General features: G+C 39.0%; 1 protein-coding gene across 1 annotated transcript; it reads left to right on the top strand.

Annotated features, from left to right (window-relative positions):
* Positions 1–19,906: 19,906 nt before the first annotated feature.
* On the top strand, positions 19,907–58,551 carry LOC145991814 (homeobox protein slou-like). Its single transcript, XM_083127860.1, has 2 exons — positions 19,907–20,324; positions 57,458–58,551. The coding sequence occupies exons 1-2, from the start codon at positions 19,907–19,909 to the stop codon at positions 58,021–58,023; spliced, it is 984 nt and encodes a 327-aa protein (XP_082983986.1). The 3' UTR covers positions 58,024–58,551.
* Positions 58,552–72,089: the final 13,538 nt, after the last annotated feature.

The following is a 72,089-nucleotide window of genomic DNA, read 5'->3' as shown; positions in this document are numbered from 1 at the left end:
ACGTTATCAGATGATAAAAATTTTCTTGCTCACTTCGCTCGCAGTTTTGCGTTGCAAAAATGTTTGTCTGGTATTTTCATGAGACGATTGTCAAGAATTATACTGTAGCTGCATTACAAGACAAACAATATTCTAGATATTTATTAATAATATAATTTCTTAAAATATAATGTTTAGTGTCGGTATACTGCTTAATTTAAAGCAGGTGAGTCAGTTAGATGATGTGGTTCTATTAGCAATATTATTCTATTATTGATTCTCTGTAGGCTATGCTGCAATAGTTGTACTAACTGTGTACTTCATAGTAACGCCTTGCACATTACTCGATAAAACAGGAAAATAAGTAATGTCAAATTCGCATTTCTAACTTATTGTTTCAGGGTAATTTTGCCTTAGCAAGTGAAATTTGTACTTAAGATGAAATCCATGTAATTATTGCTATGAATTACTAAAAAAGATGTAATTACTCCAAGCAGAGGGGGTGAGTTCTTTGAAGGAGGCACCTAATTATATTCTCGTCCCGCCCTTAGGAATTTCTAGCTAGGGTTCTGTAATTTTCGATCTTAAGTTGTATATGACTTTGTGTTAAATACCCAAATTGTGTGTTATTGAAATCGTGTTCTTCAACCACAAACACTGTTTAAATACATATTTATATAATTATGTCATTTGAGATTGCTAGCTTTCCGTTATTTCGAAAATTTGAACCATTAACAAATATAGACAGTTTGACAGGCTATTGTATTAAAATAAAATGAATTATTACCTATTCACCAAAATATTTTGATGGGTAATGGATCCACACGATATCGTAATTAAATACTTCATGTGGATTACCACATGATTTGGGGGGGACGCATGACGAGATTTGGGGGGGATTGCGCCATTGGTCTTGGGGGGCACGGGCACCCCTGCGCAATGCACCCCGTAACGTTGTGCAAAGGGCAGGTAGCTTTAAAAGATAACTTACTCTAATTTTAAAAATTCTGCAATCTGTCCGCAAGCTCTCATTTATGACCCTACGTCGACCGCTAAAGCGCCTTGTAAACCATGTAAGCGACAGTTGCCCATAAATCCCCCTTCAACTCCTGATTGCCCTTGCACCAACTTTACAGGCCTACTGCGCCAATTTCGACGCATGCGCAGAGAGCACATTCGCGCAAGTAATATACCAAACCGTTAAACACTCATTCAAGTTAACCCGTTACTTCGGAATAGGGGTGTCTGCATAATGCAGCATGTATTACCAATAGATTAGACACGTTTTGAAGTTATGTTTCATAACCTTACTCTTCATTTAGAACCTCGACGCTGATCCAGAGATAGCGACGGTGCTGCCTCCTAGTTTCCTCTGGTAATGGGTCGAGGCTCGATGGGTGCCAAGGGACACATAGCTCGTTGGCAGCGTGAGGTTGGCTATGAAATATAAACGGCCCCGTTCTCCCATATACTGATTGAGCTTCTCCCCGAAATGTGTATAATTCAAGAGGCCCGCTTTCTCGTCCTCTCGATTCCTCACTAAGCCAGAGCACGTCACACACACACACACACACACAAGCACGTAGAGAATGTTGGAGGAATGGAAGCGCTTTCATATATCCATGCAGAGAAACCGTTGTCGAACGTATACACAGATGGAAGCCTGCTAACTTGGACATTGGCTCATACGGTTGCAGAAAAACTCCCGTCGTGAATGAAGATAGCCGTTTACTAGCGCCAAGACGGACGGAGCGTAAACCTTTGTTTCTTCCATCACGAAATAACCCATCAAGAATGATCTAAAATAGGATGCGACACTTCTATCTAAAGAAGCGAATGCTGTGGACAGTAAGTAGGTTTTATCCTGTTTAGGTATGTACAATAACTCACAAAATATTTATGTAATTTCCAATAAAGCACATTTTGTGTTATTTGATCACGTTCTATACTTTATATACGATAACCTCAGTTAGAGTTGGATTCAGAATTTACATAGTAATGTTATTTTGATTTAAAGGGCTTTAAGGAGTTCCGAAGTTCGGTCCCCGATGAAGGCATATTGTGGTTCGGATCCTAACTTTAGCTCCAGTTCCGATTAGCCTATGTGAATATAAAGTGAACTTAGAAGACAAACTTTTAACATCTTTCATGTGCCGATTGAATTGTCTTCCCTCCTGTAAAAGACAACACGCGCACGCATATCGTGTAAACACTTGCACTCTTCCTAGAATAAGTAGTCTTTGGTAGCATGACATGTGACAGCACAACACAGTACATGAAAGGTGAGTCGATCTGCGAAACTTTGTATTCGTAATGGGGCTGTTCAGTCAAAGCTAATTGCAGATGGCAGCACGATGCACTAACGACAGGCAATTGTTCTTCCGTCTAAATACATGAGGAATTTGATACTAGAAGTGCTGTTATTAGCTTATATTAAATTCCAGGTGCAATGTGATTTGAACTCGAGAAATTATGTCGAACACGATAAATGAATAATCTAAAATTTAAAAATAAATATATGATTGTAAACAAAAAGAAAGATATAGGAACAAAAAATAATGCTTCTACAGTATTTGTTCACGTCGCTTGCAATTATCACAATTTTAAGAACTTTATTTTGAGTTAGTGTGTTAAAGAATATTACATAACAATTCATAACATATAATCATAGTTGTTAATAACTGACTTTTTTGCAGATAGTACAGTTAGTAAATCATGTCCCTCGTTTTACATGGCCCCTATAAATTTATCGAGAGGGAGAGTTATTTGAAAAAAAAAAGAAGAAAAAAACATCTTACCGTCTGTGTCAAGTCCGGTAACCTCTAAAGCTTTCCTATTTAAAAGAATTTTAAATATAAAAGTGCTGTAGACAAAAAGAAAAAAAGGAAAAGTACAAGGGGAAAGACTATACGTATACAGGGTGTCTCAAAAGTAATAGCGCAAACTGACACAGGTGAAAGTACACGATAATAGAAGCAAAAAAGTCTCAGTAAACATGGGTCTGCAAACGAGCCGTTTTCGAGATAATCGCGAATGTGTGATTACAAGCCGCCACTGACTTCACTGTTTGTATACGTCGTCCTAGTTGGTAAAATGCTACTAGTGTTGCCCACGAGACGAGACTGTGGCCTGTCTCGTCTCGTGGAAGTCTCGTGGAAATGCTGTATCGTCTCGAAAATATTCGTTTGTCTCATGACACATGGTCAATCTCGTCTCGACTCGAATTTTTAAAAGCCTGTCCCGTCTCGTCCCGTGGACAACACTAAATGCTACTAATACAGTAAGGTTCCATTTCGACTACGCAGCACAACTGACGTGACTCCCACAGTACGATTAGACTGTGTACTGATTGCATCCATCCTGTTTGATTACAACGCCACCTCCCGGAAATGTTCTGTTTTGTAAACAAAGAGCAAACCTCGGACCGCGCAAGGAGTAAACCACTCGGTGTTTACAAAATGCAATCAATGACGGCTTGTAACCACACATTCGCACACATTATTAGCATTTTACCAACTAGGGCGACGTTTACAAACAATGAAGTCAGTGGCGGCTTGTAATCACACAATCGCGATTATCTCGAACATGGCTCGTTTGCAGACCCATGTTTACTGAGACTTTTTTGTTTCTATTATCGTGTATTTTCACCTGTGTCAGTTTGCGCTATTACTTATGAGACATCCTGTATATTAACTACAAAGAAAGGGGTAAATTAACAGATTACTGGACAGCGAACCAATGTATAACAATAAATATCATGGTCATGCAAAACTAAATGCATTTTCTGGATTATTTTGGCGAATTTGTCCGATTCCAACACCCACATACTTGCAAACCAGAAAATAAAATAAAACGTAGTGCAGATCATTCTTTTTTGGATTGTCAGTCTACGGCGGCTGGGAATGACCCAAATGACACTACATTTATTGATCTTTGTGCTACAGTACGCGCTATTTTGCCTGTCTGAGATACCGTGCCGTTATCTTCATAAGAATTTAATTTTCGTAGACGTATGACTCGCTACATTTCCTAAAAGGTTTACTAAACACATTTTAATTATCGATTTCGGCATTCAGAATCGCACCCCAATGTTAAGCTTAGGGCAAGGAAATGACGAACAAAACTTGCTTCGGACACAACTATGCTGGCGCCGCCACCAGGAGAGTTTGGCAGTGAACAGCCTCATTGATAAATGGAGTGCATGCTTTTAGCAGTAAGAGAAAGTTTAGCTCTGCAGCATTCTAGTGAAATCCCACTATCCAGAACCGTAGCTACACCTCAGAAGGTTTATCCTGCTACCGCTACCGCCACCAAGTGGTCTGTCGTCTACCAGAATACCTTGGCAACCATGACGTGAGTGTTTCCACCCTGATATGATTTTCTTGCTTTTTCGAAGGACTCGCGCTATAGCTCGGTCAGCCGCCATGTTTGCACGAAGCATACATGTGGCAACACTGGTCTGGAGAAAACAGATCATTTCTTGGAGCGAGCTGTACCAGGATAAAGATCTGCTCCTGGGGCGAAAATAGATGTTGGTGCTCCAGACATACATACATACACAAAAGTTTGAAATGCACATCTAACATTATTTATTTCTATCTTCTATTGAGTAATGCGTAACTATGCAATATATCGAATGCAATTACTATAGGGTACAGGAGATTTTTTTATGTAATTTAATTCAGTTACAGTGTATATACCTTCACGGTACTTTAATCAAAACGCAAAAACACACATTTTCCAATTTTGATTTCAATATTCAGACACCCCTGCACACGCTTCCAGTACCTATCCTAATACCCATGGTGGTATTTGTAGGGGGATGAAGGGGAAATCCTCCCTCTGGATACTTGTGTCCTCTCTGCTTGATAAATTTTATCCCTGGGGGGGATTTAGTTACTTTTTCCCACTTCGCCATTCAAATGCAACACTCTTCTGCCAGACAACTGGAAGCTCCATTTGGCGAAGGCAGAGGTGGCCTCAAGCGCTTCTATATTCCTGGAACTGTCAAACAAGTGGCCAGGGTTGAAGACAACCTCTCCCATCTTCCCTTTTCTTTGTCCACGGAATTTGGCAGGAAAATGCCACCCTAATGAATGTGAAAGTTACAAATGAGTTGTCATGTGACGAACTTGCCACCTCAGAACGTCTGTATGAGTGGAACAATAGTACATGAAGATAGCCTACATGGATTTTTTTACGCGAGCGCAAAAGCCCTTTACAAAGCCATTTTTTTAAAGAATAGTGTGCCTTCTTTTCTAGAACAATGAGCTAGATTTCTTTGTGAAGCTAGAATGTTAGTGAAAAAGTCAGCATTTCAAGTTCCAGACTCTACAATATCGGGAATCTGCCTTCAAAATGAACGAAATCTGATAAAGCTGGTGGCGGTGAAGACTGTGTTGATCAAAGGATCGGTTCTGAAAATTTGCAAGTGCATCTGCACAAGAAGACAGCAGTAGTTAAGTGGTGAGTTCCTTTTGATTGATAGTTGCCTGTGAAAAATTTAACAAATGGAAAATTACATGCCCGTGGCTTGATGTATCTAGTGATGAATTTTTACACACGCATAATCTTTCAACATCACTGAATTAAAACACATGGGCGATATGGAAGGTGGTATCCTTTGTTGGGAAATATTTTTTGGTAAAATATCATGATTAAAAATACAGAAGAATCGATAGGGTAGATTCAGGCGGATAGGGCCACTCAGAACATAAATCAATCTAACATTTTATAGAAGTGAGGAGGCGAAGCCGGCTCCACACCGTGTGTCGACTGTGAGTCTGTACACAAGTTTATTGTGCTGTTGGATTCCGTAAACGTTGAATGCTGATTGTGTTGGGCAGCAGTTTTCATCAACAATCGAAGGTAAGTGTTATGGAATATGGCCTATTGTTAATATTTCTGTCATGTATTCATTCTTGTTAGGCGTTGTTGTTTTGTTGAAAGTTTAGAACCTTAATTTTCTTAGCTTCAACAAAGACCGAGACAACTTGTCATGAATTCCTTCTTTATCGAAAATGAACCAAAGCAGGGTTGCCAACTCATTTTTCTATATATTACCAATCAGGGTGAATAGGACCACTTAACTGATTAAAATGTGAAATGTATGTAATTGGGCTGACGTTGATAAATAAAAGTAATGTTCTTTTTCTCGTTCTTTTTTTATTTCAGATGGGGAAATATAATCGTAAAACACAGCAGAAATGCAGTGAAGATGACGTAAGGAAAGCAGAACAGGCAGTGCGGACGTTGTCTCAACAATCCAGGAACATAAGAAAATGAATGTTCCAAAAATTAGCACTTACGAGCATGCAAATCTTGCTATTTTATAATTTTCTTTTCTGAAATATTGAACTTTGTGTGATTTTCCAAATTATGTATGATTCTGTATGGTTTGCGCAGTTTATATGCATAATACACTGGCTGACAAAAAAAGTGAAGCACCAAGAAGGAGTGGTCGAAGATTACCCCATTTCGGTATACCTGCATACCATTGATGTGTGAGTAAATGATTAGATGTACAAGGATCTGTAATGTGTAGAACGCCCACCAGAGGGCATTTGTGACATCACCTCCTGTTGCTGATAAGGTGGCACCAGTCACCTGCTGTGAGTCAGACAGTGCAGCACGAAGTTCAGAGAGGAAAGCGAAGCACCGGCGATGCCTCGCAGACGCGTTAGACAGCCGATCCAGCAATTGACAGCATTTGACAGAGGCCGCATTGTGGGACTGCATGAGGCGGGTTGGTCGTATCGGGCAATTGCCAGGCATGTGGGCCATTCAGATGTCACAGTGGCCTGATGTTGGAATCAATGGGTACATGAGGGCACCCATGCACGTCGTGCAGGTTCAGGTCGACCAAGAAACACCACCCCGAGGGAGGACCGTCGTATGGCGCTCCAAGCAGTGCGGGATCCCACAACTTCGGCACCCGTTATCCGAGAATATGTACTGGACACTCTACAACATCCAGTGAGTTCCCGCACAATGTCTCGACGACTCGCATCCGCCCCATGCACCGGTTGCCGTTGACACCACAACACCGACACCTGCGGTTGGTGTGGTGCCGTGCTCGGTAGGCATGGACAGAAGACGAATGGCGTCGCATCATGTTCAGTGATGAGTCCCGCTTCTCCATGACCTCCGATGACCATCGTGTGCGGGTGTGGCGGCGTCGAGGGCAGAGGGCACATCCTGCCTACATTGTGGAGAGACACACAGGTGTGACCCCTGGCATCATGGTGTGGGGAGCCATTGGATATGCGTTCAGGTCACCTCTAATAGTGCTTCGGCAGACTTTGACGGCACAGCGATACGTCACAGACATTCTGCGTCCACACGTCCTACCCCTTATGGCACAGCACCCTGGGACAGTGTTCCAACAAGATAATGCACGCCCACACAGAGCCCATGTGTCTATGGACTGCCTAGAGCATGTTGAGGTCCTCCCGTGGCCAGCACGATCCCCGGACCTCTCCATCATTGAACATGTGTGGGATGACATTGGACGGGGACTCCGTCCTAGTGCCAACCTGCGGGATCTGGAGGGACAGCTGCAACACCTGTGGACGAACGTGCCTCAGGAGAGGATCCAAAGGCTGTTTGACACTATTCCGAACCGCATAAGGGCATGCATTGCGGCCAGAGGAGGTGCGACACCCTACTGACCTGGCGCCACCATTCCACCTGTAACTGCCAAAGGGCTTGACTCTTGCATCCTATATTGTAATCAGTTCAATAAAGGTACATGGACTTTCAGCATATGTAGTTTCATTCACGTCCAGCCACTCTTTCTGGGTGCTTAACTTTTTTTGTCAGGCAGTGTATATATATGGCCCTATTCACCTTACAAGTGGCCCTATTCAGCCGGACATGCTAGGGTGAATAGGGCCAATGCATGTATTTCCTTTTTTATATATTATATAACATTATAACATTTTTGAAATGCAAAATTTGATGTGGACTCTGAAGTAGACATATGGTTCATTATATTTCTGTAAAAAAATCCTACATTAAAACATTCAATACAGTAGTTCTAGCTGATTTTCTTGAAAGTAGCCATATTCGCCCCAATCTACCCTATTGAATTCATTCTCTTGATTATTTGCGTGACAACAATTAACCATGAAATTACGTACACAATGATGCGCGTTAGATATATAATAGTGGTGGTAATCGCTATTGCCTTGTATTCAAGTAGTCCCGGACTAATTAGGCGTAACTTGGCGGGGGCATTTGCCCACCTAACAAATTTTCAGAATTAAGAAGATGATGGAACTTGTGTTAATCTCCTGGAACCTGAGAAGCAACTTAATGAGTAATTTTTATGATTTCGCAAATGTAGCTAACAGGAATTTAGCATAGTCGTCTTGGGTGCTTATTTTATGGATTAGAAAACTTTTAGGTTCTGCCCAACCCCGTTCCAAAGGTGTCAGAATCTTACTTTAAAAACTGTACTCCTAGTCCCGATTAGCTGTTCTGATTATAAAGTGGACTTGGCCTTTTTCTTTCTGTCAAGACACAAATTAAAATCGGCAATTTTTCAGGAATTATTAAAAATATGCTTTGTTCAAAGCTTTTTTTTTAAAAAAAATTGAGTGACCTTGAGTGACCCCATTTACAATGTAAAATTGTCGGATACCCCCTGCAACCCCTCTTCTCTAGATGTCACATAGGTACATATGTACATACATCAATACTATATATCCATTTATCTCATGCTGTATCTAAACAGTGAGTAGAATTTCCCTCCTCCACTGGAAATTTCTTAAATACCACACTTCTAATACGCCAGACACACCAGATCACAATCCCACCCTTTCGAATATCCTTGGCATGGCACTCTTCGTGATATATCCAGATGAACGGTACCCTTGCTTGCATCATCAGAAGTTTCCGATAGCTGCTTCGACAACAGAACTATGGCAGGTGTCAACTAATTGATGTTTCACCCTCCTAAGTGTGAAGTTTACATAACATTATTGCAAACCTGTTTCACACCTCCTTTGTTAAACCATCTCTCGAATCTCGCACGGAACATTCATCATTTTACACACTGGCTCGTCCGCAGAGGGTGGGAATGAAAAGCTTCTCGCCTCCTTCCTCTCGTCCTCTTTTTTAAATAACCCAATCTTTGCTTAGGCGTACAATTCATTCCGATTTCTAAAGTACTTCTGCCTCCAATCTTCCTCCTGTATTGAACGGGAGGTTCGAACCGATCAGCTCAACTTGAAACTTAATCGTATTCATTTAAATGAGAATACCTACCACTTAATGGAAGATTAGTAAGGCCTATTGACCTCCTTCGCAGGGTGAAAAGGGGTAATGCGCGTGAAATTTGGACCCCTGCCGCCAATTTCCCGCTAATTTCGGCTCGCATTGTGCCCGCCGTTCTTGCCTCACCCCACCCCCTCGCTTCATCCCCTTCTAACATCTCTTCCAATTTCGTGGGCCTCGCAGAGTTCTGATAACACAAGGCTCTTTGTCCCACTGAGGCGAGAGGCTAAAGTCCCAAAGTGGTTTGTGTGTGTGTGTGTGTGTGTGTCTGCGCTCTTATGTGTGCGCAGTGGTAGGGCTTGAGAGGAAGTTGCTTCCAGAGCAGACAACTTGTGATTCACTTGGTTGGTTGTAAGTACGGTCGCTCACAATGGTATGTCCATCCAAACTATCCAACAGCTCGTTTTTTAGCTTTATCACAAGTAAAAATCTATAGCGAAAACACCACATCGAAAAGGGAATGGTGCGTTTGCAACAGCACTGTTCCAAACATTTTGCTCAGTGGCGTATCCAGAGTGCTTGGTTGGGGCCGCATCCTTGCTTAGAACAAAAAAACACTTTTCGCTACTCTTGCTCCCGCATTATGCTAAAACTGCCGCCCCCCGTGGCGGAGTGGTTAGCACATCGCGCTACGACGCCAGGTGTGCCGGGTTCGAATCCCGGCCTGGGCATGGATGTTTGTGAATGTCCATTCATCAATTTCATCATATCATCACTCATCCCCATCTTCGCAATTAGCCAAAAGTGGCACAAGACGCGGAGTAAGATAAAGCAAATCACTTAATTATGCTAAAACTTATCTACAGAAGAAAATATACTGTCTTTGACCCCCTCCCCCAGTTTTGGTACCTTACCCTCCCCGGTTTTGGAACCCAATCGCCGCCACTGGAACCGACTGATAAAAAAATCGCACAACCAAACTACAAAGGTGTCGAAATTTGATGCGAGTTATGACCACTGTCATCTTATTAGAAAGCCAGAACCAAATTTACATATTTATAACAAGCTCCACGATCTGGTGTAGAAATAACGAAATTCACAAATTTTAAGCAAGTGTTGTGAAACTGTATACCTACGTTTTCATCATCAAAGCCATGCAGAAGGTACAGGGTGTTGCAATAAAAAGGTAACCCACATGGTTCAGTTCCTTTTTTGGCAACACCCTGTATGAACTTAGTCTCTCCCCTTTCCTCCCTGTCTGATTGTAAAGTGCTAACATCAGGTGGAAAGAGTCCGAAGTATTAGTATTGAATCGAAAGACCTGACATCTAGAAGATAAAGTCTTAACTATGTCAATTTTTTGGTTGAAAGTGTTGCCATCTTATGGAAACAGTCTAAAGATTTCTTTATTGAAACTTTTACCTCCTGGTGGCAAGTGATCAAGCTACAATAATTTTTCATTGCACGTGCTGCCATCTGATGGCGTAATTATCAACTGTTATTTTTTATTGGAAGTGTTGCCATCTAAATAACTTTAAACTCTCATTGCAAGTGCCGCAATCGGTGACGAGAAGAGGTTCCACATAGTATATATACGTTTTGCCACCTATTGGCGAAAGACAGAACTATTTTTTTTTTTGAGCAAATGTTCTGCCAGCAGGTAGGAAAAAGTCACTGCACTGCAATCTGGTTGTGACAATCTAAAACTATTTTGGCAATCGCTGTCATCTGGTTGCTAAAGTAAGAACTGAAATCAACACGAACAATCGGCAACAGCACTTTCATTTATCTCGAACAGAAAGAAACTTTACAGTTTTGGTTAATTTACGATGTAAATAATTTTTAATCAGAAATCAATTTGCAGAAGGTCTGCTTCGCAGAGTTCAGATTTCGAAGATTTCTTCGAGCCCTCGAAAGAGGGTGCAAAATCATTGGGGAAGGGGGGGCAGGTTGGAGTTTCCTCACTAACTTGTCTTTAAAAAAATAGCCATCTTCCAAAACTTTCCGGGGGGGAGGGAGAGAGTTTTTGTTACAACAAAGAAGACAAGCAATTAGCCCAAAAAATACAAAGAACGAAGGATAATGTCTGTCTTTGTGTGTATTTGTGAGTGTTGAATGCTTTTTCTGTCGCCCTTTCAAGGGAATATATCATCTACGCCGCTAAAAATATATGCATAATAAAAGTAGCACAAAAGCGCAATAGAAATGTAAGTGTGAAATTTAGTTGATTTATATTTTAAAAAGCAAAAACTAAACAAAAACTTATATAAATGAAACCATTCCAACTCTTTTGCAATTTATTGAAATTTTAATCAGCTGGTAAAGGAATTTGATTGCTACTTTTTAAATGTCTGATACATACATATAAAAGTAACAAATGAGTTCATTTACATAGGCTACATATTTCTGTGTGCGTATAAATTAAGATCCGGCATCAGTCTTTTAATGATTTCGAACCCTACCTCTGCAATTTCTATACTGTATCTAAAGCCGGCCCCCCTGGAAGAGTGGTTAGCACATCGCGCTACGACGCCAGGAGTCCCGAGTTCGAATCTCGGCCTGGGCATGGATGTTTGTGAGCGTCCATTCATCAATTTCACATATCATTACACAACGTATCACAAAAAAACAAAGTAAAATAAAGCAAATCAATGAAATCTAATTGTACCTAAGGACCCACACAGCACTTAAATGGATGTAGAACTCGTATAGAATATGTTTCAAAACACTGCGTTGTTCTTTCAAGAACACTTTAAGTCCAGGTTTTACAGAAATTTCCACCATCGCACAACCTCGCAAGACGGCCAACGATAATCTCCCATTCAATCCACTCACTCGGAAGAAATTTTCTCATTTCCTCCAAGTCTTTGTAGCCGAAATGAGAATCATTGTCCCGTCTTCCAGTTCTGTGTGGGAACAGACCTTCGCTCGCGAGGGTGATAGGTGAACGAGGGGGAGAAGGGTAGCTCTGGCTCCTCTAAGAACCCTAATCAAGGTAGAAAAGATATTCCAACTTCAAAGCAACCCCTTTCCTTTCCTTTCCCCCATCCTCCCACTTTAAAACCTCGACTTCCATTCAAAATTAACTGCTTTGCGAGTCAATAATAGTTTCAATTCAAAGTGCAGTGCTCTTCCCGAGGTCTAGTCACAGTAAAAAGAAAAAAATCTAAGACGAAACGTTCGAAACTTTCCGTAAAAATAATCAAGGTGTTCAGTTCAGCACGTTTCAGCGATGTCCACGACTGGGCTTGATCATTCTTTTCTCTTTTCTCCTTCCGGACAGAAGGAGGCAAAAGAATCACAGACCCTGAAATAAAATCGATTTGGCTGCAGAGGCGATTGGTCCGAGGCCATTAACTAAGAAGAAGAAGAAGAAACAAGAGATTAGGCTCACTTATCTACTAGCTGGCCAAGAAAAGCACGCAAAAAGCAAAAGAAAGGAAGTGGCAATTAGAAGTGTACAAGGGGAAAAGTGCTGCAGTCATCGGGACAAATTATTCAGTGAATTAGATCGACGCAAGGTATACAGAATGAGCACGATAATGAATATCTGGCTACAAAATTTCCAGAGGGATTGGGTTCTGTAACTAGCACCGTGGTAACATCAAACCCGCAGGAACTACGGTTTACCAATTTCAAAAACACGCCCAGTGATTTATCCACACACCTAAAAGGTCCTTTCAACAAAACGGAACACTTTTTATATCTTCATGAAGGAAAATCGGGACGGCAAAATGTACACAATATAAAAACTCTTTCGTCATAAATACATATGTTTGAAAAGCAAATAAATAAATAACTTGCATAATATGGTGATATGCACTGCACTCCGACCAAGCAGTCTTAGAATTTGAACTCATTTGTTGATATTTTGTCGATGAATAGATTTTCAGTACATTTTCAAATAACATATTGTAAAAGTTTACACACGTGTGATTAAAGTTCACCTTATTAATCAACATAGCTTTCAAAGTTTGTGCTGAAAGAGCGTTCATGTCACTTGTCCACAAACTATTCATGTATACAAAAATAAAGTACAAGTAAAGTTCAAGTAAATAGAGAAGAAACTCCAATGTTTTAAGAAAATTGGAATATGACACATTGCAGATATTGAAATGTGAAATTATTTCTACCCAACAATGGCATAGGTCATAGTAATAGTAGAGAAGCTATATTGCTTTAATTCTATGCGATAAAGCATTGTCTCAAAAAAAGAGGCATCTCGGCGTCCCGTTTTACGGTTTTAAAAATCGGGACAGACTAAAAAAAAGGACTGTCCAAGTTAATACAAGGACTTCTGGTCACTTTACCCTAAAAACCGTGTAAATGTTCGCGTGTCTCCTTTCTGCTGCTAAAATTTACTTTGCACACCCTCCAAAATAAAACTTAAATCACACCTCTCTGATCGAAAATTCAAGGAAACTCCTCGCTATCCCTATCGCTGACCTAACCAACAAGACAAACTTGATAACTGAATGGATATATACCAAAAATAAAGACTGCAAAGTCAAACAGGCTGTGTGTCATTTTTTAAAAAAAATATTGTAGGCTTAAGCCATCTATACACCAAGGAGCCATTCCCTCCGGATAGAACTGTACAGCATGCCAATGGCTGCTTTAGTACGAGGCTTGGTATACTCTGTGAATTTCAAAGACAGCCTCAAGAATGCTGCGAGTAAACGGCTTAAGATCATCGAATGTTTCTGGTTTCTGTCCTGGGTTGGACATTTCCTTGTCAGGGGTGTCGCCATCGGGAGGACGAGGGTGGGTTCTAGCTCATTGTGCAATAGTCCTAGCAGCTCACCATTCTGTCCACCCAGTGGCGTAAATAGCACCCCTGCAACCCCCGCAACCCCCGCGAATGGCGCACGGGCTTCCGGGGCGCAGTAAGAATGATAAATGAAGAAAGACCGATAGTTCACAAAAGTTTTCCTTTCGGCGTCAAATTATATTTTCAGCCAAACATTTTTTATTTCTATGTCCTTGCAACTGCAAACAGAAAGTGTTAATCACTAGAAAAGTAGAAAGTGAAATGCCAGATTAGAAGAAAACCTTCATTAGCTGAATAGTTCTTCATTGATTGCGTTGCCGAAGGGTAGACGGCAGGCAAGAAAATACGTTTTTCTACTGCGTTTAGAAATTGTAGTAAATCAAGTAAACAATAAATTTCAGACTATGAAACAAATCAAAGAAAGCTTCACCTTTTTAAGCCCCACCACCCTAACGGAACACACAGACAGACAGTTAGTGGAATCTACTATTTTCTGGGAGAAATATGAAGACAATGTATTTTGCACTGTAGCTACAAACATTGCTTGTTTTCGGAATGTAGTGTCAAAACTGAAATAATATTAAAAATAAAAAAACGTCGAACATCAGCGAAGTTTTTGAATTCCTCTTGACAGAAAACAAAATTCTGGCTAGTAGCATTCCTGACGTGTATTTGACCATACCTGTGATTGTGGCGTCTTCATCATCTGCGACACTGGCGTATGCAGGATTTTACTTCCGGAGGGGCTGAAATTGTAAAGGCGTATAGTACATAGCTACTTTCTATGGGGGTGGTATACACAATAAGATATTTCCTAAGTGTATTTACTTTCCACTTTCAAAAATGGCAATCAGTGGTCATTTTAATATCAGGGGCTACATTTACCACTGTCTTTTTCCTGAGTTCTTCACTACTTTTATTTGTAATTGTTGATTTTCTCAAAATTTCGGAGGGGGCTGTAGCCCCTTCAGTCCCCTTCAATGTACGCCGGTGAACTGAGAGGTCGTTTTCGAAGCTAAAATTGATCAAAACGTACTTGAAGAGCACAATGACAAGAGTGAGATTGAGTCGACTGACGCTGTTTAGAATCTAAAGTGATGCAGCTTGAAAACTGGGCTTGACCAAACTAGCAAGAGAATTTGCTTCCATCAAAAATTGCAGAGGACTCGTAATGGGCATTTAACAATATCGTCATTTTGGTAGTAACAGTGTATCGTCATATCTAATTATATATATAAAAAAAACGTTTACAGTTTGTCTCTTGTCTTAACCTTTCGTACCAGTTTTTATATTGATTCAAATTACATGTATGCATTTTCATATTTGTACATGTCTAATATAAATGTAAGCGTAAATTAATATTTTAGAAAGGAAAGATACAAAACAAAACGAGTAGGGGCGGACAACTGAAAGTTGCAGGGTGTGTAGAGCGTGTTAGTCCACCTAAATAGACTTAATCCAGAATTTTTCAGCATTATTTAGAGTAGAGGAAGAATCACACGCTTGAAACGGGGTAAAACTAGAGGGAAAGAAAGGGACAGAACATAATGAAAGAGAGAGAAAAGAAATAAAATTGCGAGAAAAAGGGAGAAGAGATGACAGAATAAGAGGTATAGAACAGGGGAAGAAACAAGGAAACACGGAGAAACAAAGGAAGGAGAAAATGGTAAGAAAAGATAGAAAAAGAGGAAGGATAAGGGAAAAGAGAGAACATGCGAAGAAACAAAGAAAGATGGAGACACGGAGGAAGAGAGGAATGGTAAGAAAAAGATAAAAGAAGGAGGATAAAGAGAAAGAAAACAGAGGAAGAAACAAAGAAAGAAGGATGGAGAAATGGAGAAAGAACGAAATGGTAAGAAAGGATAGAAAAAGAAGAGAGTGAGAAATGGATAACAGTGGAAGAAACAAGAACGGTAGAGATATGGAGGAAGAGAAAATATGGTAATAAAAGGAGAAAAAAGATACAAAACATAGGAAGAAACAAAGAAAGAGGAGAAAAATTAGGAGAAAGAGAGAGAGAGAGAGAGAGGGAGCGAGAGAAGTTAAGGACAAGAAATGAAGAAACAAATACATGAAAAGAGAAACAGCTTGATAGAAAGAAATAGGGAAACCTAATAAGAAAAATAGAAGAAAATCAGAGAGAGATTCTTGGTATCCATTAACACGAGCAGAGCCCACCTGAAAATATTTTCTCTATCCACAAGCTCACCCGAACAATATTCTCTAGCTACGCTTGGTGGGTGAATGTCCCTTCGCCAATTTAATCTAACCATCATTCATATTGTTGTGATTGATTGATTTGGTTCATTTTACTTCGCTTTTCTGCCACTTTTGGCTAATCGCGAAGATGAGGATGAGTGATGATATGATGAAATCGATTAAGGGAACCATGCCCTTGCCAGTATTCGAACCCGGGACCCCCGGCGTGGTAGCAGCGCTGTGTTAACTACTCCTTAATGTTGTAACTAGTCTGATGAGGTAGAAAAGGGACGTAAACTATGAACAACCATGAATTTCCGGTCTCCAAATAATGCAATTTTTAATGCGATTATTTAGGGCTGTACTTACTCCAAGAGCAGGACGTCTGACTCCCACAGAGGTTTCACGGAATGGGATATCTCAGGTGGGAATTTTCTCGACAACGGCTCTGCAAAAAGCGGCTCTGATGTTCACCCAGCCACGGTCGAGATCGAGAATATATGCGGCTTGATATCCACGCCACAATGTACAGTCACGGGCAATAAAAATGGGACAACCTATTCCTAAAGTACTCGCTTACCTGCGTGACGTTATGCGTGTCGCCTATGCGGTGATTAGTGGATTCTACAAGTAATAGCACTTTTCAATGCCACGTTCTGCTACCGCCGTACAGTTAGGCAACACACCATCCAAGGAAGCGAGTATTTCAGGATCTAGGTGTCCCATTTTTATTGACGGTGACTGTACCTTCATGGCACCTCAGTGCACAAGGGGTACCTTTACCATTTCTTTTACTACCTCCAAATATTCTAGCCCATTTCACCTCCAAATGTACATTTTTCTGGTGTGGATTTTTATTATTTTCTCCACCCTTAATAGCAAATCGACAGATTGTGGTCTCGAAACATTACAATAGACTTACGAATAACACTTATCGCCTTGTAATCAATACCGATCCAGAAAACACCAAGTGAAGAATTTTAAAAGGTATATTTTTCTTGTCTGCTACTGCACATTGCGTTTTTTAAAAAAATCAAAAACTATTTTTGCAAGAATTTTCTCCCAGCCTTTACTCTCCAAGAGACAAAACTGGAAACATCTAAATATTTTCACTAAATATTTTAATGCAATTGTATCCCATTTCTAATCATTAACAATTAACTCAAAATTATACAAGAGAGGGAGGCCAGCGTGTAATCTCCTGCTTCTCGAAAATGCATCATTCAAAATTTATATATATAATCAAGTTTATTAATGTTTATTAAAATAATATGCTTCAATAAACGTAGGCCAGTTATAAACAGACAATTACCCTTTGGTACACCTACAATGGCATGCCCATGATTTTCGTAGGAGGGTATATGACCATTTCACTTTTTAGCAATCGCTGCTACATTTTTGCCATTTTTTCTTGTATTGCACGTTCTCTTCTTTTAGGAATATTGGGCTATTGGGTGTTTACGACACCCAGCAACCCTCACTTGGACACGCCACTGTACGTCTTATAATTTCTTATAATTTTTTACTTGTACATTTTAAAGTGCCACCTTTAAAATCTAGAAGATTAATAACTCAATATTTTACACTTTATAAGATTCTGAATTACTTAATAGAATCGCCTGAAGTGTTGCAATATTTTAAACTTAATGTTAAGGCAGTAAAATTTAGGTGTCCGCTTCCTTTTTTTATTGATAAATCGAAAAATAATACACATAAATCTTCAGTTGTTATCAGACTATGCACAAATTATAACAAACTTGTTCAAAAGGTACCTAGAGTAAAGTGGACTTCGCGCTTCCTTTTATAACATATAGTTCAATAATAAAAAGAAATATATTGTCATTGCCTAACATTTAAATTTGATTGTATTAAAATTATTCAGTGTTTAGTGAAGCTGTGTTTGTATTAAATTATTTTTATCGATACTATGCACTTAAAGTCATGCTTCATTTACTCTCATATATGGATTTGATATTTGTACAATTTGTGTAATTAATCTCAGTGTTCATCAACTATTGTGCGATGTATTATATGTTTGTATTTGAAAGTATATAGTGATACTCTGTTGTGATTGTACTATATTGTGTTTGTATTTTGTTCTGTAACTTTGTATAACATACCTACTGCCTTTTCTATTCTCTATTTTCTGTATCTTTTTCTTTGTATTTTGTAATTCTGTAATTTCTAAAATGTATATTTATTCTTTATTATTATTTATTCCTTTATTATTGGAACATTATGTTCTGTTAAGGATCTTTGCAAAATAAATAAGTAGGCCTACTTCGCAAGTAGTGTTGCCCACGAGACGAGACTTTGGCCTGTCTCGTCTCGTGGAAATGCTGTGAAATGCTGTCTCGTCTCGAAAATATTCGTTTGTCTCGGGACACATGATCAATCTCGTCTCGTCTCGAATTTTTAAAAGCCTGTCCGGTCTCGTCCAGTGGGCAACACTATTCGCAAGGGTACTCTTATATGCTGTAGGGCTGAAAAAAAATATTTGTCTAAAGTTTATAACAAAAGATATATAACATATCCATAGCTATTTGTATTCTGCTATAATTCATCATCATAATCATACGATAAATAGATTTTTTTTAAATTATTTCTGTATCTTCTCTAAGAATTGGATAACACAGATTTGCTATAATATAACATTGTTTCTCTAACTTACTACCATATTGTTTAACAATACAACATTCTCTACAAACATATTATGATAATCTTTTATCTGTAAACACAGATATTTTTCTGTTCATATAAAGTGACAGAATATAATGTACATGTAATATGTGTGTGTGCGTCATAAATTCAATCCTATTTCGTGTTGAAGGACATTTATGTTGCGAAGTTAATACAGGGGTTCATTTCTTTTATCACTTTTCGACATACTGTTGGATGAACCATGCATAAACTCCAGCTGTGTGGTGAACTTTCGTTCATCCAAGTGTAGCATCGAGTCTCGTCGTCTTCGTTTTCCGGCTTTGAAGACCGTGAGTCCGAAATATTATCTTTTCAAGGTCCTCTAGCGAGACACTGGCGTCTCTCTCAGCCAGTGGGGTTCGTGTTGTATCGTCCCTGTATGTTTGTGATTGTCTCTTCATCCATCTCACCTAATCACCATTCATCCTCATCTTCGTGATCGAACCCAGGACCGCTTGCACCAAAGGTAGGAGCCGTAACGTATGTCTTACATGCAATGCAAGTTGTGAAAGTTGGAGCGGTGTAAAGGCAGCGAAGCCCATTTATATCTTTCTGTACGTAATGGTTCTCCATGTCTCTTTGGTGGTGGAAGTTAAGATGCCCAAAAGGTAGCGGCGCTAATGGGCAACTAATGTAGCGGATTCTTTAATCTGCGCCGCTGGCAGCGCGGTCCTTTGGCAGAACTCCCGAGAGGGGCGGCTGTTATGTAAGAGGGCTCCTTTATGAAGTCTCTCATTAACATCTCGAAGCGACGCTAAACTGCGAATCTCTTCCCTGCGTCAACTTAATCCACGGAAGATCCTCGGCCGACGGCGCTTGGTTGCGGACTCCAACGGAAACAACGAGGCCAATAAGATCCCGTCGTCGCTCCTCCCTCTTCCCACCTCCGCGCCAATCAGAGTCGCCGGAAGGGACGGCCGGAGCCAATCGGGGCGCGGCTAGATTTTGCCTCGTCTCCCGACGACCGACCTCCCTGCAGAACGGAACGTCGCGCCATCTTGTGGCAGAGGGCGCACCGAGTGCGATGCTGTGGTGAAAATGCAGCGGCTGGCACACAGGGACGTGGAAGAATCCATGGGCGAGGACGCGCCGCGATTGTTGTACAACAATGACTCCGCCAGCGACGCCGAGATCGTGGAACGGTCCGAGATGAGTGACGTGTCCGAGATCGACGACGACGCGTCGGGGCGCCTGCACAGGCCGGTCGACGACGACGACGACGACGAGCCAATGTCGCCGGTAGACCTTAGCAGGCACCTGTCCGAGGATTCCGTCACCTCCGCCGGTAGCTCTTCGGCGGGAGGGGACAAGCCCAGCGGTCCTCCCGCGTCGAGGCGGCTGGCGTTTTCCGTCGAGAACATCCTCGACCCCAACAAGTTTACCGGAAGATCGTCGGTGACGTGGCGGCCGCACGAGCCTTCGTCTCCCGAGGACGATCTCTCGTCTTCAGATCAAGGTGAGTGGTACTTTGACAGCATGCTTCACCGTAGGAAATACAAACGCGCCTTTCAGAAACCACTTTTCATGTCTGTGGTGCCCAAAAGTGCTTAAAAAGTGTCCTTAAAGTATTGCAAAGACAAATGCTTTCCCCAAAGTAGTATAAAGTGCAATTCCGAAGGTGTTTCCACGTCTGAAATACTTTCTGCACACTTTCTGACTTTCCAGTTTCCAGAAAGTTTATTCAAAGCGTGCAAATATTGCATTGTTATTATTATTTACATTGTTTACAAGTCCGTAAAGTTGGCTTGATTAACTTCAAGGAACGTCCAGATAAAGGCAACCGTCGATTTAAAAGTAAACGCCATAACTTTCCAAGACGACTTTACTTGTATTTCACCCTTTCAAGCATGTCAATGCCTTTATTTCTCTATATCTCTTGTTACCTCATTCATTATGTGAACTAGACGTTATTTACCAACGTAACTCAGACAATGCAACACACACACACACACTCATAGACACACAAATTCCTTACGCAAATTAATTAAATACAATTATCGGTAATAACTGTACATCATTTTGATATGCACAATCACACATCACATAGCCTATTGCTTGCTTCATTCTTTAGTAAAGAGAAAAAAAAAAAAACAGCGGTTCTTTTCTCTTGTAACACCACTTTAGTGTCATTATTGGCTCAATATATCATCACTTGTATTTCTGTCCGACAAAATATAATAAAACACTTTATACATGAATTGTGTACTGCGAGATGAGTTGTTTCTTTCAATGTGCATAATATTAATCTTGAACTAAAGATACTAATACTTATGGTTTGATGAAAATTAATTGTTATCTAAATTAATTAGTCAGCGGTTGACAAGGTGGCATTATTGGTCGAGACTGCAAACAGTAATTCAAAGTATCATACGTACGGTATAGTTATCCAACAGAAGTTACAACGGAAGTAAAGTTACTTTTGACTGAAAGTGTTCAACTCAGAAACACAAACCGATTTAAAAAGGTAAGTTTCGAAAATATCAACGTGGCATTAATATTTTATAAAAAAACAACTGCTTCGAGTTTGATTTATGAACAGACGTAATGATCGGGACTGAGTGTACACTTCAAAATGAGACCCAACATGCAGATGGTAAATGTATGTCAGTTTTTAAGATTCTGAATCTGAATATCTTTCCCTACTTATGTGCAAATAGCCTTTAGTGCTGACGCACCCATTCATTTTAATTCAACAACAACGAAGATTGCGATTATGCTTTGGTTTGTCTCAGTACCAATTTTATATTTTCTAAAATGTTTATCATTTAGAAAAACCGTCCCGATATTCTAAACACCGGTGAGCTTAATATTAAAATATGAGAGCAAATGAAATACTTTACAAATAATGTGAACAAATTCGTTACGGAGGACATCATTATAATAGAACAAAATAATAAAACTCCTTTATTGCAAGCAATGGGCGACAATATTCAGACCGATTGTTTGCTTCCAAAAAGGAGAAAAGTTTACATCGTATTCAAAGACAATAATAAACATATAATGTAATGCACATTGATAATCATAAAATATACAGCTTATACACAGACACATGACAGAAGGTTGAATAATAATAATTGTAATTTCAGTGCACAACAATCTGAATGCATATGTTTTTGTGTTTGTATACAATATATTTTCATATTTATCGTCGATTATCTGCCACTTTTGACTAATCGCGACGATGGGGATGAATGACGGTTAAATGAAATTAATGAAAGAACACTCGCAACCATACCAACGCCAGGAATCGAACACCGAACCATTGTTGGCAAGATCCACCCTCAACACGCTCATCCACCGACAGGCATTGTTTAAAGTATATAAATTCCATTCTGACAAATACTCTTTACAGTACTGTTGTAGGAAATATAATAAAAATATAAATATATATTTATAGTATTCCCATAAATCACAAGGCCTATAGACCTATAGTGCAGATACTGCAGATTGTCAATGTCGTCTGAAATTTGCTAAAGAGTTGAAAGAAACAAGAAGTTTCGTCCACGATAGGTCAGAGCTACTGCTAATATTGAATTAAATGTTCAACATGGGATCCAAATATTTTAAAGTTAGGATGATGCAACGTCGCTTAAGTCTTAGTGCTCTTGTCTAGGTATTTGAAATAGAAAATAGTTGTCACAAAAGTATTAGAAATATCTATAGAACAGCGTGCTAAGATGTGTAATTTTTGTTGAGAATTCGAAATCATTAAATTACAGTTAATTAATATTTGGCGAATAAACTTTTACAGTTAAACGTGTAATGTTTTTTTCAAATGATCGTGTCTGATCTCAATTCATGCATTTTTAGTGCATGCATTTTTAGTTTATGCATTTTTAGTGCATCACATGAAACAACAGCTGATAATGTTTATGCACTTTTTATGTTTATCCACTTTTATGTCATTAATTGATTCATTTGGTTTATTTTTACTTCACTTTGTCTTCCACCTTTTGGCTAACCACGAAGATGAGGATGAGTGATGATATGATGGAATAGATGAAGGGACACTAACAAAGAACACCCATGAGTAGACCAGGACTCGAACCCGTGACTCCTGGTGTCGATGCACTCACACACTTTAATGTGTTAATGGGATCAACATATTTGTGTCAATTGACACATCTTGGGTTCTGTGTGCATAGAAGGAACTCTAAGTAGATTACATTTTTGTTTAGATAACAGTTTTAAGCAATGGCAAGCGATTTTTTAAAAAAATCAATTCCGGATTCAGCCGAGGCTTTGAATAAAAAATTACAGTCAAAACAACTCTATATTTTTTTTCGGAAAACTTATGCAAAATGTTATCGATACACCGTAATTTTACAGTGAATTCGCGGCTGGGCACCAATCACGTCCCCGTAACATTATAGTTGTTACCGTGAAAAAAATATTAACTGCAGAAACAACAAATACACCATAAACAATGCCTTAGTATTCTTCGTATCTCATTTGTTTGCATGCAATACCCTGGCAGTTACTCGTTGTTACTTGAATACCAACTGTTATGTAATTTTATAACTAATTTTGAATCTGGATCCCTCATGATAATAATGAAAGTTTTGTAACACTTCTTCAATACATTTTACATTATTTGTCATCATGTATGGTATTTGTAATTTTAAAGTTTCGTTCAGTGGTTTGTTTATTTTATTTATGGTTAAAATTTTAACATCATTTTTACATGTACACCGTAGAATTTACGGTGTAATCACTATAAAGTTACGGAATTTTTTTTATAGTACACACACACACACACACACAAGAGACAGAGACAGAGAGAGAGAGAGAGAGAGAGAGATTATTCTAGTCTTTCTGCATTCAAAATCTGAAGTTTGGTTCTTGAACTTTTCCGAGAAGGACGAAAAACTTCTCCATTCACTCTATGCAACATTCCTCAGCTTCTCGCGGCGATAACGCTCGACTCTCTCTCTGCTTCTGGAGTCCAAACTTCCGGCTCCTGTCCCTCAGCAGACTTTGAAATATCTACCATTCAGAATTACCAACTCTATCTTACTTTCCAGTTACTTCCGTGACTGGGAATTACCAACAATTACGTTACAATTATTGTTATCTTGAATCGATGCTCTGTTCTATTAATGCATAAATTAATATTTATTGACAGTAAAAAGTTGACTTCATTATTTCCCTTTCGTAAAAAAATGACCATGACCGTTTTCAAAGAATGAATTGCCATTACACTAAAGTTACCGTAAAATTTACAATATTCTACCGCCAAATTCAAGTCTCTGTAAATTTACAAAAAACGGGACACAACCGTTTTTTTAAAAAAAATTAAATCTAATATTCTATCATGCACAAAAATTGTAAATTGTAGTTGAGGCAGTTGCAGTTGAAAACTATCATTGATTAGGTTTACTATTTAATGACTTAAAAACAGCCATGGCCAATATATTTACGGAACTTGGATGGTAGTAAAAATTTACTGTCTTTGCCCGTCATTTCTCTAGTCGTCAACCCGACTAATATAACTTTAATGATTCAATTTTTTAAAATATATTTATGGTGCGTTCAGCTGCAATTTATATGCATTACAATATTCAAATTTAAATAGAAAACGGTTGCGTCCTTGTTTTTTGAAAATTTACAGGCAGACCGTTAAATTCTAACGGTAGAATGTTGTAAATTTTACGGTAACTTCTAAACGTGAAAAACCCTCTTGATGATTTGAAAATGGGGAGGGGCAAAGAATTTCATGTTTATATAGGGCTACTTCTTTTCACAATTTATATAATCTTATGCTCATTCACAGCCAAGGAAAGAAACTACTTCTCCTTCTAAGAAACTCGTCTCTGTTAATACATTTTTAACTATGTACTACATCTCGAGCCAGACCCACTTCAATTCACGAGTGCGAAATATAATTCAAATTTGAAAATTTGCTAATAATATTGTAATCCCGCACACAGAACTATTAATGCATCAAATCAAGGTTTGATGTACTTTTGGTGGATACATTGACACAATTAAATGTGTAATTTTGGTTAATTAGAAATTACCGTGTCTGCTCTGATCAATTGATGCGTCATGCGGAAGAACAGTTGAAGGAGCTCCTTTGATGCATTTCCCTGAATAATTTTTCCCTATGCAAACTTATTTGATGCACGAAAAGTAGATCTTTAGTACTTTATGCACCATAATGTATGTATTACTGTAGTAAAAAAAGCAAAAACTGCACATTTGTGTTGATTCAGACATTTTTTAAATTTTTGTATGGAACAAGATATACATCAATATTAAAAGAAATGACCAATATATATTTTATTTATTTATTTATTTATTGAGAAAATTTCAGATACAGCACAGTTGGCCATTTTGCACTGAAATTGTCAACAATAAAAATGCAAAGATAATAATAATAATAATAATAATAAGCAAAACATATTTAAAAAATAATAAAAGTAACAAAATAACACAAAAGTGAATAGCAAATTAACAAAAAATAAATAAAAGATGGCACTATTTGATATTATTTACAAACATTTCTTCTAATAGATGACCGAAAGGCAAACTCTGAGGAAAATATATCGATTCTTATATATATTATTATTATTATATATATTCGATGATAGATCATTGTATTGTGTGGCAAGTCTGTAAAAGATAGATCTCTTTTGAATTTCAAGACTAGGTTTTTCTGTATAAAATAATGTTGTATTGCGAGTTGAGCGCATAGGTACTCTAAAGTGGAATTCCTCAAGAAGTGTGTTTCGCCATTGTTGTTATTGTTATATTAATGACATTTATTTTTGTAATGGGACTCGAACATTTACAGGGCCTCCCAAATGGCGCAGTGGTAGTGTCGTCGCCTTGTAATCAAGGCGTCCCGGGTTCGATACCCGGTGGAGGCACATAGTGGTTCGGATTCCACTTTAAACTGTAGGTCCAGTCCCGATTAGCCTTACTGTGCATAAAGTGGACTTAAAACACTAAATCAACCAACCAATCGAACATTTACAATCTAAAAATTCTAACAAAAAAAAAATACATAACATCATTAAGCCTTGTTTTCAAACTGAATAAGGCAGAAATTTATTTTATTTTAAAACATAAACTAAACGTAACGTTTGAACTTTCTAGCAAGGTCTTCGTCAGACTCTGTACCAAGTACAAATGAAAGAGGTACAAAACAGGACGATATATATACACAAAAATTACTCCTCCTGCCTTGGTCAGCATATTGAGTTTTTCAAAAAATACATGTAAAATGACCCTAAAATTATACATAAAAAATTACCCGTAAAGCTCCCTTATATATTAAAATTAAATCCTTATATTTTAGTAGAACTCCGCGGCGGAGTGGTTAGCACGCTCTACGACGTCATGGATACCAGGGATTTCATCATATTATCAATCATCTTCACTTTTCGCGATTAGCGAAAAGTGACAGAAAAGCGAAGTAAAATAAACCAGATTAATCAATTAATTAAAAACAACTTAATTTTCCACATGCAACATGAAACGTGTACTTGTAAAAGTACTTTAAAATTTATGAAAGCCTAATTACATGTATAAAGCATGGAGCTCAGGATAAAGAAACAAGTTTGCAAGTGCATGTACAGTGGGATCAATTAGTATTACCGTGCAAATTGTCCATCAGCATGTTCGTGTACTTTATTTGACCCTATAAGAGTTTCAGGAATTAAAAGAAAACTCAAAACAAGCTGTTGACAACTTCTGCACCAGCATACCTCGTACAAATCCATCGCTTAAAAACACATAGTATGTAAGAGAAACATGAATGAAAATACTCATGGACAATTTGCACGGTCATTCTCATGGATCCCACTGTACTAGATCAAGTCTTTGCTTCCCTCTGAACTCTGTCGTCATCCGCGACCGTGATCCAAAAAAACGTCTGCGTCATCTTTCTTTGTTCGGAAGTAAAAAAGATGAATTCTCCGTTGTAGGAATTTGGGAGAAAGATAGAATACGATACAAACGCACAAAACGAACGCCAAGGATCAAAATGCAATTCAGAAACATCAAATATGCTCAAAAATAAAAATTGCAATACAGAACTGAAAAATGAAGGATAACCCAACAAATGTAAAAAAAATGAGAAATATAATGAAAAGAAAACAATGTCTCTTTTCAACTGAAGAGAACTGGTCATACTTTTAGCATCTCTTTCAAGGTTGCCCTCTTCCACCCAAAAAATAGTCTTTCATCAACTTCTATGCTTATGACGTATAGGCAAATCTTGAAAATACAGAACCGTCACAAATGATTGAGCAAATTTCAATGATGAGTGACTAGGAAACCTATCCAATCATCTCATAGAGTAGCGCAGAAAACCTTTGAAGACAATTGAGGGGCTCGGGTGTAAAACATGGTGACATTTTCATCATTTCTGAGTTCATTAAGAAAACAATTATTAGCTATACTGTAGATAAATTGTTTTCGTGTTGTGTTTACCAATTTCAGAAGGCTTCACCGAGTCCAATGCAAGTTGCACGACATGGCAATTTTACTTGAAAATTGAAAGATGGCACATTTTACATTGCCCCTCAATTGGAAACGATTTTAATTTGAAACAATTCAGTATGTGCTCCATTTGGGCCATGTTGAATATCCAATCGGTATTCATCTTCTCGTCGTTACTGAAATTAATCTCAAACTCAAACGAGTATCCAAGATGATACATCTTTGATCACGACGACACACTTTTCATCAACATCTATAAACATTGACGTCATTATCAAACGAAGAGCTGTGCTTATTTCAATAATTGGCAAAGTCCAACACGTGCCATTTCAAAAAGTAATTCTACTGAAAAATATAAAATGTATCATCTGTGTAACAACTATGATGCCACACTTATTACAAAGGATAATCATAGGGTCAAAAGGACATAAACATAAAAACAGACTTAAATTGCTAGAATCTTATTAAGCTCTTCATGAGCATCTTGTTGGTTTTTTGATTGATTGATTTAATACTTTTTACTTCGCTTTTCTGCCGCTTGTGACTAATTACGAAGTTAGGGATGAAAAATGATAAGTTGAAAGTGATGAAAGGACAATCACAAACACACACACACCCATCACACACACACACACACACACTATATATATATATACCACGGAGGTTATACTGACTGTATGAGCCCAGACAACACAGCATCAGTCAGGAAAATGTAATCCAGGGTATATTTTGTTCATTGTTGTTGTCGAGCATAAACACACATATTTTACTATAGCTAAGAAATGACAAACACTTATGATAAAGATACCTCGAAATGTTGTTTCGTATGGCACTTTGATAACCTTAACAGTTATGAAACAAGATCGAGCAGGACTTCGGAACGCCAATTACTGTACCCCTTCGCCAATATAAATATGATTTACTTATATTCCTCAATATGTTCCACGAATGTTAATGAGATGCTATCCTGCCTGAGCCCAGATATAACAACAACAAAATAAAAGCATGGCTCAATATGACTTTTTGTGTATGTCAAAATTGGCAAAATATACACTGAAAACTTTCCGAAATTTTTATTCATGGAGTCCCGGGTTCGATGCCCGGCAGGTTCGAATCTTGCTTTAAACTACAGGATCAGTCCCGAGCTGTGTGCATAATGTAGATTAATGACAAACTTCGACTTTTTACCCATAAAACCTCGTGTTTCATTATTCTAAATTCTTGATTTTTCTGAATAACTCTCACATTTCACTTTTCGCACTTTCAAGAGACCGTAGAAATGTTAAAGTATCGATAGAGTGAATTTTCGCCTAAAATGGAAAATATGGCCCTAGCGAATATTTTTCCGAATTGTAACTGCCCCAGTGTTGGCAGTTTGTAGCAATAATTATTTTATATTGAAGAAAGAAATCGATAAATGTCTGGCCACCTTAAAAAACCCATATCAATAAGAGAATCGTCGCGATTAGCCAAAAGAGGCAGAAAAGCGGCGTAAAATGAACCATATGAATCAAATTAACAAGACCGAAAGGACATCAATATATCAATATAATATACAAGAGGACTTTGCACATTCTTTTCAGATTATACAAACGACAAAATAACAATAAATGACGACAAATGACTTTCATTTAAAGAACTGTTGTTTGAAAAGTTCTAATTTTGTATGAATCGTGAACATCTAAAACTATTTTTCACTCATAAAATAATACAATAGTCATTAGCTCTAAATTCCTAGGCCTGTTGACAAGAAGCTGCCATATTCTAAAACAACAAGCTTATTTGGCGAAGAATGAAACAAATGAAGGCTATGATAAATAGCGTTTTTGGATAGAGGGAAGTAAATATTACACGACAAGCTCAATAATCGCACTCAGTAACCAATATCTCTAATTACATCAGATGCATAGTCGCTAATAAAAATATCTAAATACATCAGACAATGTATGGGTAGCAAAATGTATGTAGCTACATTTTTGAGGGAATGTTTGACTCACTGGAACAAATTAAAACTTGACAATTTTGTATAGGTTCCTTTTATATATTACTAAACTTCTTATTTTTCTTAGCAAACATTAACTCAAAAATAAACTATTTTACTTTTCTGAAAATGTATTACCTCTAGAGTCCAGTTTTCAAATTAGTGTTACACAAGGTATGGGGTTGAAAAAAAGTGTAATTCTAATATTTCCACCAATCCGTTCTCATGAACAAGATTTTTTTTTAAAAAAAAAGTGCTGAAATGCAAAGCTTTTTGGTCAGTCTCCGGGGTAATTGTGGTTAGTTTAATCATGCCAATCTCATGCATGCAAGGCTGGATGTTCACTTAGCATTTGCCCTCTCGTCTAGTTCTCGCTTCATTATCAACTCCCTTGTCGCAAGTAGCATATAGAGTCATAAAAATGAAAAGCTGCTTGTCCACTTAGTTTAACAATTCCTGGATAATTAAATATACAATAATGCTACTTCTATATTTTCTTCTTTTAATAAAATTGGCGCAAGTTCTTCGCTACATTACTTCTGTAGTGATGTGTGCAAAAGTGGATTCATGTTCTATCTTATGGAAGTAGAAAACAAGACGGGTATGGGCCATAAGGAATTGAATAGATCGTAGTTCTCTGAATAAAACAAGATAGAAGTAGTAATAACACAAGAAAGCGCTCTCACATTTATGAATTCTGTAGTGCTCCAATTGAATCCCTGAAACTTTATTATTACAAAATGCTACTTTCTAAATTTTAGAATATTACTTTGCTTTTATTTTTTCTTAAGCTGAGAGATTACTGTTATTTTGATGTCATTGTATAGGTATTAATTAAACACATAAACATTGACACTTAAAGTATTTTAAAAATAAGCCTATTATATTTCGTAATTAAAACCGTAAATATGTGGTCATTTATTTTATTGGAGAAAGGTGGAAATTATGGGGAATAGGAAAGAAAGGGGTGCATGGTTGAGTGTAGGGGGCGCAAAAATTTCCCTTCGCCCGGGGGAAAATTTTATCTTGAACCTTCCCCATTGCAGGCAATAGCCGGCCTTGTGACCTTGTGATGCGCTGAACTTCGACCCTATATGATACAGGAACAACAAAATTTCCATAAAGAAATATTTATTTGAACTCCCATAAACTCAATACTTCCAAAAGCAATTACCAATAACAATATTGTTACAAACAATTGTAAAAGTACACAACTAATAAAAAGAAATTAAAACAGTTATTGATGTAATTCTTGAATCTTTCTTGGCGGCGAATGATGAAGAAGTTCTATCGGGATATCACCTGACTGATATCCAGAGAGAACTACTTCAGTTATTGATTAGTGTTGCCCACGAGACGAGAGTTTGGCCTGTCTCGTCTCGTGGAAGTCTCGTGGAAATGCTGTCTCGTCTCGAAAATATTCGTTTGTATCATGACACATGGTCAATCTCGTCTCGTCTCGAATTTTTAAAAGCCTGTCCCGTCTCGTCTCGTGGACAACACTATTATTGATGTCTTTGTCTACAATAGATGGCGCTTAATATTATATGAAACTGCTGAATATTGTTGTACTTTGTCTTCTGAAGATTTGACAAGTTGTAAACGTATTCTTTTACAGCAGATTGTAAGAGCCATGAATCAATGAAGAAAATAAGTTTTTTGTGGTTTAGGTCAGGTTTAAAAATATATATATCACATGACTCCGATGAAAAACTTAATAGAATATCTTAAAATAATATCGTCAGGCTTTTGGTTGCATGAAATTATTCCAAATCAGTATTCTTACACACACAACTCAAAACGTACCTATCCATTGGCACACATAAAAGGTGCATTATTTGCAGTTCATGCACGTTAACGTGTTATTGAAATCAAAATATATGTGTCAATTGACGCGTCTTGGGTTCTGTGTGATATGTTCAAATGCTAATTTAAATAGGTTCTGTAAAAACAACGAGAATCGTTTCGGGCTTTTCCCGATAGCTTAGCGGTTATGTCGTTGCCTTGTAAAACAAGGGCTCCCCGGTTTCATGGTTTCAAGTTAGTTGTGAAGTACTTAAGACTGTCATTTTCGTTATTAAAACCCTAAATATAATATGGCCATGTGTTTTATAAAGGAAGGTAGAAAGTTGGGGGGGGGGGGCAGGGTGGAAAATAGGGGGCGGCAAGAGAACACTTTGCCCGGGCGAAAATTTTGAGCCGCCCATGGTTATTTTTAATCCCCCAAAATGGCAGAAATATAACAAACGAATACATAATTGCAAGACAATATATATTGTAAATGAATGGGTCGTAATGGTTAACCAATATGTATTGTACATATATTCATTTATGTCTTCGCCAATACTAACGCCTTCACTTTACGACAGAACTATTCTTATACTTGAGGGTTGCGCGACGGAAAAGTAAATGTCCATAAGGTCCCATAGTATACTCTTCTCAGCTGAGAAAGAATTTTAGGCCCCATATTTCTTTCTGTATATTTTGACAGTGTATGGTCAATGTACGAAGCGCGCGTGCACACACACACAAATAACTAAGTTAAGGGGAATGAGTGAGACTTATTTTCTTCAATGACGCCATGTTCGTTTTCTGCCACCAACCCTTGCTCTCCCACAAATATATCTCGGTAAACGACACACATACTTGCACGACACCGAGAGTGGCAGAAGACGAGAACGAGAGAGAGCGTGGAATCTCATTACCCCCAACCACCCTCCACCCTTGCTAATGCCAATTTTTGAACCACCCACCCCTCGTTGTTACTCAATTTCGCATCCCCTTTCCGTGAGCGCGTAAACACTTAGCAATCTGCTCTCGGCCTCATAGTAACCGGGGGTTGCCATGGCGACGGCGAAGGCGGCCGTGCGTTAATGAACAATTCTGAGGCTCTGTTAATTAGTCGCCATTTAATTACTCCCTCCCGCGCCTACGTCTGGGCAACCGTTCACCCACCGACATTATGCTACGGTTCCTCTTTGCCAGGCCGTAAATATAGGAAGTTAATATGATCACTACTTAATATTAGCGGCTCGTTTTAGCGAAAGAGAGTGACGCTAGCTTCTTGCGATTGTCCACAAGGTAACCCTATATTAAGTGGGTATCACTTACCGCAAGTCAAACACCTTCTTGCTCAAACGCCGTACTTCATCTTCTGACGTCAGGCTATAGCGCTCTCGTCCTAAATGTAGTAGGTAATCTAATAGGAATTGATGTTTTATTTTTTGTGCATTCCAGCGTTACGTGTGACATTTTGCACACAAAATGTAAGGTTCTAGACATGATTAAAACATTCGTAATGAACTGATTTCATTGAATTATGAAGTACTTTGTGGTGTCTGGTAACAAATAAAAAAAAAAACTCGAGTATGATGCCAGCCTGAATGCATGAAATGCATTGACGAAAAAGTGTTACGTGTGTGATGCTAAAAATGTGGCAAAATTTAACTTCATTTGCCTGTGGAGCATATAGGATACATGTACCAATAATTTATGTTGCTGAAATATGTAAATTATGTGCATTCACAAACATTTAAACCTTAATGCAATTAAAAACACTAATAATTTTCAGATTAATCCATTTTGTTATTTACATGGAATGGTTTCGTGGAATGCTCCATTTTCATTTTACGTTCACTTGGTTTTGTATCACGTTTGCTTTCCTGTTCTTTTTTGCTCTTACAAACACTGACAAATACGTGGAAACTCTCTGTAGTATGCGACCTGATGCTATGTCCACAATAGAAACTGGACAAATTTATCTTTTCTGGTGTTATTCTCAAATATTTCCAGCCCGAATACTGTGAATTAGATCTCACTTTCTGGCAATTCTAGAAACGATTCGCTTCCTTGAAACTCATCCCTTATCTATTACCTACGAATGGAGAAGGTAGATCCTGCACCACTTCGCTTCCGCTTCATTTGAGGAGAAGGGCAGAAGCAAAGGCCCTTAGAAGAGCCGTAACCTCGCGAGCAGCAGGTTGCAGGGGAGCGAAGATTCGAAACTGGGCTCTTACCGGAAGAACCTAAACGGTCCAAGGATTGAAAGAACAGCCATCAACTGCCGAAGTTCTGCTCGTGGACAGCTCGGGAAGCACCTCTGACTCAGCCGTGTGTGTGCGTTTGGGGGAAGGGAGATATCCATTATTGCATTCCTCCTCGTGGACCTCTTGCGAGAAGAGATACTTTTCTTCTCTTCCATGCTGCAGCCAAGTTGGACTCTTGTCTTTAGTTAAATCTTTCGTTGGGTTGACAAACGGAAAATTTTTGATTGGTCAAATCAAGGTGCAGAATTCTGAAAACTCATAAAATACAAATTTATGTTTTTCATACATAGAAAAGATAGATGTCTGTGAATTTAAAAACAGGTTTGATTAAAGATTTTTGTAACCAAAAGCAAACAATTTCGTAGCCTTTACTACAGTTAATAATTTTGACTAGGCTAAATTTTTGATGGCTCTCAACAAATGTGAACGATTTCTAAAAGAATTTGGCTCTGGTGAACAATCATTGTGTCCTATTTAAGTAGTTACGTTCTATTAAATAATTTTTTGGTTAATCTGTGGAGCGAATTAATCATTCAAAAAACATGTATATTCTACCTACTCTCTTATATTCCATAAGAAAGTACACATTCTTCTTCATCCCTTCTCTTTGATCCTATCGCCATGAAAAATCAGTAACTCAAAACTGCACCCAACACGCTGTTACTTCACGATAAACCAGAGAAAGAAGACTATCATGATAGTGTTCATCAATGCGGAGGGTGCCTTCGACCAAGTCTGGATCAAGGATCTAGTCAGAAAACTTCATGCTCCCTAGTCCTGATTCCTACGTCCATCTTCTGAGAAGATGCCTAGGAAGGCGCACAATTGTGACATCATTTCAAGTTTCAAGAGGTTTCGACACCTACAAGACCAGTCCAGGGAGAAGATCCCCAAGGATCATGTTCGGACCGATCATCTACGCATTGAATGCGGCGGATACACCTGTGGCGTCGAACTTGCTTTTAGGTTTCCTGTGCTATCCGAAGGAAGCTACTTAGGTCCTGCAAAGCTCCACACCAACAGGTGTAGGTATTTAAGATTTGCTTAACCAAGTGGAGGGTTAAGACCAACCCGGAGGGTTAAGACCAACCCGGAGGGTTAAGACCAACCCCATGAAGGGTTCCGTCATCTTCTTCAAACGATCAGCAGAATCTGACTCTGATTCGCTTTCGACAGCCATTCTCTGACACCGCTCGAAACCTTGGTCTGATGGTAGATCATGGTCTAATCTTCAAACACGTCTAGAAACTTCAAAGTAAAGGCAAACAGAGGCTAGCGGGGCTGTACTCCATCTTCAGACACCTGGTCTATCATTGGACACCCGCATCAGGTTCTACAAACTCATGGTACAACCAGCCATACTATATGCTATCTCAGCGTAGCACAACACTGCCAAATGCAACCTGTAGAAACTGCAATCCTCCAAAAAATCGGCGAGAATAAATGGCGGGAACAACCGATACACCAGCAATCGGCAGATCAGGAAATGGAGCTTGAACCTCTGGAAGACACCCTCGCCCAACAAGTTGAGAAATTCTGGAACAGCTAGAACCCATTCGAAATCTGATATCCGATAGGCCACCACCAGGACTCCACGTCGCTGGTTACACATTCCTTGCAAGGAGTCCTTCGGCCTTTATAAAGACCAAAGATCCAACGAAAGACGGATTCCAAGCCACAGCCTCAGGTGTCGTAGAATCCATACTACAAGAACCAATGAACCAGCCAACACCAATTGAAGTCATGGAAACATAACAACAATCGCTAAATAATCACACTCGGAATTAAAAACGTTAATTGCCAGTATGAAAAAAAACAATGTGGAAAATACACGACTGGTAATTATGAAGATGTGAAATAATATTTGTTACGAAATTAAACAAAGTTTTTGACGTGATCAACATCTATTTTCAAGGGTACATGAGAATGACTGTGAGAAAGAAGCGGTTAGCATTTTTTAAATATTTTCGATCTGTTACGTTATGTATTGCCTTAATTCATTAAATAAATACTGCACTTCTGTTACCATTGCACAATATTGTGTGATTTGCAATGTTCGAAATCAGCGAGGGACTGCCCGATGTAGTGGTAACGTCATCACCTTATATCGCCAATGCACCAAGCAACAATTTCACATCCGAAGAGGTTCCACTTCTGGCCTGTACATGTGCATCATTTTATGCTTCATCAATGACATCCACTTATCATTCACCTTCGGGGTGTAAGGCTGAGCCTATCCAAAGACACGCAAATGTCAGTCTCCCTTCCACCTAGTACACTCTGGACTGCATTTGGTAGATTAACGAGACAGCCAGTATAATCTTCCTCTGTTCGGCTTGTATGGTGTCGTCCCTACATGATTGTGGTTGTCCATTCATCCATCTCATTTTACCATCATTCATCCTCATCTTCGCCATTAGCTAAAAGTAGCGAAGTAAAACAAACTAAATCGATCATAATCATTCACCTTTATCGTTGCGACTAGTCAAAAGATGAAGAAAAGCGACACAAATGAAGAAATATACAAAAATTATAGTACATCAGGGTCTGCTTATCAAGAAGAAGCATAGATATCATCTATTCCCACCGAAACTATGATTTGTTTTTTCAGTTCCACGACTTAATTGTCAGAAGTGTTGGAGGCATTTCAGGGATGGAGGATGCCAAAATGAGAAAAAAACAAAAAGCAGATCAATAAAGTTTGCAGGTCACTCTCTGCTCTCTCTCCTACGAGTGAGTTGTCGCGCGGAGCAAAAAACCGAGATCTAAAATCGGCTGGCCACTCAGGCAGACTCCCACCCCACACGGAACGGTTGAACGATCCGTGGAGGCCGAATGTTTCTATAGCAACCGGCTATCAGCTACCTTTTGTTGACTCAGCCATGAGACCGTCTCCTCCCGAAGTGTTGTTCGAAATTGACCGGTAGATGACACCACACGATATTCACGGGGGAAAACGTACCGATGTTCAAGATCAATTGGAGCGGCTGATTTTTTGCTTTGTGCTTCTTGTTCACTCACGGTGCTCTCGTTAAGTGAAGACAGTGAGCTTTGCTTATGTTGTACCGGGGCAGCTGGGTTGACAGTATGGCAACTAGCGCTCACCTTAAATTTACATATATATATCAAGCTATCTCGCCGCCCATTCACAAGGCACACCGGTAATTTTGACAAAATCCTGTTTGCCTGCTGGCCGGTTCGGGAAGGGGGGATTCTAAAGTTGCCGCTTGCTGCCCAAACAGGGGGCAACGGTACAACCATTGAACTATTTACTATATATAACTTGATTGATTTGCTTTATTATACTTCGCTTCTTGTGCCACTTTTGGCTAATTTGCGAAGATGGGGATGAGTAATGATATTATGAAATTGATGAATGGACACTCACAAACATCCTTGCCTGGGTCTGAATTCGAACCCGGACCTCTGGCGTCGTAGCGCAATGAGCTAACCACTCCGCCACGGGGGCCGGCACTATTTGCGGCGCAAAAGTGAAGCATTCTCTCGCTTAGTTATACGCCAGAGAACGTGGAAAGAAAAGCTGAAGCAGACGAATTTTTCTATGGTGGCAAATGGGTTTTTACGACAGATTATTTAAGAAATAAAAGCCATAATTTATGAGAAAACATTACAACGAGTACGTCACCCATTTTCAAACACCACGGGATTTAAGATTAAAATAAATATATCAATGTATTTTTAAGAACTTCTTGGTAAAAGTTGATTAATATTGAGAATTCTGCAGCTGTTGTCCGCATCGTGTTGCCATAATATTGTATTATTGTTGATATGAAAGCGATACTCTGAGCACGATTGGATTCAAACCATCGAAGAAATGTTGGGAAGAAAAGAAATGTAGATCGGATCCATATTTACTTTTTTATGAATGCGACACTACATGCAAAATCAAGCACGTATCTAGAAATATGTTTCGGGGGGGGGGATCCGAACCAAGTGTCTCAGGAATAATAATAATGTTTATATTAAAATAATTATAAATCAAATTAATACTAATTACAATATATAAATTAATATTATATTATTATTACACGATTAGATAAAAAGACTGTATAAGAATAGAGATATAAGAGTGCATATTCATTATGTAACTTACCTGTAGTTAAGTCGGAATAATTTACATAAAAACAAGTGCCCGGGCAAATGAAATTAATGTCAAATGGATGAATAATTGAATGTTTATCGAATAACAAAAATGATGTTACATGTAGTTGGAGAAAAGTAAGTTTCTGATTAATATTTTATATTGAGTAGTAGTGTATAAATCTTCTTTGTAATGTCATTCAAAGCCGTATGATCCCAATATAATCCTTGCCTTCTAAAAAGTTCAGAGGAAATTAATAACCATCGATTATGCAACAAATTCTAATATTTTCATTACTTATTTTTAGTACTTGGTGAGTCATTCGGGGGGTCCGGACACCTGGACCACCCTAAATACGTCCTTCGTGTCCTTCAAAGCCGTATGATCCCAATATAATCCATGTCTTCCAATATGTTCAGAGGAAATTACAACAAAAGCATACGAGAATATTTTCATTATTTAACTTTCGTACTTTGGTTTGAGTTGGTGTTTTAAGTCCACTTTATGCACAGTAAGGCTAATCGGGACTGGACCTACAGTTTAAAGTGGGATCCGAACCACTTGTGCCTCCACCGGGTATCGAACCCGGGACCCCTTGATTACAAGGCAATGACGCTACCACTGCGCCATGGGGGAGGCCCAACTTTCGTACTTAATAGGTCTTTCGGATAGGGGGGACGGACCTACAAAATAAGTCCTTTGTGCCCTTCAAAGCCCTATGATTCCAATATAATCCTTGTCTTCCAATAAGTTCAAAGGACAGTATAAAACAAAGGCTAAACGAATATATTTTTCATTATTTAATTTTAGTACTTGATAAATCTTTCGGGAAGGGGGGATCCTAAAGTTGCCGCTTGCTGCCCAAACAGGGAGGCAACGGTACAACCATTGAATTATTTACTATATATAACTTGATTGATTTGCTTTATTATACTTCGCTCCTTGTGCCACTTTTGGCTAATTTGCGAAGATGAGTAATTATATGAAATTGATGAATGGACACTCACAAACATCCCCCCTAAATACGTCCTTCATGCAAATGCCCGCTCATCGTGTCTTTTAGCACACAGCGTCAAACTAACGAGAGCTGTGCAAGTGCACGAAAAGAAAATAATAATTAAAAAGTACGGAATAGATTGAAAAGTACATGTATATTCACAGAAACTTCGATTTTACTCTGTATTGAGCGAGACTAAATTTTGGTCTTCGCTATAAATGCATATATTTTGGACACGTTAATTCTTCCTTTTACTGTGCGACCGCGATAGATAATTATTTAAATTTAACACAAAATATCTTGATTAAATTTCATAAAATGAGAAACTGTGAAGGATACGGCAAGTGTTACCAAGTTTAATCACTTACACGACAGTGTATGAAACACGTGAGTGTAAACACATTCGAAAGCTTTCGCTATAACATTTAATTACCGTCATCAACTTATAACAAATACATTTAGGCGCAGTATACATATTACCGATGAAAGTGTACACCTGAGCACGATTTGTACATCCAAATGCCGAACGCGACCGTACCATGTTCAACCCACTTAAGGCTGGATAAATTGTTCTAAACAATACATGCCAACTATTAATGTAATGAAGAAACACTTAATAAGGCATTCATTTGTAGCACTGAATGCATAACTATGGTTAAATTATGTTTCTTTTTGTCCTATACGAAAGCAAAAAGGCGAGAAGATACATGTTAGCTTGCTTATGGGATCGCCAAGTTCTCTTCTCACGTTCGCTGGAGTAACTTAATCGTATAAGTGGCTTCAATTTTCGTGACCGATCAGCGTTGCAGTACAGTTATATGTCGTTCAATGAGTACAACGATGCCTACAGTCCAGCAGAATTAACTTGAGAGAAATGGCCGCTCGGTGAGTGATGCAACTGCGCTCGAATATGCTACAACGGGGGACTTCCCGCCGTAACGGGCCAATGGAAACTCTACAAACTCTACTTTAGAGTTTCCGTTGGCCCGTTACAGCGGGAAGTCCCCCGCTCTAGCCAATTGGAGCGCAGTTGCATCACTCACAGAGCGGGCATTTCTCTCACGTTAATTCTGCTGGACTGTAGCATAATGATGCTACACCTATCACAATATGAGTTTCGTTGGTACCATAGGATTTGGGTAAGGCACTTTCTGCCCTCCCCCAATTCACGTAGAAAGACATATTTTATGTATATTTTCATATATAAAGTATTGTTTATGTCAAAAAAATTTACCTTGCCCCCCTCCCCAAATTTATCTTAAATTGGCGCCTCTGCCTAGCACCCTGTGTTTGCGTAATGGAAAAATCTAGCATAATTTGCAAGCTTGCTTCTCTGGGAGAAAGAAATTCACTTAAAAGGACGATATTTTAAGAGATTACAAATAAAATTAATTCCAGATCTTATTTTCGGTACAATCACACCCTCTTCTCTTCATCTTTTCTTTATTCTCCCCACTCTACCTCGCGAGGAACATTTCATGGCAAGAAATACAACAAATGTCCCGCTTATAGTCGACGAATCATCACAAATTTTCTCTAGTTCAATGTTGAACTCATTTCGGAAAGTAGATACATAACTTAAAATTACAATCATCCAAAAAATAATTATAATGAAAAACTATTACTAATTATCAATGATAGTAATAATTCTTTATTATTATTATTTATAGATCCTAGCAAAAATTATCAGCATTCGGCATAATTTCACAGATTAACTATTTTCGTTGTTCACATACCATGAGAAACACATTCCTGAAGTTATGCCGATTATTTTTGGGACAACCTGTATATGCAGCCACACAGTACAGATTCACGGCATTAATGGATTGGCAATGCAATTACAAAATATATGACTTTTCTATTCATAATCAGGTATCCGCTTGGCCTGTCTGAAGTAACATTGCGAAGTAAATTAAGTTTAGCTAAATATTAGAAATATCATATCAAAGTCTCGAACTAGACCGGGGGTCCCAGAGATAAAGTCTCGGTCTCGTCAAGCCTCGAAGGATCTCGTCTCGTTCTGGTCTCGATTTTTCAAGCTCGTCTCTCAAGTGTCATCCAAGTACAGAGAGCATTCAGAATGTCAACACGCATGGAGTGGTTGACTCACAACCTCGCCACTGAAGGTTTCGGGTTCGATTCCTCGTCATCGTTAATTTCATGTGATCATCCTTCATCCCCACCATCGCGATTAGCCTCAAAAGGAAGAAAAGCGAAGTCATATAAGAAATTACAAATATGCAACATTGGAATAAGCCCCCCAAAAAGGGAACAAAAACAGCAAGGTAAAACCACGAGAATATACCTACTAGAAACTCAGAAGTAACACTCTGGAAACGGAATAAGAACGAAAGCTAAAGTTTCAATATTCCAGCCGATCTCAAGTTCTCCCCCACCCTAAAAAAAAATCAATCACGGGTGAAGCAGAAAACAATGAACAGGTGGGCAAGCTCCCCTCCTCTCCCCCCTTAGCTACCGTCATGTGGACAGCAGGTTGAGCCAGCGTTTGTCTGCAATTAAATCGGAAAGAGAGCCCGCTTCTCGAAGATTAATTGCTGGATGGGAAAGCAAAATTAGTGGCGCTTCTTGCGCGCCGCCTTCTGGCTACCAACTCGGCTCCGTGTTCCCTCCCAGCCAGCATTTGCCGTGCCAACGCAATCAGGGTTGCCAGCGCTGAGAATTTTACCAGAAAAGCACGACTTTCGCTATTCGTACCCGATTAGGCTCTCATTGTTTATTGTAATTACAAGCAGTGTTGTGGTACACGTCACATTTTTATTTGAGGGAGAAGAATAAACTTAAAATGTTAATACTTCTAATTATAAGTGTGTTTGCAGGCCGAATTTCTAGAGACTAGAAGTTATCCAAATAGGCAGAAAAAAAAATGAAACCATTTTTTTTAAAAGGCATACAATAGTCGTTTACTTTCAATATTGTGAATAAAGAAAAGCCTCAAATTCATATACCTTCATCCAATAATTAATTATGCTCTAATTAAAAAAATTAAATCAGCAATCACAAAATAATAATAATACAATTATTTCTGTTGACTCATGTTCATAGACAAGTCAAAAACAGGAATAAAATATTTGGGACCCCTGTTTAAAGCGAAAGGAACGCAATATGAACGAAATTAGATTATGATGTGAAATTCTCTTCCTGGCGAAAACAATTACTGAAATCAAAAATTCGCATGACAATTTTTAAAACTAGGCTTTAACTTGCTTTGCAATTAGGGCAATTTTAATAGTTTGGTTTTGGTGTTTTTATTCAAATGTATGCACATTTGAAATAGATTTTTCTTTATTATTTTAGTCTCTCTGTGCACTAGGCTTCGCATATAGCCTAGGTTAGGCCTAGACGCTCCTGATTTATACAAGACAAATCCGTTCTAACCTCAAATAATAGAAACATAACAGAAATTGCTCTCCAGTCATGATCACAATGCATTCACGAGGGAACAGTCATTCCCTGAGTCAGAATTCGAATCTGGAATCTTCTGTATCGGCATGGTGGATTGATCGTTTAACGCGCTCGGACGTGGGAGCAGCTAGAAGGCAAAAAGCAGTGACGTTGGGCTTTCTCTCGAGGCGTGGGAGGATGAACTATTTCCTAGTTTTCACTATGAACACTGACGATGACGTCAAACGGGCAATCACTCTTCATCCTTATGTTTATTGAATATTTATTGTTAAGTTCTAGTCGTCGAACGAAGGGGAAGCACACCTTCCTGTGCTGCCTGAATCCACCTGTGGGGAAATATAAACAAAATATACTCATTCTTCGCAGTTGGAAAGTTATTTTCTCCCTTTTTTGAAACATTTTAAGCACTTATAAACACTAAGTAGGCAATTATAAGCACTTGCGAATTTACGTATAATGATTGCATTACCCGGAAACCTACTTCTGTACTGCAAGCATACGAATCTGATTACAGGAACAAAATAAGAATTTAGGGATATATGAGGGCTCTAGTTATTATAAAGCAAAACACCAGTCTTCTCACTCTTTTGGTTAATCGCTGCGATAGGGATGATTGATGATTAGTTACAAGACACATGTCCAGGCCGGAACTCCAACTCAGAACCTTAATGATGAATTCACGTTGAGAATCATTCATATGGTAGCAGTTACATAAGGTGGAGGATTGACAGCGCAACCGCCGCTATCTCGTACTGGGCGTTCGCGGCCGACCTAGCCGAGCCTTCCCCGGAGCTGCGGGCTCCCTGTTGCGCGAGGAATCATACGCCCTGTACAGGAAGGAAGGAGAGGAAAAAAAAGTGGCATAGGCAGAAGAGAAGGATTTTTTTTTTTTTGGCGGGGGAGCAGTGACATTTCAATATGTCCCTAAATACCATACAAAATGCATGTTCGGACTAAAAAAGCATTTAAGTATGTATGTAGATTTTCTTGTTAAATGGGGGGTAAGGGGGCGAACGCTCCCTCTCTGGCACCGCTACTGCATGCATATAGAGCTTTTTTCTTTAGAGTATTATAACAGCAACGAGTAATACTAAAAATAATTTCTATTTCTAGCAATTTGCTTTACCCCGAAAATACAATATATTCATGTACAACTGATTTTTGAGCAGACTCTCTTTGTTTCAAAAGCCAGTTATATTTTTACAAAATAGATTTGTCTTTAGTGAATGCTACTGGAAATGTTTGATCAATTATGATTATGTACACCCGTGTGCGAAAAAATCGCCAACCCTTGAAAATTTCAAAGTCCAAATCTGCAGGATGTGACAACAAGGCGGGGCAGTATAGCAAACCTCACGTACGAAAAAGTAACATCCCCAGAACGTAGATGCCTTAGTAATGTTTTAACAAATATGTAATTGGTTTATTTATTTACGTATTTGTGACAAATAGTTACAGATAATTAAACAACTTTCCTTTGATTCGAAAAAATAAATTCATTTTTAACTTGATAAACATTACGTGCTGAATTTTTGCATAATATGAATTCTGAAAAAAAAAATCCACATTGCACACATAACGCTTATATTGACATAAATTAACACAATAACAATAGCAAATTGGTATTCGGTGATACAAACAACACAGGTGTTCTTCGTAATCGCACGTCCTATCATGTCGACAATGAAACTGCAAGAAGTGAGAGTTCTTCACAGTTTGTCACACTGTCTATCATCACTCAGGAAACATAACGTTACAGTCTTCCCGACTCAGTTTTTGGCTTGTAGGAGGTTTTTGAAGCAGCTGCTTATATTCCCACAACAATCATATGGAAGGGTTAAAGTTACAGTGGTGTAAGTCACATTATCTTTGTTTTCCAGAAAATAACAAAACGCAAAAGGTACTGTAATAAATTCGGGAATAAAAATGTTGTAATTTTATCATTGTAGGGGTGTCACCTGGATCAAAATTTAACATAGAGGCTTGAATTGAATGGAATTCGTGCAATGGTGACAATGTTACTGCTGACGAAAATGACTTACACCACTGTGTATGACTTACACCAGTGTATTTGTCAATAAAATGGATATAAAGTGAACTTGAGAACCTCAAACAAAGAATTTAATCTTATGAAAAATAAATAATTATTACAAATGGGCAAAAATGAAAGACTGAATAAATATTCATTCATAATTCTCTTCTGGCTCTGGATCCACAGTTTCCACAATTTCCAGTGGACCACGATCGTCAGGTGGTGTCTCCTCACATGCAAGAGTCGTTCGAAGGGAAAGGAAAAAAAAATCATGTTTCACTGGTGGAATGTGTTCCAGAAGGTATATCATGTCCTTCTTCGCTTCTGTAACCGGTCTTCCTCGTGGATACAGCACATCTTGATGAACGTTCGCTAGACATGATGGTCTACTAGCCCTTGCTGGTCGTAGGTTAAGCACCGAAAATGGCATGTCTGCAAATTAATACGAGAAGGATATACATATATTGATAACCACAAACTATAACATATGGGAGAAGAAAATATGTTCACAGGCCTCTCGAAATCTAAAGTTACAAGTGGCCGGACGAAGCGTGCCACACAGTATCTAGCGCATGGTTCTAAGAGCAGTCTTAGTATCATGATCTAAACCCAGAAGAGCAAGTTGAGAAGCGAGAGAGCTAGAGTCGTTGGTTAGGACGTCCTCTTTATAAATTGAGTTTGACATTTTGATCGGCTGTTCGAGTCTCGACTCGGACAGTATTTTTTTTTCGGGTTGCTATGGATGGCGGTTTCTAATGTATGTTTATAAAAATTGTCCTATAGTTTTCACTTCATTTCAAACCAACATTGGCTACAGTGTGCTGCAATATTAGTTTTATATTGCTATGCCTTTTTTTTCTTTTATTAGAAACATTTCAAGAATGAAGAGCCAAGTATGACAACGTTAATCAAAATATGAATTCTTCATTGAAAATATCGGAACGTGCTTAATCTAGCAGTTCATATATGTGTTGAATAAAATTACAAAATACTCGACATATTCATACGACAATAATAAAGAAAATAATAATAATAGCATGGAGGAAAATGATAAGATTAGTAATTACACACGCGTTCTTGCTTTGACTAGATAGTTGATGTTAGGTGATAGATTAATTCCCCAGCTTTGTGTTCATGAGTATACGGCACTCAAATATTTACAAGTTTCCGGACACCGGGTCAAGAAAAAAAAGGACATCTGGCAACCGGAGATATGGAAAAGCGACGTTAAACAAACACAATAAATACCATGCAGCTGGCAACTCTGCCCTCTCGTTTGGCGTCTGACAAACAGGCGCGGTGAATCAACTCGGACAAATGAATAGCGTTGAAAACCAACCCAATCATGCTGTGGGAAGGCCACAGGCATAGCGATCAGGAGGGAGGGAAACGGGACAAAAAGGGGAAAAAAGTGTTGGAGGGGGAAAAAAGAGAGAAACCAAAAGAGCGATAGCGACAAAACGAACGAGCCAACACATGTTTCTCCCGCTGCAATTCATTTCGATTTGTGGCCGCAGCTCGGCTAATTTGAACAAACTGTTCTAATTAACTGCTAAAATGAGCTGAGCCGATTGGTTTAGGGAGATCAAGGAGCCATCAGATGTTTAAAAAAGAAGCGAAGCGAAAAATAAAAGAGCACGGTCGCTTCGGAGAAAGAATGCCAGAGGAAATGACTGCGGTGCTTTCTTAATCAGGGTTGTCGGTTTATTTAGCCTCTGCATTTAAGTATTTCATTTCGTTAGTTACTCAGCTGTTCTTTGCTTTGGTGTTGGACATTGGAGCAGGTCCTCCCAAATGTTGGGATGGTGGTGCAGTACCCCTCTAAAACTATTAATCCGAATTGTATCCCCTGTAACCCCTTCAAATGATTTGACAGACGCAATCTATAGCGGTTCAAAGGGTCTCTTAGTAGATAAACGCTTAAAGTTTCTTTCGTACACTCATGTTCAGATAAAGTGTCCGATCTTATAAAATGTTCCAGTTTTTGTGCGAACAGGAGTGTAGGCCCAAAATATTTAAAACCACTGTGAATCTATTGTGGTTCACGCAACCGAGATTTTGAACGTAACTAAAACTAACTCTCTAGCCTTCTTATACCCGAAGGTTTATGGCTGCAGCAACACAAGCCTTCCATCTGTCCTCCTCCTGGGCAAGATCAATCCAATCTTTTCCATCCTTACCGATTTCCTTTAGGTTCATCTCAACATTATCTCTCCATCTTCGTCTTGGCCTTCCTACAGGTCTCTTACCATCAGGTTTCCCAACAAGAATCCTGTAAACTCCTCTTTCCTCTCCCGTTCGTGCCACAAGGCCTGCCCATCTAAGTCTTCTTGATTTAATTATTATTTAATTATTTTGAACGTATGTAACTTTCGTACAAAAACCTTGCACTGGGTATTAACTTTGTGTATGTGGATGTTTCTTAAACATTAAACAAGAAAATTAGTCTCTACGTGATCGTTCAGTATGGGGGAGAAGTTATTAAGGTGTGAAAAGTTTTTTGTACGAAGTAAAAACAAAGATGAATAAAAGACAGGTATGGAGTCGGTTGCAATAATTTTCGATGTGTATCGATGGTCTGCGTGGGTTTTTACCGAGTTGATGAAAGAACGATGAATATTTACGCATTTTGTGCATTACAGTACGATGTAAGGGGTTAATTGTGACAGTCATAGAAAAACGTATTTTTCTTTCCGAAGTTATAAGGCGTACTGGCAACATTGGTCTTGTCAGAGGACAATACCAGGTGTGCCAGACATTTGGCTACGTTATTCAATCGCCCAGCTGAAATAAAATATTTGAAATTTATCGTACAGAAAGATGGGTAGGTTAGGTACGTTAGTCTTAATATATGTATTATTGTATTTATTTTGCGTCCATTTTTTTGCCACTTATTTCTGACCGCGACGATGTGAGTGAATGTTAATAAGAGCAAATTCGAACAGCCATGCGCAGGCCGGGACTCGTATCCGAAACCACTGTTACCAAAACTAGGATGCACAATTACCCTTTTAAAGTTTCAGTTTCCCTATCCCCTTCCAATTTTCTGCTTATCTAAAAATAAAATCAGTCCACACTTATATGGACCACGATCGCGAAAAACATCACGGCACCAGCACGTCATGTTGAACTTACTCACACGAAAGCGTTTCTCGTGAAATTGTAGCCCACTTTGATGCGTAACTAGACCATTTTTTTCATTTTTTTAGTAACATATCGTAAGAAAGTTTACGTCTTTCCTATCTCATGATTCGTGTTTCCACATTCACATATCTTTTGAAAGGGGCGGTTTTTTTCATAATAAAATATAAGCGTTACAATCAAATCATTGCAAATATTTAATACATTTGGAAATCTAAGTTAATTAATCGTTAGAACTTACCTATTCTCCACTCCCTGTGACAATTCTGGACACAAATTTCTTCCTTAGCATCCGACTTCTGAAGGCATTCACTGAAAAAACAAAACAAAAAAAGTTCAAATTAATAACAATATTAATTTGATATAACGTGTAAGTACAGAAATAAGATGTCGACAATTACCAGTGTATAGTCATGTACACTAATAGTTTTGTTGCTATAATTATCGTTACTACACGTTAATGAAAACTTTAATGTAATATGACTGTAAAAGTATGTGCTTTCTTTTCGTTGCAAGAATAAATACAAGATAAATTTTCTCACCGTTCAAATTCCTACTAAAATGTACTATTGACTTTTCAACTAGATATCAAATTCTATGATATATTTACCCATCTGCTAGCTTTCGTTACAGGCGCTCCAGTGCTTCTATCTATTGTATAACATACTTTGATTCCCACATACTCTTCAAATTACGGAGTAATTCTCAAAATATTTTTTTCGAAACTTTGTTGCCGGAAATTTTTTTGTGGTACAGTCACGGACACTTCTGGATTGTAACAAATCCGTTCATGGTTTTGTACAATCCACAAGTGTTCGTGAGCGTACACTCAAGTACGTCTTTTGATTGGGGGAACCTGACGAGTTCCCAGTCTCGTCTCGACTAGCAAATGCCAGTATTGATCTTGTAATCTAGCTGTCCCGGGTTCAGTACCTGGTGGAGGCATATTACCTTAGGTCGCACCTTAAACTGTAGTCCCTGTCCTGATTAGCCTATACTTGAGCATAAAGTGGCTACAAACTTTTAGCTTTCGGGCTGGTCCCGTATCTACAGAGCATTCCCTGACATTCGCTACGAGACTCGGCGGCAAGCTGCCCGGCATCAGCGCTTGTCTTTCCCGGTGAACGGGTCAGCGACAGTCGCTAGAGTCGGCTATTAAAATTACAGTTTTCATATTGTGTACTAACCTTGACTACAGAAGGTGTTGAAAATGATGTCCCTCTGCTGCAACACAGTCCTGGCATCTCCGAAGGAAATTGGCATTTACACGTACAAGTTCGTCTACTGTAATTCTCCCGATTTTTCGTACAATACTCTCTTTTAACTCACGGATGGTGTGCGGATTGTCTTTGTATACTTTATTTCCCCATTTTTCTTTCCACTTTTATTCAGAACTGACCCTGTTACTCTAAACTTTTTTACGAGGTTTAATATAAGCGACTGTCGCGGACCCGTTCACCGGGAAAGACAAGCGCTGATGCCGGGCCGCTTGCCGCCGACTCTCGTAGCGAATGTCAGGGAATGCTCTGTGTGTATATATATTGAGTGCAAAAGTAAAAAAAAAAAAGAGAAACAAAAATAAAAAATAAGTCATTAGTTCACAACTTGGAACTTCTATTTTAAAGGCTCTGAACAATAATTTGTTAGGTTGCGGCAACCCTGCTCTACCACCAAGTTGGCTGGCTTCCCGAAAAGCTAGATGAAACCGAGGGGGAATTAAATTTAGTGCGGTGTCGGAATTTCCCATTCAGGTGTTTACAAAACATGGAATGTTTGTCTGTCAGCCGGCTTGTTCCTTTGCGGATTAGCAATCATCTGCAGAGTAGAAAGGAAGTCAAAGCTCGTTAGTGCCACTTGAATGATGAGCCAGCGAGCTCAGACCAAGAGCCGCTCCCCTTCCCTCCGTGACGCGACGGTGGGGGAATATATAAGGGGTTAAAGCGCACCCCTTACTTCCTCGCTTTACGGTGTTTGGATTCTCAGTGAATCGTTTAATTGCCTTTTTCTCATTTGCGAGATGGTGCTCCTATCTTTGGTGCCAAGGATTCTGGGTTCGATTCCATCATGCAACCTTAATTTACAGTATTGCCAGTGCATCGTGAGGATAATTAAGACGGAGTGTCTGTTCGAGAAAGTCAAACAACTTGATTTGATTTGCTTTTTGTTATATAGCGTCGCTTTTCTGCAACTTTTGGCTAATTGCGACGATAAGCATGACTGATGAACCGATGAAATTGATGAAGGGACAATCACAAAGACCAGGATCCCTGGCGTCGTAGCGCGCTGTGCTAACCACTCTCCCATGGAGGTCGGCAGAAAGTCAAACAAGTGGTGAGAATTGACGTGTAGGGTAACAGTTCTGAATGTGTAATGATTTTCGCAAGCTTTATGTGAGCATTTGGAATTTACTGGAAATTATTGTGGAAGTCAGTTTGAAGCGTTGGAGAGGAATTAGCTCAGTTTAGAGGTTTGTAAAGCGCTATTTTTTTTTAGAAAAATATGGTACAAAAAGTAGTTTACACCTAGTTTCCCAGCGAGCAGCCATTCCTTGTATTTTCCCGCGAGGATATCAAGTTTCTCCTTTATCGCACAACGCGAGACCAACTTTGTGTTCTGACGTCAGGCGTGAAATGCCTTGTTGTTAGGTTAGGTCTGTTAGATTTGGTTCTCTTAGCATAAATACACTGTAAATGTATTATTTATGCTTAGAGAACTAAACTTAACAAGCTTAACCTAACAACGTAGGCATTTAGCCTAACATTGAAAACATTCCGCGGTGACAGCAGAACGCAAGGTTGCTAGCGCGTTGTGCGATATGGGAGACCCGAGGATCAAAGGGGTGTCGTGTTTGAGAGTAGATACCACGTGATCAGTTTCTGAAAGCTTTATGATACGCTATTTTAGTGATAAGAACCAGAAATACTCTTTTGCACCCCACGCATGTGAAGTACGCGTAGATGGCAGTAGCAGTACTTGTCTGCAAGACGACAGAACACGAATGCTTCTCGTACCTAAATGCAATTGCGTTTAAACAATCGGAACTTGCGCCACGTTTAAACCACTGGTTGCCCAATGAAAAACCGTGTAAAAGACAATGTGGCAAGAAAGATTAACACGTAGTACTATACAGTACACCTTCCGATTTGTGTGGTGCGTTCGATGACTGGATCTTCGGGATTGGAATTCCTAAGAAGTAGGAACCTTATGTTTTCGAAGTGACAATATCACAGAGACAAATTGTTGTCAGGAACTGACACATAAAAAAGGTAAAAAAGGTAAAGTGCTCCCCTGTGCTTAGCACCACGCCATGAAGGCGTATAGGGGGTGTGGGGGTAACGCCGCACACTTTCTTGATCCGGTCCTGAGTGGGGGTGATGTGATCAGCATCACGCCTCTGACTGTCTTTACCCCCCAGGACCTTTAGCATGGTAGTATAGTATAAAGGTTTATAGTATTCTGTGATTTCAGAGATCGGTTTGTTCATTGAACTCTCCAGCCTACTATTGCTTATTTTTGTGGGAGCAGGAAAAGGTTTATTATCCATTCTGTGCTTTCAGCTAGTCTGAACTGAGCGATGTGAGCGTGCAAAGGTCCCAGGTTCCACTCTAATTATTTTATCATTATGTTTGTCCCATCCATTTGATCCTTATTGTCGCCATTAACCCGATAGGAAGAAAAGAGGTTCTGTATTAAATAACCCCAGAAATTCGAGTCGCATATGAAAATTCCTTTTGCAGAAATAGGTGTAAAACTTTTGCTTTAATAAGTAAATCGATATTGTATTTGTCATTCGTACTAATTCTCAGTGGAGAAACGAAATTATTACATTCAAAGCTTTAAATATTCTTCATATTATTAATTAAATATGAAGTTCTTGTTTTTGAGCGTGAACATTGAAACTTGCTCTTCGTGACATGTCTCAGAAGATGAAAACCGAATCATGATAATGAAGAAGACATGTTAGTGGTCTCTGTGCTTCCATCTGGTGAACGTTTCTCGAACTACCGTTTTCGAGCACGATCTTCTGGAAGTTTCCCAGCGTCACCTTCCACATGTAACGTTGTCTGAAGTGCGTGGAAGTCTAGTAGCGCTGCAAGAGGAACGCCATTTCCGAAATTGGTCCTCAGCGCCGAACCTAGCCGAGCAAGACGGTAAACAAACAAATAGGGAACGGCGGAAAACACTCGCCGCAATAAACGTAATGCAAGAGTCCATTACGGCGATTACCACGCCATCTCTCGAGCATCGCAAACACTACAGCCCGCGAAAAGCAATCTGGAGGAAAACGCTGGAGCAGAGGAGTGTTTGCAGAACATCCGATGTCGGCGAGACGCCCCCCTCTCCTCCCTTCCTCCGCCCCTGCAAACTTCTCGTTCAAGGGGAAAAAAAATGGAGCACTGGCTGGTGTTTCAATGTTTACATAACCATTTGATCTTCGGCAGGGAGATATGGTCCGGACCGAGGGACAGTCTGTGATGGTCCCCGGGGACCTGTTGCCCGCTTGTCTGAACTTTAGCTGTGCCGGTGAACAGTCGGTGTAGGATTAGGGCTTTAATAGCTAAGGCCGGTGAAGCGTTTATCCGATGCGAGAACCACACTCGAATAAGAATCAGCATGTGTGTAAATATCTTATAAGTGAGTTTTAACATAACATTTGTCACAGATGATGTGGGAAATCTTGTCCATGTACTGCCACACATTATTCACATTCACATCTTTGGAGAAAGTTATCTTGTCTTCTCACTCAACTGCACAAGTTTGTTTCAAATAAGAATCCTACATAAAATGTGTTTGTTCTAAAGTGTACTTAAGTTGCGGCATGATAACAACGTTATTTTAACACTTATCAACGCTCAACACCAGTGGCTGCGATTAGGGGAAGGGGGCGGTTGCCTCCCACTTTTCGCCAATTATATTTTTATCCCGCACTATGCTAAACCTTATCTACAGAGGTACATATATACCGTCTTTGCCTCCCCCCCCCCCGTTTTGGCACTTCTTCTCTCCCGGTTTTGGAACCCAATCGCCGCCACTGCTCAACACTTATTGGTCTACCATTTATAGCCTTTGCGAACTACACAGAAGCTCATATAATCTCTTCTCTTTTCTTACCGAACTTTCTCGCTTCCGAATATCCGATTCTTGATCGAATTAAACATTACTGACGCTTTACCAATGACATTACAGTTCTTCTACAAAACTATGAAAACAATAATAGGCACAAGCAGATGAATATTGATTGATTGATTTGGTGTTTTAAGTCCACTTTATGCACAGTAAGCCTAATCGTGACTGGACCTACAGTTTAAAGTGGAATCCGAACCACTATGTGACTCCACCGGGCATCGAACCCGGGACCCCTTGATTACAAGGCGACGACGCTACCACTGCGCCATCTGGGAGGCCAAGCACATGAATATAATCACAAACAAGCTCGGACTATTTGCGCAAAAAGTGGACAACTTTTAATATTGAATTTTATGTTGTCTTTCATTTCATTCGTCTTGATTTCGGTCCTATCCTCACCACCTATTTCATTTCCTCACCACCTATTCTGTCCGTTCTATTTCTGCCACATTTTACTCTGTCTTTCCTCTCATTTCGCACAAATTCATTATTACCAATCCCGTAGAGAAAGGGGTTGAAGCCTGGCGCCATGAACAGAGGACGACATTTAAAACTTTTTTTTTGACAACAAAGTCAGAATAAGCGACGGAGAATTTTTAACCTTGGCAGATGCATATTCAGGTAACACACAGGTGGAAGTTTCCCAAAATAGTAGTAATAGATGTTCTTCGGACACTAAGACAACTGAAATATTCTTAAATATGCTAATCGATTTATAAATCGGAAATGCAAACTCTTATATTATTCTTTAAAGAGTTTTAAAATTCTTCCTCATTTCAAAATTTGTATGATGTAAATATCACAAAGCGTGTCATTAGAAGAAAATCTGTTAGAACGTACATAAAATGTCAGTGATTGGTAGTGCAGGGATGCGGCAACCCACAATGCTGCCCAGAGCGCCAAAATACCTATAGCTACGCCTCTCATTTGTACTGCCTTGTATCGAACCTAACTGAAATCGCGCCAAAACTTTCCAAAACTTTCCACGCCAAAACTTTCCAACTGGAAATATTTGCGCCGATCGAATCTATTTAGATGCACAAACACAGAAAAGAGTGAGTGAGCGTTGGTGGGAGAGCTGAAAGCCTGCTAAAACATTTCTTCCTTACCACGCACAAACTCGTACTGTACAATTGGGCAAAATGTCTCCTCCGTCACTCGACGCCTCCTCCACGAGCTCGCAGCTGCTTGCCAAGGCGAAGAGCAACAAAAAACAAAATGTGTCCGTTAATTGCCTTCGCGCATTAAGAGACTTAATTATTCTAAAGTTAATGAAAGCAGACGGGAGCATCTCTTAGCCGAGGGACGAGATTTGAAAGCTGTAAACTTCCACCGTTCATAAACTTTGCTTGCCGTTTTGAGATTGTTTGCTGTTTACAGAGCGACGAGTATCGTTACAAATCCTTCCCCCTCATAGCGCAATAACGTTACAAGTCCACCCCACCCATTTCTCCTGTTTTCTCTTCGTGGCTCTCACGATGCTGTATTGTTGAACGACAAGAATGACGACGAGATGGAAATTTTCTGCAGGACAAAGACGAGAAACTCTCAGATCCTTTCCAGCTCTCTCTCTCTCTCTCTCTCTCTTGCATCTTAAAAGTTTAATCATGAAGGCGTTTAAGGCAGAAACTTGTAATGGATTCTCAAATCTCCCGTCTTCGTAATTAGCGTCTATTCTAATTACTGCGTCTCAATTAAAAGATTATGCTATTCTACGAAGTGTTGAAGGGATGCTTGTAGAGCGCACGGGAAAGGGAATGGGGAGGGGCTTGTAATGTAGCTCGGATGTGACGTGGGGGAAGTTGAAGAGCGCCCAGAGAGAGAGATACAAGCGACGGGGAGGGAGGGGCGCAGGGAAAGCTCAGATCATGCAAATTCACGAGGGCGTATTTGCAACTACAAACCCCGGCTCTTGTTTGGGAATTAAGACGTCTCTAATTCCGAGAGCCGGGTGGAGAGGAATCTTTGTGAGAAACCGTGAAAAGGGAAGATTTTGCGTCGAGTGCTGTTCGGCTACGAAAACAGTCGCATTTCTGCCGGAAAATGTCAAGAGTGGTACTTATCCATTTAGAAATTTATTAATGTTTCCCCTGAAACACAGTTAAGAAGCTTTGCTTCAGCCAATTATATGTTTCTCGATAGCACGCGGACGCGTCTGTTAAGTTCTTTCTACAATCTCCGAGACTCGGTTTCATGATTTCGCGGAAAATGTTACGGATCAAGGGATGCACGGGCAGGTGTTTATGCAGAACTTCCCATCTGGATGGCAGTGCAAGGTCGTTCTTAGGGGGGGGGTTAAGGTAAATTTAGCACCAAGATGACCATAAATTGGGTCTTTGGTGAAAATATCTGGGTGTTAGGGGATGTCGTGGGGGTGTGTATTAATCGTGCATGGATTCTATCAACAAAATTGTACACTTGAATCCCAACATGTTTTAATTGGGAGATATCAGTTTCTCTATCCATGTATGGGTATCATATTGATGAACAATTAAATTATGTCTGGCGTGAGCAGCCTCCCCCCCCCCCCGACGCACGGGACCTCGAGGAAGTGCCCTAGTGCCGAAGTAAAAGATGGATATTCTGTTGTAGAATTTAGAAGATGATAATACAGCTAAAACGCACAGAGCTACAGTGAAGAAACAAAATGCAATTAACATTTTATTTTTTAAAATAATTAAATTTTAAAAAACCGGCAAAATTACTGAAATGCGACCAACAAAACATCAGTTTTTTTTTGCGTTCTAACTGAAGAGACAGACAATGACCACTAATGTACTTAACTTCAAGGTTCAAACTTCTGAACATTGGCTATGATCATTTTAGTGATAAGTAATTATCATTACACCGCTCACATCATGCACACACACACATGTGTTTGTAATGTGAGGCGAGAGGTTCAACTTTCAGACTAGTAAGGCTATTATTTTAAACTTTAAGGTTACATTTTAGCAATAAAAGTGGTTGTGGTGGTTGGGGGGGGGGGGGACAGAATGAACTTGAACCCTCCTTTCTGAAAGCGGCTCGACATACTTAATGGGCTTTAGCTCTTCGTTCACCTTTGAATCCCCTCTATCTAGATGTTATATTATCGAATTTCACCTCATACAATGTCATATTGCTATGTTTATTTGTTAGCGATAATTGATAATACTCCCATTTTCAGACAGACAATCAAGATGTTTAATATTCTACACCCACTTAGTACGCTACTTCGTTGAATCCACCAAATTTCATCTTTGTACCTTCTGTAATTTCTGGGTAATCAAGAAATATCGAATGGATCGACTGCTGACTCGAATAAACCAATCTGCCTCCAATCGATAATATCTCGCCGATGGGCCAAAATACAATACTAAAAATAATGTTTGAGTGCCATTAGCAGCCTAATGCAGTGCCTTGTCATAAAAAACTGTGTAAAATAATAATACTGAATAACATGACATGATGTACAGTAACGGACACTTCTGGGTTGTAATGATTCCATTGAAAATGAACGGGTTTGTTACAACCCAGAAGTGACCGTGACTGTACAGCAACAAACATAGTAAGTATAATAATTACAAGAACGCAGGTTATATTCTAAGATGCCGTTTCTTTGAGTATTTGCCTTACCTTCCACAGAAATCAAGACAAATCACGCCTATGGTTTAGTGTAGTATGTTAATTCCTCCTTTGGGTTTAATTTTAAGCGATAAGAATTTTCTACCAAATATGTGAATTCGCTGCGGTGGCTCAGTCGGTAACGCGTCTGACTACCATGCTAAAGGTCCCGGGTTCGATCCCCGGTCAAATCCGGGAACTTTTCTAACGTTGGAAGCGGCCCCGGCGCCCACCCAGCGTCGAATAACATGGGTACCTGGGGGAAACCCTGGGGGGTAAAGGCGGTCAGGGGCGTGGTGCTGATCACATCACCTCCACTTACGACCGGATCAAGAAAGTGTGGGGCGTTGCCCCCACACACCCTATACGCCTTCATGGTGTGGTGCTAAGCACAGGGGAACACTTTACCTTTTATATTATTGAGTACATAAATAAATTCTGGCGCATGCTATATAGGTAATGTATACAGAATGGGAAGGAGTTCAGCTTTCAGCCGATCAAAGGTACCAAACATATTAATAGATATTGTTAGTAGTAATAATGCTATCTAAATATAAATATTGGATTGATATATAATTCTAATGCCCATAACAATATTTTTTGCATTTAATATTTATTCGTTCCAGTTTTTTATGAGAATTGAATTTGAATGTTTGTGTATTATATTATTCCACAATCATACCCAATCGTATTTGAATAGTTCAGTATTCACCTTTCTCATTAGAACACAAACTACACAGTTTCTATAATTTACAATCTGAGCATATTCACTTACTCTATAATATTCCTGATTTAATAGTAGATTTTTCAATTTGCTTTTGAACGATGTCTTGCACTTTATCATTTGGTACATGGTTGAATATTTTGATTACCATCTGTTCTGGTACTTCTTGAACTAGCTCCATGGTTTTAGAAGTTGTTTATTTCTGGCGTAGTGTGTTTGTTCTACTTGTCTTCACATAATTTTTCGTACATAATGAAATGTATAACGAAGGCAGGGTTAATATTTTATTATTTCAAAACGTTTAAGGCTATTTTCAATATTGCATGTTTTTCTCTTTGCTCCACTTTACATTAGTGAAATTAAAGAAACCACATCTCTTTTAAAAACTTTATTATTTCAAGTATAAGAATGTAAATCCTCCATTAAATTTATTACATATTAACTATAATTAGAACAAGTTATATCCACGTCTATATCTATGTCATCTGTTAAACCATATGTACAGTACAAACAAAAAAGCTCTTTTGAACATTGCAGTGTTTATCCAGTTTTTGTCCTATTTATTATTCGAGTATCACTAACCATATAAACCCTCCATTATCTACGGCCATGAACACGAAACAATTGTGCTGAAAATGAGATTATGAACGAAATGGCGTTAGGAAACGAAAAAAGCAGAGATTCTTGCCCTTTGAATTTAGAACTTGTGGGCATGTGAATGCAAATTTACCACTAACATTATTATATATAGGCCTTTGTGAACCTAATGTGGTAGCAAAAATGGGATGGGGTTCAGGAGATATGGATAAATCGCTGGAATTAACTATGAAATACTGAAAAAAAAATGGATATTGTAGTGTTCAATTCTGTGGTCATGTCTTTTTGATGCTGTAATGAGAGGGATTTGACTCCTCACTGAAATTTTTGGATAAACTTGTTTAACGCGCCCTTTTTTGTATTTGCAGGCAAGGAGAGGCACGTGGACGACTTCAAAGACGACGACAGCAACCAGAAGGACGAGTCCAGTGACGTAGGCGACGACAGGGACAGCAAGGGGGGCAAGAAAAAGAAGAGCAGCGGCGGCTCGAACTCCGACACCAAGGCCGGCAAACCTAGGCGCGCGAGGACGGCGTTCACGTACGAACAGTTGGTAGCCCTGGAGAACAAGTTCAAGACCACCCGCTACCTGTCAGTGTGCGAGAGGCTCAACCTGGCCCTGTCCCTCAGCCTGACGGAAACGCAGGTGAAAATCTGGTTCCAGAACAGGCGGACCAAATGGAAGAAGCAGAACCCGGGCATGGACGTCAACAGCCCGACGATACCGCCACCCGTGACGACGATGCCGACCCCGTACCCGACTTCCGGTCCCTACTCCCACACCAGCCTGCTCTATTCCGGTCACGTACCTTACCTGACGTCCGCGTCGTCGGCGAGCCCAGGTCTCCCTTACACGCTACCCCCCGCGTCGCAAACGTACACGCATCCATATTTCCACCATATCAACCACCACACGCTGGGCCACTCGTCATGAAATCAGCGGTAAACTCCACCTCCTGCCCGCTTCTGCGCAAGCGCCAAGGGACCCGGAGTCGCGGGAAATCGCCATAGCAACGAGGGACTAAATAATGGTGTGTTGCCGTCAAAGGGGAGAAAGACGTAACGCCAAGAAAGAAAAAATGACTATCGACATTTCTTTCCGGGGCCTAATGGGAAGTGTGTATCGAAATAAACCGGTTTGCGCTCTGACTGTGTACGCGCAGCAGTGGTAAGACATTCAAAACAAGGCAGCTATCAAGTTTTGGAGCGTTCACAAAGGCACAAGTTAGTTCTTTGACGCTACAGAACAATGTGCCAGAATAGCTCCCGACGTGAAGTGAAATTGTGTGTTTGCACTTTAATGATGGCTAATTCTATCAACGCCATATTTTCCCACGTCGAGAAATGTTCATTCTCAAGGAAGGTATGAATGTGTTTTGGATCATTATCACCAGTTTCATATATCCAAAATTCGCATTGTACACGACAAAATACCATTAAGTATTCATGAAACCTTCGAGAAGGTCTGAGAATGGCGCATTTGACATTTAAAGGCAAGAATAGGGATTCCTTCAGGATGCAGAAAACATGCTGTTGAGTAGTTTACAGTACTTTGGGAATGAAGTCATTCTACAGGAACCACCACCACTCACAAAACAACTCTGTTCTCGAAAGTTGTAGAACAAGTCTAATGGCAATCTTCTTATCAATCATTTCCCCACTCGGAAGTCTCTAAAACCGTCTTTAATTTGAGCTCCTATAAGGAATTTTCGAAATGTGATGTGACTTTTGTTCCCGAAAGTCATTCGCTTTTCAAAAAAAATAAAAATTATTGAAGTTCGTTGTCCAATAATGTATTTTATTCCCAAAGAATCGCTGTAGAAACAAAGCGTATGATTCAAGAACAACACATGTATCTAAAAAAGGCAGAATAAACGACATCTATTATGTGCAAAGGAAGCATAATTTTAACTACCGACTTTGCCTAACCATGATTTAACAAAAGACAGCAGTTTTCAATACTTTATTTTTCCAGAAGGTGGCAGCACATCAAAAGAAATCCAAATTCATTACTTAGTGATATCTTTCACTCGTTTGTTTGCAATCAGCAGTTACGAGCTAATCAAAACTACTCATAAGGCTTTGTATGACAAAGTTTGTTGTTCTCTCTGTTCTCAAAGAGTGGTGATTCAGTCAAAGATCCTGATAGTCTCTCTCTTACTTGTTCTTAAAATGTTTTGAAGTATGCAATAGGTTGAGACCATGTTGCTCTCAGAAATTTAATTTATCGCATACAAATTCGTAGCCTATTTTGCTAATTTCCGATCCAATAAAACAAGTCAAATCCTATTGTAGATTGTATACATACAAGGTATCACCGTATAGCACTAGCAGACTTCCACAAGGCGAAGAGGACATAGAAGCGATCACTTGTATTTCTATAATTTTGCTTGTGAGGTTTCGTTTCGATGCTACCAAACGCTCGAAACAACACTATTATCCTGTACGTATGTAGCCACGCAATAGATTCATGGTTGCCACTGACATTTATTTTCTCTGTCGAACAATGTACTAAAATTTTAGAACTTTACATCCTGCTTAAGCATCCTCTGGACAAATCTAATGCAAATGCATTCCATTTAGGGAATGGGGTAAACAATAATACTATTTTAGATTGTTTTGCAACATAATAAATAAATGGCACTGGCAATCATGAAACTGCACCGCATGGTTGCATATACACATGATAGAAAATGTCGCTTTTTCAGGACTCGTTGCGTCGAAAAGAGAAGCGTCTAAGAACAAAACATTACAAAAAACTTGTTCACCTTGATTCCATCTATGATGTGCAACAACACACTATATTAGAACTGGAAGAGAACGACGCTCCATACTACACATTATATCCATAATATCTTCCACTGTTGCAAAATATGGTGAGGACAGAGTTAGCCATTATTTAACAGATATGCGACTCAAGCACATACACAAAAAAGACAACAATTAAACCAGGACAATTGGTTGAACAATTGAAAGTGTTGAGTGAGTGTTTCTTTGTATATACAGGACGATTATTCGTGTAAATAGTGAGTGTTTCCATGACTAGTTTAAGCTTGAAGATTATCTACTTCAAGAACTTGCAATTTCTCAAACCAAATCAATACTTGTTGATTTTATTGTAATTATTATTATTATTTCGTTATGTGGAAAAAATATTCTGACGATATCCAATTCTTGTTGTCAGCAAGGACGATGGCTGTAGATAAATACATTATACCTGATAGTTAATGTGTTTTTAATGCACCTTATGGTATTTCCTATTGTTGACATGGCGTTTGTTGTTTATCAGATTGTGTTAAATATGAGTAGGTCTAGGATTTTTATGACTTAGCATATTTTTTTTGGTAAGGGTGATGTATTCCATAAATATATAGAAATTCATATTGTGAAGAAACTAATTTAATTAAGGTGCTTCTTAAGGGCATATTTTGGCATATTTGGCCATTTCTACGTGATAAAGCATATTTTGATGGATATTCGGTCATATTCAGCATATTTTCGCTTTTTCAAGAAATATACAGTCATTTTCCAAGTGGATTCGTTCTTACTCGCATATTCACTCGAGGGTTTTTGTTTTGGACTGCAGCAAAATCTTTTTCATTTTTAATTGAAAATTTACAGAAAGTATTCATTGTGCATTTCAACTCATCAGGGCCCATACAGTGAACTAAAAATAGTTTGTATATGAAAATATTTCAGCATAAGTTAGATATTGACGTTTGAAACAGTCTAGTTATAAGGGCATATTTTACAAATTATAGTACATATTTTGTAAACTTTTAGGCCATAAGAGCATATTTTATTTTGCATATTTTGGTGATTTTTTGGTCATAAAAATCGTAACCCTACATATGAGTATAAAAGAGTTCTTCTTCACAGATTTCTCTGCCTTTAGATATGAACGTAGCATCTAGAACGTGAATAACATTTTCACATAAATGCATGCCTCCTCCAATTTTGCTTATTTGCTTGTAAGAGCAGAAATGTTGGTTTTAAAAACAAAGAAAGAAGCCAATGGAAAAAACGTATAATTTGGTAAAAGTTTCTTAATTTTCATAAATATCCGAGAAAGAAAGAAAATTATCATTTTTTGTGATCCTGGTTGAAGGGAGTTATCGCTCACTTCGGAGAGAAAATGAAGAACCTGGCAACATTACACATTTGTGTTCCTGTTCGGAAATACGAGCATCTTCATATTTATTTGCCAGTCACTGATGACAACTTATTGGGCTCATAGGGCTAGAGCTCACCAAATCATTTGCCTGTTCTTATGTTATTGTTATTATTATAAGGAGTCTGTGTTTTTTCTTTCAGCAATCAACTCTCGTTTTCAAATTTAACAAAACAAAAATTACTGTATATGATTGTAAGCTTTGATGAATGTTATTTATGCTACACTGCACAAAATAGGCATTTCCCCAAAAATCCGGTAATCTCCCTTAGAATTAACACACATAAGATAGTATTAGAATAGATATACCACGCATTCTCCTATCTTATATAAACTAAGGAATATATAGGCTATAACTCACTTTAACGGTGTAATAATAGTAAGAAAGAGATCCATCAAACAGATATGTAAAAAAGAAATTCGTAACTTCTGGCAGTTTATTAATTAACAATTCTAAACTTGAGATTTCAAACAAGGACGGAGGGGGGGGATCTAGAACCCCCAGGAAATCATACCAAGCCCAAAAATTAAATAAGCGATATACACGATCATTGTTGTACATTATGAAGTTGACGTATTTCTGGATAATGGTAAGGATTAGATTGTGATTCTACAGCTTTGCGTTGACAGTGTATGATAAAATTTATGCAAACCATTGCTAGTAATAATACGCACAATAATGATGATCAGTAGCTTTACTTTTCATCAACTGGACCTAACATCTTTTTTATTGTATGCTAAAAATAACCCATTAATTTGTTTTGTTGGACGGCCACATCTCTTTTCATACACATTTTAGTGATCACAACTCGACATAAAGTTGATAAAAAAATAGGTGTTGTTATGTCTCTATTCTTATATAATCTTTTTACCTATAACAATAATTTAATCATAATTATTGACCTATTTTGCTAATAATATTATTATTAGATACAATCAATTTAAACATGTTGATTGTAAATTTATTATTATTATTACATGTGAAATAGTTGGTTCAGACTCTTCCCAAAATATAGTTATAGATGCTTGCCTGATTACAAGTTCGTCAGGTTTATAACGGTATGCACTTAAATTCAAAACAGATTACAAAGCAACACTCCTTTCTATAACATTTCTCAAGAGTTTTTCCAATAAAATAAAAGAGAATTCAATAAATTCAGTTACCCTAATCAGATATATTAGGCGCGTAAGGAGACATTTATTATAAATGAGGAATATATTTATATTATTTTCTGCCAGATTTTAATGTTCTCTTACACATGCAGAGACAGCATTATCAACGAGAAATTCATCGGATCATGATATAGTTTAACAAAATGAATCTCTATCTCTCTCTAGCCTTCTTAAACCCGAAGGTTCATGGCTGCAGTAACACAGGCCTTACATCTGTCCCTATCCTGAGCAAGATCTATATACTCTTTTCCATCCCTACCGATTTCCTTTAGGTCCATCTCAACGTTGTCCCTCCATCTTCGTCTTGGCCTTCCTACAGGTCTCTTACCATCAGGTTTCGCATTCGTGCCACATGGCCTGCCCACCTAAGTCCTCTTGATTTAATCATTCTAATACTATCTGGACATGAATACAAATGATGCAGTTCTAAATTATGTAACCTTCTCCACTCACCTGTCTCATCCCTTTTAGGTTAGTTCAATAACAAATAATAACCAAAGAAACATAATGTCTTTTTGAAATGATGCTAATTATTGTTTCGTTTAATTAATTGATTAATTTATAACCTTAAACTAACAAATGTAATACTACCATGATACAGCATACTCTCTCCAGGAACACCAAGTCCACCATACCTTTGCTCTGAGAGGCCAAACTGTGCCCGGCCGTTATCAGAGTATGAACAGGCCATTCAGATATTAGTGACTGATTGATTTGCTTTATTTTACTTCGCATTTCTGCCACTTTTGGCTAATAGCGAAGATGAGTATGAGTGATGATATGATGAAATTGATGAAGACACACTCACAAGAATACCCATGCCCGGGCCGGGATTCGAACCCGGGAGCCCTGCGACGTTGTAGTGCGCTGTGCTATTCATTCCGCCACGGAGGTCGTCTTCAGATGTTACTCGGAATCCCGAGTACTCTACACATCGTAGCTTACGTCATAATTCCAGCAGAAAACAGAAACAACATACGCGCACAATCTGATTTAAATTTTCGCAAGCGGCAAGGGAAGTTACATCTACCTAAGTAATTTTATGATGTGGTTTTGAATAAACCAAGGAATATAAACCGGCAGGAAGTGGATACTCTTCCAGAAGATATTTTTTCCTTGTCCATAGTAGTGGATTCTTCTCCCGTGATAGCGAACCTGTTTGGGGGATGGACGACAGAGCAAATGCGACGTATTTCCCCCTCATCAAAATACCTAGAAATCAATATTACACACAATTTTGCTGATAGAAAAGATGAAAAAATATTGCCCATGTCTAGGATCCAACAATTTGCTTGTGAAATTTTGCTTTGTTAACCAGCACTAACACCACACTACTGTTTAGATCCTATCTTCCAGTCAAACTATTAAGACCTCAATCTAAAGCAAATATCCCTTTTCATATCTCCTAGAAACATTGCAGTATATATGACAATAATATATGCATTTAAATTGTGAATTCATTTGGTTTATTTCACTTCGCTTTTCTACCACTTTTGGTGGCGAAGATGAGGATGAGTGATGATAATGAAATTGATGAAGGGGTACACACACATGCCCAGGCCAGGATTCAAACCCGGAGCCTCTGGCTTCGTAGCGCGGTGTGATTTCCACTATTTAAATTGTGAAGAATCCACAGCTCTATGTATGGTCTTCCCAATCAATTCTCTATTTGGAGCATTCCTTTAGAAATTGCAATTACTTCGTTTGTGTGCATTTGCTTAAGTGTGTGTGTTAGATGTTGCTGTTTGAGAGTTTTCCTCTAATATGCGAAACAATGACACAAATATAGCAGTAATGAAGCAGGCAGCAGTAAGTACTGTAAGCAAATATGGCGGGAAACGAGCTTAGTTTCTTCTCAGAAACACGAGCCTTTATGTCCAACAAAATGATCATCTTACGGTATGCAATCCCGAGTAGATTGAATAATCCCGGGATTTCGAGACCAATGACTCCAATTCCGGGTCCCGATCTTAGATGTGCTGACACCTCTCCTCTCTCCCCTTTCGATCACTTCTCGCGGCTGTAAATAGTGTTGGCATGTGCCGAAAGCGGCAGTATCGGTGGCCATAAAACAAAATGGAAAGAGATACAAAGGAAGTTCTGCAGAGGGTTCAACCAGTGGCGTGCCAAAGAGTTTCGCAACAAGGGGGGAGGGTTACGAATACCTTTTAGTTGTCAGCCCTCATTTCCCCATTTTTTCCTGCCTTTGTTTTTTTAAAGAAATACTGGGCCAAGGGGGATTATGACCCCCATCCCCTTGGGCACGTCAGTAGTCTTGAGACAAGTCAATATGCAATGTATTCTAATTACAAAGATATCATTGTGCCTTCTTCTCGTTTCTCATTAGAATTACAAAAGAATTTGTAGTGAACAATTACTGGAAAATGAAAATAATCGTATTACGTTTTTTTCAAGTGACACTGGGGTTGAAAAGGATAAGCTAACATCATTTTATTATGAGATGTTTCTATTCTTATATGATGATAGCAAACAGACCAAACAAAATAGTGCTTCAACCACAAAGAAATCAACAACACAGTCACCACAAGTCACAACCAACATGAGATTATGTAAATGCAGCTAAAACGTTTTGCAAAATTCACACCACAGAAGAGAGAAATTAGGGTGTTGCTATTCAAGCGATCACGGGACTATGAATCTTATAATCCCGGGATTTTGGGACGGCAGATAGGAAGCAGGATCCCGGAATTATGTTCCCTAGTTTGTCTCGTATTTCCGTTTATCGTCAATCACTGTTCATGCTACAGATATGCATGTCTTTGAATTGCACTGTAAAGTTATGTGGGTTGTCTATACAGAAGGCGTTGGCGGCGAGTCATAGAGGGCGTTAGCTACAATGCTCCTTCTTCAACAGTTGTTACATCTACATTTGTTGAAATGTAGATCAACGATTGATCTAAATCTCAACAAATACTGCAGATGTGAATTAAATCGTATGTTTCAGAAGCTCTTGTGTGATAGAATCCGCGTGTTGGAAAAGTAGCATCTTTCTCATGGATATTTGACCCATTTAAGTAAATCTATTTCAGAGAAGTCATATCTAATCATGGGGAAGCACAATGTATGTAAGGAATGCTTCACAAAATAAACAATGAGAGAAATATTTATTAACATGCAAGCGATCATGCATATTACAGGAGTTATAACTAAGAAAATTCTGTCGACAAAATCAAACAAGAACACACGTTGAGAATAGAGAGAAATACCAGGCAGAACCTGATTTTGACACCTACCATTGTCTACTAACATATTCCTGTGTAACCGATACATTATATCATTGAAATTCTGCTTTGTTGACAGTGCTAATGTTATTTAAACTTGCAACACACACACACAGAACATTTATGTCAAACGTTAATTTATAAAGCAATATGAATAGCTTATTAGTAAGGTTTGTTATAATTAGATTTAGTCATGTTATTGTGATTAGTTGATTAGTGATTGTTCTGTGAGGATTGATTGAGTATTTTACAATCTCCAGTTGTAAATAATTAAACAACCGAGCGTGCAATGTGGATATTAACACTCAAATGCTCACTTTCACTAATATTAATCACTAGTACTGAATTGTGTGAAAGGATAAAGGTTCTTTTGATACACGATCTAAAGCTCCACATCTCTGGTGGCAAGAAATTAATAACGAAATTGGTACCAGGAGAAGGAGAAATTCAAGGAAAATGATAAAAGACAGAATCAGGAAAAATATGAAATATCAAGAAATCAGAGGCAACGAAAAATACTGCAGACTGATTTACAAAATGTACTTTCCATACTTTTACGTCTAAAATTTTACGCTATCCAGAATTTTAAACCAGATAATTATTATAACGCAACACGACATTTACAGCCCACGCCAAAAATTTGCACCTCATCAACTAATTTTTACACTCAAAAGTAGAACTTTTACATTGTCCAGCAGTCTTCGTACATGGAAGAACAGATCTATTGCATCAATCGGCAGAATTTTCAAGCCTATCGTCAATATTCCTACATCTCATACCCGAATATTTACACCTCGTAACATAATCTATACTGCATACCAGATTTTTTAACACACCACATCACGATGGATTGAGTTTAATTTTTTTTAAGTATACATGTGGCAACATTGTATGCTTGATTGATTTGGTTTATTTTACGTCGCTTTTCTGCTACTTTTGGCTAATAGCGAAGATGAGGATGTGTAATGATATGATGAAATTGATGACGACAAAGAACACTCATGCCAAGGCCGAGATTCGAACCCGGGACTCCTAGTATCGTAGCACGCTGTGATAAGTACTTCACCACTTCGCAACATTGTTCAAGGGGCAAACTTTAAAATACCAGAATTTTGATGGATCTCACACCATAATTTCTTCACTACATACAAAAAAGAAATGCTACATCCCACAACAAAATGTTTACGTTCCACAATATATTCATGCCCATACCAGAATTTTTACACACCATGGCAGAATGTTTACGTCGAATACCAGAATTTTTACACTTCACGCCAGAATTATTGCATCTCGTACCGGAATTTTTACGTCCGTGCCTAAAATATAATTTCGTGTCGGAATTTTTACATCTCTTATCACAATTTTTACACCTGGTAACGGAATTTTTGGACCCATTTTTTTTTTTTAAAAAAAAACGACATCAGCAAGCAACTTTGTTTCTCAGGCGTTCTTCAGTGCACACTATTCATTTACGCATTACAGCTGTTTCCCCAGAATTTACCGAGTTCCTTTTGTAATCTCTTTTCTCTGTTATCTCCTCCCCCCTTCTTTTCCTTCTCTCTCCGACCCGGGGAATGAAGTAATGCAACCTCATCCCAGAGGGGCATTAGTCCCCGTCTTCTTACGATTGTCGCTTGTTCTGGGGCCGTCGTTTTCTTCGCTTCCTGAGTGTCTGTATTGGGCCGGCGGGAGTAGAAGGGGTGGCAGCGTTTCCGCTTCAGTTCCCCGGCCGGGGGAGGGGGGAGATCGGCTTAAATCGAGGAGCCAGAAAACACCGCGAGAATCAGGGAAAACAAGTTCGCAAGAAATGAGTCGGTTTCGTGCAAGTTTCCTTTGCTCGAAATTAAGCCATTACTTTCCAGACGTAAAGTCACGTGCCCTCGCCTCTTCGCTGCACCGTAAAATGACCGTCGATGGCTCAGAAACCGTTGGATCTACGATGTTAAAAACATGATCCACCAAGAGACCCCGCATATGAGTGTCAGCAATTTGCAGCGCATTGATCCTTATCGATTTCTCATAACCTACCAGGGTTATATTTGTTGTTTTGAAAGATTTGCTTACTTGCTTGATTGAGTTTATTTTACTTGGCTCTTCTGTCACTTTTGATTAATCACGAAGATGAGTACGAGTGATGATATGATGAAACTGATGAAGAGCTAAACTCACTCACTCTCTAGCATTCTTAAACCCAAAGGTTTACGGCTACGGCAACACAAGCCTTCTATCTGTCCCTATCCTGGGCAAGATCAATCTAATATTCTCCATCCTTAAAAAAATCCTTTAGGTTCATCTCTTCGTTTTGCGCGTTAAGGTACCATTGTGACGCTGAACACTCGAATCTTTATCCTGTGTACCTTCAATCAGGAAATACGGTTGTCACCCATGTGAATTTTTTTTATAAAATGCTGAATCAGTGTAGCAAGGTACTTAAAGAGAAAGGTGCTTGAACTTCTCTCATTTAGAATACCAGATGACAGCAACGATGGAACATACTGACCACGTGCCACTCAACAAAAAACTGTCTGACATACCCGTGTATGTGTTTTTGCATCTTCCTTGAGTTTGGGTTTGTTTTTAAGTTTGCTTTATGCACTGATAGGCTAATTGGGACTGGACCTACAGTTTAAAGTGGGATTCGAACAACTATGTGCCTCCACCGGGAATCGAACCCCGGACCCCTTGATTACAAGGCGATGACGTTAGAAGTATTCCATCGGGTGGGGGTTGGGGCGGGTGTCTTTTGCATCTGTTTCGATTTTAAATTGGTTAGTTTCTTTTTTATATAATATTATTATATCTGGTCATTATCACTGCAAATATATAGGTTATCGCTATACAACATGACCAAAGATTGACAACGTGTAGAGGTCATGAAGGCGAAGAACTTTTCTTAAATTATTTATATTGAATTTATATTTTTTCGACCCTTTTCTTTTTTACAAATATCCTATCTTCAGTTCTTAGTATAGTGGTATATTACCTGGTGCAACACAGATGATGTAACACGTACAAATTTGACCAGTACTAGATCCTGGGTGTCTGGTACACAGGGACATTGATTTACAAATTGAGCTACTGAGTTAGTTTTATATGCAAGAGACCTGGGTTTAAGTCCTCATCAAGCCTATATTTTACGCTTAAATTTCTTCCTAGTACATTGTTCGTCAGAAAAAGTAAACGCAACCGTTACGATTCATTGATTGAGTGAATGATTCATTTAATTTATTTTTCACTGCTAGTTTTGGCATGATAGGGCATGATAGGGATGAAGAGGGATAAGATAAAATTGATGACCATCACAAACACACATGAGCTGGACACAACACGAGCAGCACGGGGGATTAAACTGGCTGTGAAACCAGACACCAAAGCCTTGTTAGCCTGCAACAAGGGTGGTCTTCCACGTAGTACACCCTGGACTGCATTTTGCAGACAAACGAGGCTCCTGTTTTGTCCTTGTGTGTGCCCTTTACAGCCTCAGCTTTTAACAGAAGTAAGAAAATTTTAAGATTTTAGTTATGCAACGTTAGAGTTGTTATTTGTAACGGTAAGGGGCTGGACCCCGTATAATGTGACGGGTGCAAAATAGCCTATGGGCTGACGCAGCCAAAATTTTAAAATCAAATTCAAATTCAGCATTGCAGTTACCGGAGTGTACTATACGTGGAAGTTCGAATCTGTGCTGCGTGGTTGCATATGTACAGGATGCAAAATGCCACTTTTAACGACTTGTAATCAGGGTTGTTGAAGGTCCAGGAATTTAAAACAAAGTCAATTCCGATCCAGGAGAGAAATTCAGCAAACGTAAATAGGTTCTGAACCGTAAAGAACCCTTTTATCTGTGAAGTATTTAAATACGGCCCAGGAACGTTTCCTCCGGATCAGTTTAAATGCGGTCCAAGTTCAGTATCGAAATAAAACAAAACGCAACTTGGACAGAATTTAAATTGTGCGAGAAAACAAATGTTCCGGTTCTGTTGCGGAACGCAATAGAACCCATTACAATTTACAACGCGTGCGTACCTACACGTATATGCGATTGCTAATATTTTTGTATAGAAAACAAGTGAGTACCCAATTTAGGTTCATTAATTGCAAACGTGTTAACTCTGGAACTCAATTACACGTCGTAATAACGGGTCGTTTGCAAAATCAGCATCGAAACGGGCGGATCTTTGTCGGCGGCGCTACATGCTTCCGGTTCTAATTATAGGCCATATCCCGACGCCGATACTTCAATGCAGTGCTAAATGTTGCGTTCTGCCAAATTAACCAAATTTGTCGTAATCGTAACGCCGCTAATAGCCTCTGATTGTGAAGCCATGAAGCTCTTTATAGCACGGGGACGGATGCAATTTGCGCGTTGGTTGTGAACGGACAAGCTGCAGTTCTAGGGTCTGTAACCACGCGGTGCAGGGTGGACCAAAGTTAACAGGACAAATAGAGCAGAGAGTCAATGTTGCTACAACCAGCACAAGTTCCCTTCTAAATGTGCAACATTTCCCCATTCCATCCGTATTTCCCTCATCTTACAAATATTAAGATCACGATTATAAAACTTGAAATACTATTAGCCTATTATTATTGTGATTAGTAGCAGCAAAGGAATTATTGCTACTAGTAATATATGTCCATGTCCACTGTCTCACTAACTAACTTACTCTCTAGCATTCTTAAACCCGAAGGTTTATGGCTGAAGCAACACAATACTTCCATCTGTCCCTCTCCTGGTTAAGATCAATCCAATCTTTTACATCCTTACCGATTTCCTTTAGATCCATCTAAACGTTATACCTCCACCTTAGTCTTGGGCTTCCTACTGGTCTCTTACCATCAGGTTCCCCAACAAGAATCCTGTAAACTCCTCTTTCCTCTCCCATTCGTGCCACATGGCCTGCCCACCTGAGTCTTCTTGATTTAATCATTCTAATAATATCTGGAGATGAATACAAATTATGTAGTTCTAAATTCTCAGAAATATTAGGATTTCTTTAATGGATGAGGAAAATGAAGCAATGATGAAGATTAGGATAGAGAATTATACACTTTGCGAAAAATGTGCGAAATATAAACATTTTCACATAAATCAGGTTTACACTTACTGACCTATTGCAATAATTTTTGTAAGTTAGGTGATAATTGCATTCCAAACTGAATATTTGTTCGTACGTTTAGGATTCGTGCTTGTTCATTTCGCGGTTATTTCGTCAGGTCTCATTCCGATCATTCTTGGTTATATTTTGTTCCTATGGACTCGGATTTGATTCCCGTTGGAGACACATTAGAGAGTGGTTAAACTACAGCCTACGTGAGAGGCAAGCTTTCTCACACTTTGCCTAATTATCGTCAGCAGAAAGAGCAAAATGATTTTCTTTACTATTTGAACGACCCTCGTATAATTCACATGAAGTTGTGTTGGCCATTGCAAGCTAGTATCGTCGGTGCTTGTAAACAATTTATTTTAGCCTCTCAGCTGAAAACAAGGAGACCGAAAACAGCACGGTTGAACAAGGAACAGATAAAGTTGTCAAGTACTGCAAAGGAGTGGTCTAGAAGGGAAAGGAGGTGAGAAAAGGAAGTCTAAACTTATCAGTTGGAAGGCTGTCGGGCGGATGAACGACAGCCTAATGGAACACTGCAATGCCGAACGCTTTGCTTGCGACGATTTATTTCGCCGCATTTTGTTTCTCGTGTTCGTCTGGGGCACCTGGAAAATAAAAGCGGTCGGCTGAAAATTGTCTTATTTCCCGCTTCTTCTGTACCGAAAGGTTTACAGCGGCTCTTTTCCGGTTGAATGAATCTCGTGTTCGTCACACTTCGCACCATCTGGTGGCCAAACGACGAATTAGTCCTCGCGCGCATCATCCTTAAAGACTTGATGAGTTACGGCTTCGCGTTGTGATTGGAGGACAGCCAGTTCCTTCGCTGTTGCAAAGACTGCCGGGTAGTAAATTTGTAGCGAGCGAGAGTGCTCAAATCTTTTGACAGACTGTTGGGAAGGGTTTTCTTTCTCGTTTTTCCTATTTCTTCTTTTCCTCTGTGTATCGTCTAGATCTTTTGACGCGTTTCCAAATACAGAGACTTCTTAAACGCGTCGTTTCTTAATGCTCAAAGACATTCCGCCTATCTGCTTCTAATGCTTCAGTTTGCACGTACAGTAGCGATGCTCAACTGTCCACCGCAAGAGTTAGGCACGGATTAACAATTTTATACGCATATATTCTGTGTTTTAGAAAGCTTAAATATCCATGGAATGATTCATGTTATATAAAATGTAGGATATCATGTTCAGTGTGAACGTAATGAGAGTGCAAACAAAGAATATATAGGGTGTTTCCGTGACTTTGAATCAAACTGGCAGGATGGATGGAGACTAACCCAAGTACGAACATGAGATAAGGAACTCCAGTC

This window comes from Lepisma saccharinum, chromosome 8, assembly GCF_977018435.1.
Source record: "Lepisma saccharinum chromosome 8, izLepSacc3.1, whole genome shotgun sequence".
Classification (NCBI taxonomy): Eukaryota; Metazoa; Arthropoda; class Insecta; order Zygentoma; family Lepismatidae; genus Lepisma; species Lepisma saccharinum.
The sequence above is the reverse complement of the archived record's forward strand: the minus strand, read 5'-3'. Positions and strand labels throughout refer to the sequence as shown.

Coding starts and splice junctions, on each gene's coding strand:
- LOC145991814 (XM_083127860.1), top strand. CDS start 19,907: ATGCAGCGGCTGGCACACAGGGACGTGGAAGAATCCATGGGCGAGGAC. Junction 20,325..57,457: donor TCTCTCGTCTTCAGATCAAG/GTGAGTGGTACT, acceptor TTGTATTTGCAG/GCAAGGAGAGGCACGTGGAC.